Raw genomic sequence first — 72,089 nt, 5'->3', positions numbered from 1 at the left:
CATCTGTAAAATGGGGATGAAGACTGAGAGCCCCCCGTGGGACAACCTGATCCCCGTGTAACCTCCCCAGTGCTTAGAACAGTGCTCTGCACATAGTAAGTGCTTAATAAATGTCATTATTATTATTAAAAGGAGTAACATGAATCTTTGGAAAGTGCATGTTTCTAGAAGTCAGATATGTTTAATTTTTGAATGATTTACGTTGACCACTCTAATTATAAATACCTTTGTTTTTGTAAGCCCTTGTGGACAGGGAAAGTGTTGGTTTATTGTTCTGCACTTCACAGATGCCTAGTACAATGCTACGCACCTATTCTGTGTATTATATTAAAATTTGTCTCCTCCTCTAGACTGTAAGCTAATTGTGGCCAGGGATCATGTCTACCAAGTATAGTGTACTCTCCCAAATGCTTCATACAGTCTCTGCACACAGTAGTGGTCAATAAATGTGATTCCAAGAAGTAGCCGCACCATTATAGATAGTGATACTGCTATTTCACTACCTGGGCATTCAGTAAATCCATGATTATTATTTGGCAACATGGATTTTAGCCCCAGCTCTGCCTCTTCATTCATTCATTCAATCGTATTTATTGAGTGCTTACTGTGTGCAGAGCACTGTACTAAGCACTTGGAAAGTACAACTCAGCTACAAATAGAGACAATCCCTGTCCAATGGTCTCACAGTCAAGAAGCAGACCTCTTGCCTGCTTTGTGACCACTAGTAATGAACTTAATCTCTCTGTGCTTACATTTTATCTCTGAAGTAAAATGATAATACTTCTCTTTTCCTTTATCACAAGGATGTTGTGAAGGTGAAATAACTAAGAATGTTGTGTAAATTTAATGTGTTACCTACTGCCTTAGAAACTCGCATTCTATTTTCAGAAATCCCCAAGGATTAAGATTCCTCAATCACACTCAGAAACCGCTTCCAGTATTAAATCAACCTTAACTTTGATACGTTCTTCATGTCCAACCCTCCTATCTGTGGCAATGCTTATAGCCAACTGGCTAACTAATAAAGATTTGCTTTGAAATTGAGTGCTATTGTGAATCGAACTTTGAAAAAGTCTGGAGAAAAATGGGAGCAATCAGGAGCCATAGCTCACAGTTGGCTATACTGCTACATAAAGTATTTGTTTACCTAGTGGTTATTATAGAAACATCTGGGCTCCTTAGACAACACAGAGAGAAAAGCTAAGAATATGTTTCACTGCCTGGTGTAATTTAGATGATATAACTTTTATTCTGGATGATTAGGCAGTATTCAGAGGGGCTTAAGATCTGTGCATATGTTAGGCAGGTTGCACTTCTGTCTCCGCGATATTGAATCCCTTCATCTAAAAAGCTTAATTTCCAACACCAGTTCTTATCATCAATCCATATGGAAGACTTTTTTGTTATGGCATTTAAGCACTTACTATGTGTCGGACACTGTACTAAATGCTGGGATAGAATCAAGCTAGTCAAGTGGACCGAGTCCATGTCCCACACAGGCCTCTTAGTCTTAATTCCTATTTTACAGATAATTGAGGCATAGAGAAGTTAAGTGACTTGCCCAAGGTCACACAGTAGACAAGTGGGCAGAGCTAGGATTAGAACCCAGGTCCTTCTGACACCCAGACCTGTGCTGTCTGTATCCATTAGACTGTGCTGCTTCTCTCTTTTCCCTGCTGTGGAGCATTTCTTACCCTTTGATGGGAGTCATTAGGGACACCTCAATATATCTGAAAAATGAGGTTGAAATAATCCAATAACATAGTACAACCCTTTGCATAATAGAAACATAGATTTGAAATGACCCCCAAATTTATGACTAGCCCAACCTCACTGGTGTTCCTTGCTCAGATCATTTTTCGAAAAGATTCAGCTCCTGAAAAATCTCTGAAGTCTAATTCTGTTCACAAGCAGAAAGTCCTGACCATTCATTACATCACCTATTCTCTCCCTCTCCCTCTTCAACCACTGTACTTCAGCCCACAACCTTCACTGATCCCGGCAAGTAGCTTACTGTATCTTTGGCAAGACTCCAATCTATGACTCCTTGTTCACAACCTTCCTCCTCCCTAAAACGTTCTGACCACTCAAATTTGCCAGCCACAGCTCTCCTCATTTTCTCCTTAAGGATAAAGAATGTATGTTTTGCTTTCATAGGAGTCTCCAAAATACAGTGCTCTGCACTCATTAGATGCTCAATAGATTAATTGAATGAAAGCCTTCTTGAAAACCCACCTCCTCCGTAAAGTGTTCTTCGATTAATTGGTACCATACCTTCTCAACCTCTAGAAATTTGGGAAAGTTATGACTGTTATGACTTGAATTCTGAATCATGAGGAGCCTTAAGCTGCTCTTCTAGTCCCAAAACCCTACTGCTCTTTTAATTTTTATTTTTTCTAATAATTGTCCTTGTCCTTGTCTTATGTTGTTTTTGTGATTTTAGTATTTTATCATTTATTATATATCTTTAAGCTCTTCCCCACTTATTTTTAGATTGTGAGCCTCTTGGAGACCAGGGATCATGCCTTATCCTCAAACTATTATTTTCTAATACTTAGTACTGGGCTTTGCCTACAGTAAGTACATAATTAAGTACTATTGCTATCAATATCCTGCTTTCCAGGTCATATCAATCCAACAATTACCTTCCAGAACCTATGTTTCCTTAAGCTTAACCCTTTCCTTAACCCTTAGGTACCTTTTGATGTTTTAATTTGTACTATTTACCTGACATGCTTCAAATAGTTGCAGCATTGCACTTTCTCCTGCTCCTACTCTTTATAAATGACTTTTGTCTTTTTTCCCCAATAGATTTTAAACTCTTTGAGATCAAGGACCAGGTGTTTTACTTCCATTATAAGTTCACAAATAGTTTCCAAATGCTGTGCGCTTTATACATATTGCTGGGACCAGGCAGGAGCCCCATGATAGAAACCTGGTGCACTCTGTGCTCCTTAAAATAACCACCCTTCTCTGCATATGACTTATTCTGTTGTTCTTTTTGTTTTCCTGTTGTGGTCTGTCTAGCTGTGGGAGGACAACTATTTTGTTGTTGTTGTTCCTTGTTTTGTTTTTTGTTTCTTGCTTTTGTGCTTTCTCCTTGGATTTTTCAAGGAAGTAGAAAAAAGCCACAATCCTCAGTAAACCAGCCTGAATATCAACTGAAGTCATGGTTTACCAAATGGGTGAGGGCCCAGGGTTTCTGCTTCTATTGAAGTATTAGAGATTAATTAACGAATTATGGTACTTGTTAAGTGCTTACTATGTGTCAAACACTGTTCTAAGTGCTAGGGTAGATACAAGCTAATCAAGTTGAAAACAGTCCCTGTCCCATGTGGGGTTCATCATCATCATCAATCGTATTTATTGAGCGCTTACTATGTGCAGAGCACTGTACTAAGCGCTTGGGAAGTACAAATTGGCAACATATAGAGACAGTCCCTACCCAACAGTGGGCTCACATTCTAAAAGGGGGAGACAGGGAACAAAACCAAACATACTAACAAAATAAAATAAATAGAATAGATATGGGTTCATGGTTTAAGAAGGAGGGAATAGGATTTAATCCCCAGATGTGGTAACTGAGGCCCAGAGAAGTTAAATGACTTGCCTAAGGTCACATAGTAGACAGGTGGCAGAGTCGGGATTAGGACCTAGGTGCTCTGACTCCCAGGACTGTTCAATTTCCACTAGGCCACACTGTTTCCCAGTCTTTGGCCAGCACGATGGCAATCTCCCTGTGACTGCCAGCTGTAGTCTAGATTGTATTACTTTATTACCCTGGTTCCTCAACTACTCACCCTCTATTAAATGTGTGACCCCAGGGTTCCTCTGTCCCCATCCCTGCACTGCTCCCATACCCTGAAAACTGTGCCTGTCCTGATATACCCATTCCCTACCTTGAAAGACCAAACTTCCTCCATGCACATTTGTTTCAAACTTGTCTTCCGTGTCCCACTTTTCTGTGCCCTTGCTGCCCCTGTGTGCACTCTTTCTTTCTCTTTCTCTCTCTCTCTCTGTCTCTCTCTCTCTGTCTCTCTCTTGCTCTCTCACTTCCTTTGTCCTTTGGATTTCCAAAGCCACAAGGAACCAGAACAGGACACAGGAGCCAATGCCCCTCTCCCTACCAATCCTCTTCCAGCATACCACCTCATTTCTTCTTCTAACCCCAATCAATGGGCATTGAGGGCTGCCAAGGGCCCAGTGAGGAGGGATGATTTGGAGCAGCAGAGAGAGGGCAGGTCTGGGGTGTGGAGGTAGGGGCTGGGGTAGTGAAGGAAGGGTGAGGATGGGTTTGGGTATTTAGAGCCAGAGACCAGCATGATGGGGCAGGGGAGGTTGGGCAGAGAAGGCACGGGGAGGGGATACAGGCTTAAAAAGCATAGGGCAGCAGGTCAGAAAAAGGAAGGGGGAAGTAAAGTTTGAGTTTATCTGAGCAACAACTGAGCACCAGCAAAATTTCAATGTGCTGGCCAGCGGCCACTTGCCTGAACATGCCTCTAGCATAAAACCACTAACTGAAGGAAAGGACTCTCAGATCTTAACTTTCCATCAGATTATGATGGAATCATAATCCTTTGAATCATTACCCAGCTGATTCTATAACAGCCACAAACTTTGTATTTAGTGACTCCGCAGTGTCTGGAATCATAAATTTGTTAAAAGGAATGATGATTTTCTTAAAAATGTGAAGATGCCATAATCGTTTTAGTGAATAATCCTAAAGCCAAAGCCATGGACATAGGTTTTTCCAAGGATTCATCTTTATATGATTTCAGCATCATGTATTTTGGTTGAGTTGTGTGGGGAGTTATTTGAATATCCCTATTTATAATTCTCCATGTTTGGGGTCCATACATATTACCTGCAGTGGAGAAGTCCGGTAATTAATATACTGCCTTCCCAGTGCTTGGTTCAGGCTTCGTACCCAGTAGATTCTCAGATACTGATGATGTTTGTTAAATGCTCTGACTGACTGGATATGGAAATATAAGAGGTCTTCCTCAGAAAGTGCCCTAAACTCTACACCATATTCAGTATCAGATAATTCCTCAAACTCTCATCGAGAAGCATTAACAAAAAAACACTGTCTTGCTGCTGCCTCAGGTTTCTAATTCTCTTTGCATTTTATTCAGCTCCCATTATCTCTTCACATTCAAATTTTAAACTCAGTGAAGTGTTTTAGATTTCTAGTTTTCTGTATCATGGAACAGTCACTTTTTCCCACTTCCTGGCCTTCTCTCTAATAACTCTTGTGAATCCTGCTGGCTGTATCAAACAATTGAACCCATTTATTACATTCCCTGCAATCTAAGCTAACTGCTCTCAGGCCTTACAACTCCAGAGGGCTTTCTTAGATATACTCCATATTCAATGCACATAAAAAATGACAGTGTTTCTTCCTAAGCCATGTTATCTAAAAGTACAACATAAAAAAACACTTTTTAAAAGCAGATCTTACATACAAACCCTTTGAGGGATAAATTCTCTGCTGAAATTGACTAGACAAAAGTGGTAATAGTAAAATCGATGATGGTATATATTAAGTACTTATTATATGATACGCACTTGGGTAAATATAAAACAATCAGACCAAACTCAGTCTCTATCAGCAAGAGCTCAGATTCTGAGAGGGAGGGAGAGCAGGTATCTTATCCCATTTTATATATGAGGAAACTAAGGTTGAGAGGGTAAATGACTTGCCCAAGGACACAACAGACAAGTGGGAGAACTGAGATTAGTCTTTCTTAATTTCATGTTCTTTTTAGCCCATCAGAGCAGGAACATAGGCTTCCCTTGGAATTATTACTAATTAGTGTAACAGCCAATGTTCATGTTTATGCATCTGTTCATAAACAGTGATCTGTGTTGTCCCAGATTCTGCAGTTCTGCATTTGAAAAATTCAGATTTAACCAAATACTTTGCTAAATGAGAAGAAAAGGTACACAATGACTATATTAATATTAAAGGTCTCACTATCACATCAAATCTCTGGTCTTTCAAGCTGACATAGCTTTACATGTTTTTCAGATATCTTAGAGCTCTGTACCTTTAGTGTTAATATGAAGAAATTTCATATTAGTCTTCAAATATAGAGCTTTAGCAGATTTTACTGGGTGCTCTCTGTTGCTGACGTTTTGTGAGTGGTCATGTAGAGCAGGAATAATGAAGGTGTATTAGGCTTTGAGTGGAAAAGCAATGAACCTCATTCTGTACTTCAGCAGTGTAGGTAGACAGGCTGAGCACAGGTTGTAATTGGTATCTTTTACTAATGAAAGAGCAGAAATGCAGCTCCAAGACAGGTTGCTAATCTGACAGCTAAGTGGTCTCCTTCGCCAGAGTGTAAATGACCAAGTTAGCTGGGGCCTAGAATGAAATGAAACATGGCCAAAAAGCTGAGGAAGAGGGAAATATAAAGGAAACAGAAAGAGAGGCAGGCAAGGAAAGGAAGAAAAGGAGAGAAAGGGGACTGAGCTTCTGAGCTTCCAACCTCAGCTGTTCTTTGTCATTCTGTGCCACCTCAACCACCTGCCACAGTCAGCACAGCTTCAGCTGTCATTGCCATTACTGCCACCTGGGCCAAGATTTGGCAGAAACACTGACTGAAGAAGTAGAGGCAGTGGGAAGGAGGCAAAGGTTAGTGGGGTAACTTTTCAGGCTTTTAGTAGAATTTCTTGTACAGCCAGAAACATCAGAAACTCCATGCTCCACATAATCGCTCAGAAGACACCAACTCAGCCATAATGGCCCTGATAGAGGCAACAGTGGCAGCTGTTAATTATTCCCTAAAGAATAAGTAGAGGAGGAGAGAGTGGACAGTCTCTTTTTCATTCCACTTCTCCTTCCTATTATACATCCACCCTTTCCCCTGCACTGTCAGTATCTCCTTTCACCATCTTGACCACAGAAAGGGTCCTAATTGTTCTTCCCAGGGAAGAATCCTAAAATGTATGACTGTGTCACCCAAGGGGGTCTCTGATCACAAGATTGGTATTTCTAGATAGTCCTACTACAGAATGATATACTTGAAACAAAGGCAGCCCTAGCAGCTCCTAGAGCTCTGCAGAGGGAGTCCAAGGACTTCAAACAAATGCCTTCCACCCAGCAGCCATCACTGAGGTGAAATTCCACTCTTCTAGGACATTGAGATACTTGTGATTATTGAACCTGGGACAACCCTACCCAGAGTGAGAGAAACCTGAAAACAGTACCAGTAGTAGACATGCACTGCACTGTTTGTTATTGTGGATTTATTTATACTGCATTTGATTTTCCTTTCCTTGGGTTTCTGTCATCAATTTTCCCCTTTTTCATATTGGGAGCCAGAATCCATATGTGAAGTAATCTCCTTGTGCTTTGTTTACAACATACTACTTAACAAAGGCAATAAATAAAAATAGGATCACTTTATTTTTCCATAGTTGTAGAGCCCCGGAAGAAAAATACTGTGATTTACCACCACTTTCAACTTTCATAGAACCAAATGAACTAGGCAAGAAAAATTAGGCCAACCCATTGATTGGTCTGAATTTATCTTGATTAATTAATTAGTTAATTTGTGTTTAAATTATTTCTAAGAAGAGTAAGAATTCGGGATCAGAATAGGAATCAAGCACTGTCCTTCAATGATTTAGAAAATTCACATCCAAAATAAGCAGTCACACCCATGCAGTAGCAGTTTGAACCCTATGACACAGACACAAATATGACACAAATGGGGGCCCCAAACTGAGTCCCCCTTTTTCCTCTCCTCCTCCTCCTCCCCTCAATCATCCCCTCACCCTTCTCCCTTCCCCTTCCCACAGCACTTGTGTATATTTGTACATATTTATTACTCTATTTATTTTATTAATGATGTGTATATAGCCATAATTCCATTTATTCTGATAGTATTGACACCTGTTTACTCGTTTTGTTTTGTTATCTGTCTCCCCCTTCTAGACTTTGAGCCCGTTGTTGCTTAGGGACCATCTCGGTATGTTGCCGATTTGTACTTCCCAAGCGCTTAGTACAGTGCTCTGCACACAGTAAGTGCTCAATAAATATGATTGAATGAATGAATGAAATAGGTTTTGTACTTCTCTGCTCTTTAGTTGTGCTGTGGCCTCTCTTTAAACCATGCTGTATGAACTATTCCCAAAACAAGACCACAGTTTTTTCTCCTGAAGTCAACATGAATGTTGTATCTTGGATACAAGATTGAAAAAAATCAAATGTATGGTGTAAAAAAAGATTCTTTTAGCTCTCTCCAGATGGTTTGAGACCCCTAACGAACCCCCAAATTGGTTATGGAAGCATTTTACTGAATCTTGTCAACTAGAAACAGCACTGTGTTATCCTGCATGTTTCACTAGGACCTGACATCAAGAAAAACCTAATTTTCCTTCTAGAAGAAAGCTAAATTACATATGCACTGAATTTCTCTAGGTAACACAACCTCAGCCCTATAATTAATATCACTACATTTCACTGATTCATAATTAAACATGAGCTGTTCAGTTGTTCAGCACTTGGAGATAGTAATATGATATGCATTAGCTAAATCATTGTGCTATTTTACACCCTATATTTAATCTGCAGAGGCACATAGTGAAAGAGCACATATCCAGGAGTAAGGAGCATCCTGGTAAACTTCAGCATCCATAAAGAAAGACTTCGGGTTTGCACTCACCCCTCCTGAAGAGCAAAACTACACTTAATTGTGTTATTTGTTAAATGCTTACTATGAGAAGCAGTGTGGCATAGTGGAAAGATTACAGGCTTGGGAGTCAGAGGTTGTGGGCTCTAATCCCGGCTCTACAATTTGTCAGCTGTGTGACTTTGGATAAGTCACTTAACTTCTCTGTGACTCAGTTACCTCATCTGTAAAATGGGGATTAAGACTGTGAGTCCAACGTGGAACAACCTGATTACCTTGTATCTTCCCCAATGCTTAGAACAGTGCTTGGTACGTAGCAACCACTTAACAAATACCTTAATTATTATTATCATCATTTTGTGCCAGGCACTGTATTGAATGCCGGGGTGGTTACAAAAATATAAAGGTTGGAAACAGTCCCTGTCCCACATGGGGCTCGCAGTCTTAATCTTCATTTTAAAGGTGAAGTAACTGAGGCACGAGAAGTAAAGTGATGTGCCCAAGTTCACATAGCAGGCAAGCGGCGGAGCTAGGTTTGAAAACCAAGGCCTCTGAATTTCCTGTCTCTCCCACTCCAGTCCATACTTTGCTGTCCAGCCTGGATTATTTCTCTACAAAAATGTTCAGTCCATTTTTCCCAAGTCCTTGAGAACCTCCGGTGGTTGCCGCTCCACCTCCACATCAAACAGAAACTCCTAACCCTCAGCTTTAAAGCTCTCAACTATCTTGCTCCTTACTACTTCACTCCACTCTACTACCATTACAACCCAGCCCACAAACTTCACTCCTCTAATCCCAAACTAATCACTGAACCTCTGTCTCATCTATCTTTCCACTGACCTCTAATCCACAAGATCAAGGTACAGTGAGTAGGTTGGCACTAGAGGAGTGATGTGTGCCCTTACTCTTCTTATCCAACAGACAATTACTCTCTCTCCTCCCCCCACAAGCTGTACTGAAGGCACATCTTCTCCAAGTGGCCTTCCCTAAGTCCTCTTTTCCTTTTCTTCCACTCCCTTCTGTCACCCTGACTTGCTCCTTTTAATCATCCCCGCTCCCTGCCCACAGCACCTATGTACATATCTGTAATTTATTTATTTAAATAAATGTCTGTGTCCCCCTCCAGATTGTAAACTCAATGTGGGCAGTGAATGTGTCTGTTATTGTTATATTGTACACTCCCAAGCATTTAGTTCAGTGCTTAGCACACAGTAAGTGCTCTATAAATGATTGATTAATTGATACTTCATACATCTTGACTCTTTCTGTTCCTGCTGTGCTAGTAAAGTCCGTCATCTTAATGGAGGACGCCATCATCTGCACCTTTCCCAAAAGGTACCAAGGCCAGGTTTGAGTGAGAGTTAGGGTCATTGAAATCCATCCATTTGTGTTTTTCCTACACAGGCTGCTCCATACTTCACAGGTTCTTCTGTCTATTCAGTGTATTTTTTTTCCTCAAATTAATCGTACCAATGGAAACGTCCAAGTCAGACACTGTAGACAATTTACCATCCGGTACTACTAGCCTTGTTCATTCTCTGCTCTTTCAGAGAGCTTCTTTTTCTATTGGGCCTCAGTGCTTTTAGCAGAGTTTTGCTTTCTGTAATATTTCAGTTCTTTATTTTCTCCATCCAAAAAGCAAGGGGTTAGTAACCACAAGATGAATTCATTATTCTATCAAACTATTATTCCATAAATTTTAAAATTATCAGACTTTAAAAGGAAGTCTTTAGATTAACTCCTAAAATATGCCAACTAATTTGGGTTGGTTTGTGCTTCTAACTACTCTAAAATCTTTGGAACCTGAGCTAATTATGAGACTCAAAGATACTACCTCCAGATACAGACTCTTTTTTTTCCTTTGGCCTGACCTATGGACACTTAAGATAATACTTGATAAATACTTATTTTGAAAAGTATTTCTGCTTTGTTTGGGAAATGATTTAGCTCCAAAATCACAATATCATTTTTAAGCCGGAAGTCTAGCCTATCTCTACAGCTTTATTACAGGAAAGGATGTGTTGTTATCCTGTTGCAATCAAAACCAACAGATCAGACTTTCTTGACTTTTATTACCTCCCAGATCCTAGTTTCTGATGGCATGTTGGGAGCAGGAGATGAGGGAACAATTTTTTTTTTCCTTAGCGTTGAACATGATTTCACTAGTGAGAGCAAAGTACAGGTGGGATGGTTCACTACAAGCTGGACTTTGGAGGCCCAAATGAGTTATTTGCCCTCTGTGCAACAATTATATACTGCCTAATAATTTTCAGATCTTACTTTACTCCAATTCAGAATGTTTCTTCCTGCCTAGGTTTTTGAAAATGATTCCAAGTTTTACTCCAGGGAAATCATTTGGTTAGTCCATGGGATGTTGGCAGCTCTGAAGACCTTTTAACTTTCAAAGCTGGAGCTTCTGCAAGAAAACACAAAAGCAGGGAATTCTTTGTGACTAATGGGTACTAGAAATAGAAACACACTAGTCACCACTACCACTTTAAAACGAATTTCCAAATGAAAATGTCCTTTGCACTATATATAATCTTATGTAGTGATGACAGGGTCATGCTGCTTTGGCAGCGGCCTGTGTCAGCAAGTTTCAGGCTCTAATCTCAGCACTTTCTGATTTCTCCAATAAAAGTCACTTCCATGGTTTCTTGTTTCCCCAGGACAGAATTTTGAAGACAGGAATAGATGCTCACTGGCCTTTGCTAGGGAGAAAATGAAGGAAGGGTAGGGTGGAATGAGCATTTACTCTGCTGCTCAGCCTCTTCTAATTTGAGTGGTGATGTTTGTACTGGTCTAAGATATAGTCTTGTCAAGTTGACAGCCTGTACTGTGGAGAATGCCCCAATGGTCTGACCAGTGAAAAAGCCTCCAGAACTGAATATCTAATACAGTAAGAGACTTCTGAGTTTTTATGTTTCCTGCCTTTAGGTAATGTGGCTTAATTAAAGACACACTAAACTACCTTCCCAGGCAGAGGGCAGGTGATACAGGATTAAAGATACTGAAAGCTGAATCTGTGGAACAGATTTTGTTTGCATTAATCCTGCCGAAACCAAAATCATATCTCGGGGTAAAGGAACTATAAAATTAACTCAGAGGCCACAAGCATGCTCCATGGGGTCTTTAAACTGCTGGGCCTGTTCATTCCTTCATATCAGCCTTCTCAGGAAAGAAAGCAAAATAGCCACATGATCCACCTGAAGTACAAACAAGCCCCTTAATATTTCCAATTCCCAGATGGCTTTGGCACAGCAAAGAGTCCCCAGATGGCTGCATCGGAAATGTCCGATGCCACCTCCTCAGGAAGGCACACAGCTGTCTGACAAAGCCACCTGATGTGCCCTGTACTTTTTCAGGTGCTCCAATTTCTCAGAAGCCTAAAGAAATTCTAAATCAATCAACTGTGCTTTAATTAATTACAAGCCTGCATGACCCCACTATTGACAGAAAGAGCTCGGCATTCTGGGTTCAACTAAATCACTTGGTCGTGACTGCATTTCATTCTGCCATGTTTTCACAAGATATACTCTCCAGCGGCATGGTGTGAAACCGTGGTTGCTGCCACCCAGCAGAAAGAAGGAGATTTTGCTTTCAATCATTTATCTGGCAGGTTTATTTCTTACCCTGTTGTTTTTTTCATAATTTGAAAAAGAGGCAGGAAACTTATCAGTCCAACAGTGCTCTCCCCATAAAGCTCAAATCTATTTGATCTGCTGCTAATCATCAAATGGCTTTGTCATCAGAAAGAAGTGAAACCCAGGAGAAATAGCCTGCCCTATGATCCACCTAGCAGAACTTCACCCTTAGAGTTTGCTGCTGTTCCAGATAAATATCCCCGACTGATGTTGTTGTCAATTATGTCTTTGGGAGGTGAGTCTGGGGAGCAGACAACTGGTCATCAAAGTTGACATTCCTGAACAGGTAGGGAGAAGCAGGGGATTAGCAAAAAAAAACAAACACATAAAAAATGTAATTCCCTGAGCCAAGATCTTGTTTTTTATTTCTAAAGCTAATTCAGCCATTTTCACATCATCCCCACTGAGCTTATTCCTCTCTCCCTCGAACAGAACTTCCTTGTTCTGAATGCTGGAGCTCAGTATGCTCCAGGGGAATGGGGGAGTGTGAGATAAATAAATCCAGCTGAGCACCTGCCCTCTCTGGCAAAAGGAACCAAAACTCAATATGCAACTGCCATTTGTAGTTTGGGAAGTCCACAGTAGGTTGAAATTAGGTCCTTTTCCATGTACTAGACTCCATAGATTAGAATCCATATCTTCGAGAATTGAAAGATCAACTGGTTCTCCACTAGTGAGGAGCACTCATTGGCTATCAAAGGACCATTGGCAGAAAATGAAAACCACTTATGCCTACTTTTTCTGTGTCTCATGGCTCTTGGGGAATAGGACGGGGCCCTGCCAGCACTTGGATTCATTAGGAGTGAACATTCCACGGGAACCCTTGTGGGAAATGTGGATGTCTGGGTTCAGAACTAGGTAGTGATTTCCAGAGGATCACATGTGGAAGGAAATGATAGAGACAGAAAACTGAAATGTTGGGCTTTGAAACTGGAGTGTGAAACTAGGTTATTGTGAATGGGAAAATGTGAGAGGAATGAGAGGAGAGTTTTTAATTGCAGTTTATCATTCCAATTCCTAGATAACTCACCAATAATTGCTGTACAGTGTTAGTGCCAGGAATACAGAGTGTCACCTTTTCAATTAGTCTTGCTTATGTATTGCCAGGAAGGGCTTTCCTTGCACAATTTGAGGGAAATGAAGTCAAAATGCTGAGGGTCTCCAAACTGTCTGTAGAGAAACAATTGTCCCTTGAATAAAATTGATGATCTTTAGCACACATTGAAAAGGACCATGTTAACCCCTCTGTGGGCCCAGAGTCATAATACATTTTACAGGCTCTTGTGTGACGTGATTTTAGCATGTCACGCTGTTTTTATGTTGACAAGCCATCTCTCCACATTTACTGCCTTGTACCCATCAAAGACCTAATTTCATGGCTATTAATTAATGAGTACTAATGACTAGGGTTGTTCCAGTTGGTGACTGCCAGAGCTAGGGCTTTCTTGAAGCGGCTGCTGATATAGCTTCCTCTCAGACTAGGCATCTTGGGACAAGGGAAGTGGTGATCCTCCATCCCTACTTTTCTCCCTGTAGATCTGGGGAATTGTCTTGATGCGTCAGTCATGTTCCCACTGTGGGCAGTAGGTGCAACAACTGAGTAGATGGGCAGCACATGGTATCTTTTTTATGCTTTTTTTAAGTGGTATTTCCTGAGTGTTTACTTTGTACCAGACACTGTATGAAGTGCTGGGGTAGTTACAAGCTAATTATGTTGGACACAGTCCATGTCCCCCACAAGGAACACCATTTTAATCCAGGGAATGTGTCCCTAATTCTGTTGTACTCTCCTGAGTGCTTAGTACATTGCACTTTGGGCAAGTCACTTAACTTCTCTGTGCCTCAGTTACCTCATCTGTAAAATGGGGATTAAGACTGTGAGCCCCTCGTGGGACAACTTGATTACCTTGCATGTAACCAGCACTTAGAAAAGTGCTTAAGACATAGTAAGTGTTTAACAAATACCATCATTTCAGCACTTGGTACAGTTCCTGGCACATAGTAAGCACTTAAAAAACACCATAATTATTATTAGTACAAATAGTAAGCACTCATTAAATACCACTGATTGACTAATTGATTAATCCCATTTTTCATGTGAGGTAACTGAGGCACAGAGAAGTTAAGTGACTTGTCCAAGGTCACACAGCAGACAAGTGGTGAATCTGGGATTAGAACTCAGATCCTCTGACTCCCAAACCTGTGCTCTTTCCAGTAGGAAATACTGTTTTCCATTTAAGAAAGGCTCCCCACTTTTCTGTAATTAAGCTTATTATGGGAGGTGATTTTTTTTTCCATTTGAGAAGTCACAATCAAACAAAACTAAATTAGGGTTTTTCAAACCTTAGCCTCTGGTGGAACGGAATTTCAACGTATTGCACTATGAAAAGCTTGCTTTTGCCATCTGCTGGATGTACATTAAATTGCATTAATAAAGAAAATTGATCACGGAACTAAGTTTTATCTGCTTTAGTTCATAGAACAATGAGTGAAGAAAATGTGCTTTATAAAAAATATCCATTATCCATTTAAAAAGGTCATTCTTTGGCTCTCAAGTTATAGCAACTCCATTTACTTTCCACCAAAGATATTAGACTTGGCAACCAAGCTAAGAAGCGGTGTTTCCTAGTGGATAGAGCACAGGCCTGGAAATCAGAAGGCCCTGATTTCTAGTTCTGGCTCTACCACATATCTGCTGTGTTGTGTCAGGCAAATCTCTTCATGTCTCTGTGCCTCAGTTACCTAATCTGTAAAATGGGGATTGAGACTGTGAGCCACTGTGGAACATGGACTATGTCCAACCTGATTAGCTTGTACCTATTCCAACACTTCATTCATTCATTCATTCAATTATATTTATTGAGCGCTTACTGTGTGCAGAGCACTGTACTGAGTGCTTGGGAAGTACAAGTTGGCAACATATAGAGATGGTCCCTCTCTACCCAACAGTGGGCTCACAGTCTGGAAGGGGGAGACAGAGAACAAAACAAAACATATTAACAAAATAAAATAAATAGAATAAATATGTTCAAGTAAAATACATAAATAGAGTAATAAGTACGTACAAACATATATACATATATACAGGCATTGATAGGAAGTGTTTAAAGTTCACTGTTACCCTCATCTCAGGGGAGTGAGGAACGATTGGCATGAGTATAAATGAAATATTCAAAGATGGGGTAAGATTTGGAACGCCCACAGCACGTAAGGGGTGGAGCTGGGATTAGGACCCAGATCTCTGGACTCCCAGGGCAGTGCTCTTTCTATTAGGCCACACTATTTCTTGGGCCTTAATTCATCCTTTCTGTGTATTATTATATTGCCCCGATCCCTTCACAAGTTCATCGTTCTTGTCTTCCGGAGAGTGGCATCCACCTCACCCAGTCAGGACCAATACTGAAATACTTACCTCAGAAAACCACTTAGAGAAGAGACTATGACTGTTGATTTCAATCAACTGCCCATATGTGTACCTGTCTGCGAACCTACTTAATATGCTGCTTGGCACATAGTAAGCACTTAACAAGGACCAATACCAATTTTTTTAAAAAAGGCCAGTAAGGGTCAATCTGTTCCGAGAAAAACAATCACAGTTGACAATAACAGATGATATAAGGTTTCCTCACAGGAGTCTTAACTCCTTTGCTCAGGGGGGAACAAACAATGATAAGACATTACAGAATCCAACCCATCTGCTGCTTTCTCCTGCAGATACCACAATGAAGAGGTCAGTTCACTACAGCTAGTAGCAAGTTGCATCTTTACAAAGCCCTTGCTTGACTGTCCTCAGGAAATAGTTAAGTCTCAGGCCAAGTAGCTTTCAGAGAAGAAAGCCTTCAGAAGTAACATCAAAATATCTCACTTCTAACAACTCTTTCTTTGAAGATGGTAGGTGGAGGGGAGGCGGTTGCGAGCAGCCATGTGTACTGGGCGAACGTCTCCCACTGGCTGAAAAGGCTGCCTCTGCTGCCACTGCCGCCACAACAGTAAAACTATTTTCATACCATTAAAGACCAGGACCTTTTTTTTTTAACCAGAGTTAAGCCTATTTAGAATTACTTTCAATTTAGCCTGCCTGACCCTTCTTTGCCAGTCCCATTAGATTAAAGAAAGGCTAAGAGGTTCAACCTAACATATTCCTCTGTACTTGATGTAATTTAGGGGCCTGAAAGCTGGAGTCAGGACATACTTCTGGGGCCCCAGGAAACTTTCAACTGAACAGACTGCAAGTTAACACCCAAACTCTGTGCAGCAGCCATCAGGGAACTGCTTATGCTAATGACTGTGCTCTTGAGACACATACACAAGAAGATATGCAGTTGGTTTTGAGTTGTTTCACAGAGTCAACACAGTACCATGGCTCAACACTACCACTTTGAAGAAAGCTGAGGAGGTGTTCCAGTCCATTACTGAAAAATGCCTGCACAGCCAAATGTTCTCATCAGCAAACCAGAACTTAATGCCATCATCATATTCTTCCTACTTGGAAATACACTTTGTATCCAGTGATGCAAAGATAGATATGGAAGGAGAAAACAGAAAGAAAACCTTCAGCCTGACTTTTGAGCAACTGACGAAACTTTGCAACAACAGGACGTCGAGCTTCATAGCAAATTGGACAGCTCTAAAATTATAGTCATAAAAGTAACTATGGTGACTAGCTTTCCAGGTGTGTAAGACAGAGATGTATCAAGCTTCTTGAACAGTTTCACGATTATCCTCCAAGAACCATATTCAACTTCAAATGGCAGAACAAGATTACCAAATGAGGTTCTGCAGTGCAGTCAACTCATCTGAACTAAGGTAAGGCTCAAGGCAAAGCAGCCTTGCTGGGCAGGATATGGGAGGAGGACGAATGATAACTGGATACACAACAGTTGCTGAATGATTAAACAAAGGAGGGCACAAATGGGGGCATTTATTCATTCAATCCCTTTTATTGAGCTATAATTCTATTTATTCTGATGGTTTTGACACCTGTCTACATGTTTTGTTGTCTGTCTCCCCCTTCTAGACTGTGAGCCCATTGTTGGGTAGGGACCGTCTCTATATGTTTCCGACTTTTGCTTCCCAAGCGCTTAGTACAGTGCTCTGCACATAGCGCTCAATAACTGCAATGGAATGTGCAAATAGCAAAGGCTTTTATTTATGAAAATTAAGGTCAACAATAGACATGTCTTTATACATCAAATGCAAAAATATGATTTTATACATTCACCAAGAACAACTCTACTTGGGGTTATATACATCCTGAGGTGAATTCACTGAGTACTTATAAGTCAAATGTCTACCTGTAACTCCAAGACTTGAACTAGATGGTATCTGTTTCTGAAATCTGTAAACAAGAGTAATAAGAGAATTAGTAAAAGGCACTGTGGCAAAATATATGTCTTCTGAACAGGGCTTATTTCCCAGTTTTACAGTCCAGAGGCAATTAACATCTAAAATTAGAAAACCTTATTTTTAATAATTCTGTCATTATTCACAATTACCAGCACCACCAAACATGAAAAACCCAGTTCCTATTTCTTTAAAGGTGTTAAACGGCTTTTGTGCAGCATTGTGAAACTTTCCGACTAGCACAATTGCTGCAATGTGAATTCACAGTTTCCCAGCCCAAAAAACCTTGCTAAATCCGTAGTTCAGCCTATTTTTTCCCACTGTACTAAGACTCACACTCTAAGTGTTTAATTATCAAGATCACAAAATACAACTCTGACTAATAAAAAAATCTAGTTGATGACTGTAGAATGTCCATACAGACTCTTTGGAGAAACAAAGTCTTCCAATCCTCCTCACCATTCATTTTTCATTGTGGATAGTCCCATGGAATTATTAATCTGAAATAATTTCACCTTCCTTTTGAGCAAAAATTCTGGTAATCTGAGAGGCAGAAATAACTTAAGTAAATGCAGTGTTACCTGGCACTCTCCACCAGAGCACTGTATTAACCAGCATTTCTGATCTCTTCTAATTCAACAGAAAGGTTGGCCTCCTGATCTCTTGTAGGGATTGCCTCCACTCACCAGCAGAAGGTTAAGTGAACAGGATATCTTTGATCCTTTCCAAGCAAGAACAGGAGCTAGTAAAATCAAGTGGAATGTTCATTCATTCATTCAATTGTATTTATTGAGCGCTTACTGTGTGTAGAGCACTGTACTAAGCGCTTGGGAAGTACAAGTTGGCAACATATAGAAACGGTCCCTACCCAACAGTGGGCTCACAGTTCTGCATTAACTCTCTCCTCCTGTCCTCTGGGCTTACCAAGGCAGGCAAACTGACAGGTCAATAACAGTTTCAATGTCAGTTTTCAACAGTTTCAATTGGTGGTCCCACTTTTTCACAGAATATCATACTCACCGAATTCTGGAATTTAAGCATCGCCAGGGTACAACTAATCAATCAACATCCTCTTCCCCCCAATATCTGCTCTCACAATCCTTCCTTGAGCTAACAGACTTGTGTAGGGATTTTATTCTGAATTAGGTGGCTCTCCCTAGCCTCTATGGATAGCTTTTTCTAGCACAACCCAACCCTTTGTTAACCAGAATTTTAGATCAGCAGGAATCTTGTATTCCCCCAGCATGTTTAATAACAAAATTTTTAGTCTTTTAAATCGCAGATTCCTAATAGAGCAAGAATTTTAAGCAAGACAGTTGTAGGAAATGGAAGGAAGCACAGATGACTTCAAATGCATCTATTGTTGGTATTTCCATTTTGACGTACTGTCTCCATTGTAATTCACCTCCATAGTAAATGTTTCCTATTGTTAGTAAATACAGAGGTTAGGGGAAGATGGTAGTGGATCAGGAATAATAGTAACAATATTTGTTAAGCACTTACCATGTGCCAGGCACTGTACTAAGCACTGGGATAGATTCAGGTTAAGTTCCTAGTGGGCAGGGAATGTGTCCATTTATTGTTATATCATACTCTCCCAAGTGCTTAGTACAGTGCTTTGTACACAGTAAGCACTCAATAAATGTGGCTGAATGAGAGAAGCAGGCCAGACACAGTCTCTCTCCCATATGGGACTCACAAGTCTAAGTAGGAGGGAGTAGGATTTTATCCCTGAGGAAACTGAGACATGGAGAAATGACTTGCCCAAGGTCACACCACAGAAAAGTAGCAGAGCTGGGATTAGAATCTAGGTCCTTTGAATCTAAACCTGTGGAGAGTTCTCCTTCTGAACTCAAGCCTCAGGACTCTTAGGTAGGGTGACTCTGCAGCCATGGTACCAGGAATGCATCTCCTAGACTGTAAACTCCTTGTGGGCAGGGAACATGTCTACTAACTCTTATAATACTAATGGTACTTGTTAAGTGCTTATTATATGCCAAGCACTCTTCTAAGTGCTGGAGTAGATACAAGTCAATCAGGTTGGACACAGCTCAGTTCCACGTGGGGCTCAGACTCTTAATTCCCATTTTTACAGGTGAGGTCACTGAGGTCCAGAGAAGTGAAGTGATTTGCCCAGGTTCACAAAGCAGACAAGTGGTAGAGTCAGGACTGGAACCCAACCCTTCTGACTGCCAAGCCAGTGCTCTATCCATTGGGCAACACTGCCATATTGTACTTCTCCAAGGGCCTAGTACAGTGCCTGACATACAGTGAAGCTCTCATTAAATACCACCAACTGATTGGTCAGGGGTCCCAAGAACTAGTCAGCACACAAAGTCACACAGTCAGCACACAAAGTCACACAAAGTCAGCAGTGGTGGCAGCAGATAACAGGGGATCAGGGTTGCCTAAATCACAGGTGGACTCAGTCCAAGCTCTCCCTGGATGAAAGAAAGCTGTCATCTACTATGTGACTTGAGAAAGTCACTTAAGTTCTCTGTGCCTCAGTTACCTCATCTGTAAAATGAGGATTAAAACTGTGAGTCCCCTATGGGACAACCTGATCACCTTGTAACCTCCCCAGTGCTTAGAACAGTGCTTTGCACATAGTAAGAGCTTAACAAATACCATTATTATTATTATTATTATTATTATCTACCAGTACTGCTTTTGGTTGAAATAAGAGTTAGATCTACTAACAAAGCTCCACCAAGCGACACATTGGTGGGTTGTGCTGATCCAGAGGTACCTACTGCTTCCCACCCACACCTCTCAACTCTCCAGTTTAGTTTTGGATGATTCGGGACCCTTGATTGACTGATTTCCTTTAGAAGTATGACTGATGTAAAATGGGAAATTTGGGTGACTCACGTGCTGATGTATGCTTCTTTGATGGGCTATTAACCAAATCAATCAATTAATAATAATAATGGCATTTATTAAGTGCTTACTATGTGCAAAGCACTGTTCTCAGCACTGGGGAGGTTAAAAGGTGATCAGGTTGTCCCACGTGGGGCTCCCAGTCTTAATCCCCATTTTACAGATGAGGTAACTGAGGCACAGAGAAGTTAAGTGACTTGCCCAAAGTCACACAGCTGACAAGCGGTGGAGCCGGGATTAGAACCCATCACCTCTGACTCCGAAGCCCGGGCTCTTTCCACTGAGCCACGCTGCTTCCCGTGAATGAATTCTGGGTCCCTTGTCTAGGAATAGTAATGAAAGAATCTAAGAAGTGTATTTAGAAAAAAAAAAAGATTAGAGTAGGTATAGTTTCCCTCCCTGCCTCAAGCAAGCTGGTTGAGGATAGTACTGTTATTGCCCAAGACCTGGCCTCTTAGGAGCTTCATGTTCTTCACAGTCATTAGTCTCAGTTCAATTCTGTAGTCATTTAACTAGTTGAAACTCTTTCGGAATCTATCACTGATATGGTAACTTTCACCTAGGGTGACTGATGGACAGGATGTTGGCCTCATTCTAGAAATAACCAGTTGCCCGAATTCAGGCTAGGAAATCTTGCTCCAATAGCTATGACTCTGTCTTTCGTGCCACTCCCCTTCTTATTAAACCATAATAGCCAAACCTAGGAAGGAAAGGGAGGGAATAACCGTAATATCTCCCAGAATTAGAACTTTATTTACTACTTCTACCTGTCCCATACTCACAAAATAAATCTCTTTATCTAACACAACTTCATCAATCGTATTTATTGAGTGCTTACTGTGTGCACAGCACTGTACTAAGCGCTTGGGAAGTACAAGTTGGCAACATATACAAGTACAAGTTGGCAACTTCATCAATCGTATTTATTGAGCGCTTACTATGTGCAGAGCACTGTACTAAGCGCTTGGGGAGTACAAATTGGCAACATATAGAGACAGTCCCTACCCAACAGTGGGCTCAGTCTAAAACTTGCACCTTTGCTGCTAAAACCTGCAGATCTCTGTGGGTCAGGTTGGCTAAGGAAATATTTTTTTGCAGTATAAAGTATCTCTGTTGCAGGCCAGCCTCTACTGGAGACCACCTGCTTATGAGCTAGCAGTTAAGCACATCACTGGTCATTATTCAGCCCACCAGCCATCCTTCCCTTGATCAGAAGGTCAGAGGGGCCGGGGCCAAGGCTGCATTGGGGAGCGGAGGTGAGGCTGAAAGAGGGAAGGAGAAAAAGGAAGGAAGAGTGGAACAGAGACAGAGCTACTCTTTCATTCACTCATTTGTTTAAAGCAGTTGCAGCCACTCTTACCCGCACTCAACCCAAACCCACGGAGGCTTTAAATATTCTGTAAACCTTATTCCCCATGTTGAAATGATTCCCTGTTGTATATTTATCAAATATTGAATTGGGCCATTTTTTGGCTTTAGAATCAGATTCAGCCATGACTACTGGGACCTTTGCAGTATTAGCGGATAGATAGAAGCATACCCCCCAACACCTTGTTATTTAGATTATTTTTATTGTTCTTGGACTGAGTGAAGACACCCTAAGCTCAATCACACAAACATTTTGCTTCCACCACTAACACAGGTCCTTGATTCAAGTTGCGGTTGATCTTTTCATGGCTACTGAAACTAGGGGCTGCTATCTAAGTTGTTTTGTTTGTTTATTTGTTTGTTTTTATGGCAAGGGTGGGACTTACTATGTGCCAAAAATTATACTAAGTGCTGAGGTAGGTACAGGTTTATCAGGTTAGACACAGTCCCTGAACTACATGGGGTTCGCAACCTAAGACTTTCTTGCTGGGGAATTGAATCAATGAATGAATGAATCATATTTAGTGAGTGCTTTCTTTACTAAGCTCTTGGGAGAGTCTTGTCTTGCTTCAGGCTGTCAAGTCGTCTCTGACCCATAGCGACTCCATGGACACATCTCTCCCAGAATCCCCCCCCACCCACAGCTCTCCATTTACCATCATTCTGGTAGTGTATATGTCTCTATATGTTGCCAACTTGTACTTCCCAAGCGCTTAGTACAGTGCTCTGCACACAGTAAGCGCTCAATAAATACGATTGATGATGATGATGATGATGCCCATCCACCAAGCTAGCTCTCTTCCTCCCTTCAAGGCCCTACTGAGAGCTCACCTCCTCCAGGAGGCCTTCCCAGACTGAGCCCCTTCCTTCCTCTCCCCCTCATCCCCCTCTCCATCCCATCTTACCTCCTTCCCTTCCCCACAGCACTTGTATATATATGTATATATGTTTGTACATATTTATTTACTCTATTTATTTATTTTACTTGTACATATCTGTTCTATTTATTTTATTTTGTTAGTATGTTTGGTTTTGTTCTCTGTCTCCCCCTTTTAGACTGTGAACCCACTGTTAGGTAGGGACTGTCTCTATATGTTGCCAACTTGTACTTCCCAAACGCTTAGTACAGTGCTCTGCACACAGTAAGAGCTCAGTAAATATGATTGATTGATTGATTGATTAGTGTACCTATAGAGTTTTCTTGGTAAAAATATGGAAGTGGTTTACCATTGCCTTCTTCCACATAGTATTCATTCATTCATTCAATGATTTTTACTGTGTTTACTGTGTGTTTACTGTGTGCAGAGCACTGTACTAAGCGCTTGGGAAGTACAAATTGGCAACATATAGTAAACTTGAGTCTCCGCCCTCAACTCTCTCCGATGCCGCTGCTGCCCAGCGCAGGTGAGTTTTGACTTGCAGCAGTTTGTCTTCCACTCACTAGCCACTGTCCAAACTAGGAATGGAATGGGTATGCCTCTGCTTGACTCTCCCTCCCATAGCCAAGATTGGTAGAGTATTGGAAACTCTCCAGGTGTGATCCCGAGATGGGATTTGGGAGAGTACAGAAAAGCAATATGGCCTAGTGGAAAGAGCCCATGCTTGGGAGTCAGAGGACATGGGGTCTAAATATGACTCCAACTTATCTGCTGGGTGATCTTGAACAAGTCATTTAACTTCCCTGTGCCTCAGTTTCCTCACCTGCAGAATGGGAATTCAATACACATTCTTCCTTCTATTTAGACTGTGAGCCCTACATGGGACATAATAATAATAATAGTAATAATGGCGTTTATTAAGCACTTACTATGTGCAAAGCACAGTCTAAGCGCTGGGGAGGTGACAAGGTGATCAGGTTGTCCCACAGGGGGCTCACAGTCTTAATCCCCATTTTACAGATGAGGTAACTGAGGCACAGAGAAGTTAAGTGACTTGCCCAAAGTCACACAGCTGACAATTGGCAGAGCCGGAATTTAAACCCATGACTTCTGACTCCAAAGCCCGTGCTCTTTCCACTGAGCCATGCTGCTTCTTTAAATAATAATAATAATAATAATAATAATAATAATAATTTTGGTATTTACTAAGCACTTACTATGTGCCAGGCACTGTTCTAGGTGCTGGGATAGATACAAGCAAATCGGGTTGAACACAGTCCCTGTCCTACATGGGGCTCACAGTCTCAATCCCTATTTCACAGATGAGGTAAATGGCCTAATTATCTTGTATCTACCCCAGTGCTTAGAATGGTGCTTGGTACACAGTAAGCGCTTAACAAATACCACAAGTATTCTTGTTTTATCATTATTATTGTTGTTGTGATTATTACAGTATAACAGGGTTGGTAGATATATTCCCTACTTACAAGGAGCTTATAGTCTAGAGGGGAAGACAGACATTAATATAAATAAATAAATTATTGATATGCAGATAAGTGCCGTGGGGCTGAAGGTAGCGTGAATAAAGGGTGCAAATCTAAGTGCAAGGGTGATGCAGAAGGGAGTGAGAGAAAAGGAAATGAGGGGTTAGTTGGGAAAGACGTTATATAGAGTGTCTCCCCACCCTGAAAATTTCAGAGATCACTCCCTGGTTCCACTAGTATCAATGGACGGCTCCTCCAGAGGTTGGGGTGGGGCAGGCTATGCTGGTGACTTCTCTGGCTCTATTTCCCCAGGACCTGTTGCTGTCCTCCAAGATAATCAGGTTGGACATAGTCCTGTCCCACATATGACTCATTGTCACCGACAGGGTAGCTGAAGCATAGAGAAGTGAAGTCACTTGCCTAAAGTCACCCAGCAGGTAAGTGGTGGAGCCGGGAGTCAATCAATCATATGTATCGAGAGCTTACTGTGTGCAGAGCACTGAACTAAGGTATGTGGGAGAGTACGATATAAAAAGAGTTGGCAGTCACATTCCCTGCTCACAACAAGTTTACAGTCTAAGGATTAGAACCCAGGTCCTCTGACTCCCAGAGGAGCCCCATGTAGGACAGGGACTGTGTCTGACCTAATTAACTTGTGTATACCCCAACATTTAGAGCAAAGGAGCATGGCACAGTGGATAGAACACGGTCCTGGGAGTCAAAAGGTCATGGGTTCTAACTCTGGCTCCACCACATGTCTGCTGTGTGACCTTGGGCAAATCACTTTACTTACTTCTCTATGCCTCAGTTACCTCGTCTGTAAAATGGTGATTCAGACTGTTAGCCCCAAGTGGGACAGGGACTCTGTCCAATCCGATTTACTTGTAACCACCCCAGAACTTAGTACAGTGCTTGACACATATTAAGTGCTTAACAAATACCACAATTATTATTATTATTATGAATAACAGTGCTTGACACATACTAAGAACTTAACAAATACCTTAAAAATGCATAGTAAATATTTTAAATACTATATAACATGGGATCATGTGTATCATGTGGTTGTAATAAGCAGTCATTAACAGTTTTTTGACAGTTTTCTGCTGTCTTGCTAAATCACCATGCTTGACTTAAAGCCTTCTATCTGGAATTACTAGTGAAGGACAGTTTATCAAAGTAAGGATTTATTATGTAAGCAGATTTTGCTGCTGGATTTCAGAAAAACTTGTTATCACCATGCCATTCCATGAAAGTGTTTTAATCATGCTTGATTGAAGGTTACCAACCTTGAATTATTAGTTAATGACATCTTAGCAAAGGAAAGATTTATTGCGTGAGTAAACTTTGCAATGGAATGCAGAACTTGAAGTACTGAAAATTTCATCTGCAACTGAATTATATGTTACTTTTCAGCCTGGGAATGAAATCTCAGATTAGGGTATTTGTTCTAGATATCAGCTCCTTTTGTTCAGGTATCATCCGAAGTATGGAATTGCTGAATCTCTTACCTCTCAGTAATAAAGTTAAATAGAACAAGATATCCTGCAAGATGGCTGTTGAGTTCACAGCCCCATCTTGAAACCCAGTTTCTTAAAATAATCTCCAGAAAGTGATTTATCATAGTAGGAAATGTTAGTTCCAGGGAGCAGCAACAGGGAACTCAGGTGTTTGGTTCAGTTGACTATTAGCAGACTCTTTTCTGAAATACCAGCATGAGTTCTTAAAGCCTCACTCCACACCTCTGCCTCACTGCATGTATTTTTGAGCCCTGCTGGATACTAAATTAATTTGCTTGGAAAGTAAATTAAGTTGGTTCCAAGTGAAAGGGATGCATTTTGTCAGGTGTCTCGTCTTCTCTATCACTTTCTCAGTGGTCTAGTGCTTCATCTTCACACATACATACCTCCAGCCTTCACTCCCACTATTCTGCAGGTAATTTTTTATTACAGTTCCTCTTCTTCACAGAAATAGGGGAGATGATAGGACTGGGAAGTATCAGAACAGAAATGAGAAGCAGCGTGACTTAATGGGTAGAGGATGGGCCTGGGGGTCAGAAGGATATGGGTTCTAATTTGCCTCTGTCGCTTGTCTACTTGCGCAAGTCACTTTACTTTTCTGGGCCTCAGTTACCTCATCTGTAAAGTGGGGATTAAGAGTGTGAGCCTCATGTGGGACAAGGACTGTGTCCAACTAGATTAGCTTGTATCTACTACCCCAGTGCTTAGTTCAGTGTCTGCACATAGTAAGTGCTTAACAAATACCATTAAAAAAAGTCTTAATCATCTTTTACACCCTCCAGCCCTCATACCTCTCTGGCCTACAGTGGTGCTGAGAATAGGCACTGGGACTCTTCTGTGCCACTCCATTGGCAGAATCAAATCTTCCAGTCCCAATTTACATCCACCACCTGCCTAACAAATTGAACTAATGCATAAAAATGGATCTTGGAAATTAAACACAATAAAGGAAATGAGATGTCAGTCAATGTGTTTCACTGAGCTCTTACTGTGTCAAGAACACTGAACTATGCACTTGGGAGAGTACCGTACTGTAGAGTCAGTAGACAAGATCTCTTGCCCTCAAGAAGCTTCCAATTTAGTTTACAATCAAGTAATAATTATACTAAGCACTTGAGAGAATCCAGTAGAGTTAGAAAAGCAGCATGGTGTAATTGATAGAGCATGGGCCTATGAGTAAGAAAGTCATGGGTTCTAATCCAGGCTCCACCACTTGTCTGGTGTGTGACCTTGGGCAAGTCAGTTCACTTCTCTGGGCCTCAGTTACCTCATCTGTAAAATGGGAATTGAGAGTGTGAGCCAAATGAGGGACAGAGACTGTGTACCACCCATATCCACCCCAGTGGCACAGTGCCTCACACATAGTAAGCGCTTAACAAATACCATTATTATTATCATTATTATAAGACATGATCCCTGTCATCATGATCATCATCATCGGGGGTATTTATTGAGTACTTACTATGTGCAGAGCACTGTACTATGTGCTTGGTAGAGTACAGTACAATAGAGTTGTCAGGCACGTTCCCTGCCCAAAGTTAGTTTACCATCTAGAGAGGGAGACGGACATTAATATAAATCAATAATTAATTTGGAGCTTGCCATTTATAATGGGAGACAGACACAATGCAGGCATAAACTACAGATACAAAGAAGAAGATGAATATGAGGATGGTAAGTGCTTAGCTAGCAGAGTATTATATCTTTAAGTATAGAAGTGCTACATTGTGAGTTGTGAATACATAAATGTGGAAGTGGTGCAAAATACTGGGGAGATAATTAGGAGGAGCGGTAACCTTGAGAGAAGAATATTAATTAGGAAAAGCCTCCTGGCAGAGGAGGGATTTCAGAAGGTCTTTGAGGTGTGAGAACTGTGTTCTGGCAGATTTGAAGGGGCAAGGAGTTGTGAGCAAATGGTTAGAGTCAAGAGAGGTGAGAACAAGGTACAATAAATTGGTTAGTTTAAGAAGGACAATGAATGCAAGCTTGGGTGAAGTGGGGAAAGGCTGGGTAGAGAGAGAGAGAGAGAGCTGATGTATTAAGGATGTATTGACTGGACTTCATTATGGAAATTACATAGAAAAACATTTTTGTTAGATTTTTTGCTTATTTCCCTCCTGCCCAAAAAATGTTTTAAATTGACTGACCTGACCCTCTAAAGAACTGTCCATCATTTGTTTCAAGGATGTCCACCAGCTGAGTCTCTTTTACTACCTCACTCTCCTCCCATTACACTCCTCCCAAGCTAACTTTGAACTGCACATCATTCACGACATTCCTGTCTCTGGACTATTGTTCACACTTTTCCCCTGCATGAAAGAAGTCAGCCAAACTCTGCCCCACCTCACCTTCAAAGTATTCCTATAAAGGCACCTTTCCAAGAGGTACTCTCTTCCTGTTCATTTCACTCAGTGAGTTCCCTTAGCACTCCTCTGAATATCTGTTTATCTTTTGCTTATTTACTCAATTAATGGCGTAACTTTAATTTTGTCATTTTTATGTGGGCTATCATTCCCTTACCTATTTTATATTTGGCTAGGTATATGTATCTACTTATCTTACTCAGATTGTAAGCTGGGACTCTGACTTTATATTTATTTATGTTTCCCCATTTCTAGTACATAGCTCTGTATGTCATGGTTACTAAACAATTATTGAATGTCCTCTAGGTATATGATGGACACTCAAAAGTTCCTTCCTTCATTCATTCATTCAATAGTATTTATTGAGCGCTTACTGTGTGCAGAGCACTGTACTAAGCGCTTGGGAAGTACAAGTTGGCAACATATAGAGACGGTCCCTACCCAACAGTGGGCTCACAGTCTAGAAGGGGGAGACAGAGAACAAAACATATTAACAAAATAAAATAAGTAGAATAAATATGTACAAGTAAAATAAATAAACAGAGTAATAAATACGTACAAACATATATACATATATACAGGTGCTGTGGGGAAGGGAAGGAGGTAAGGCGGGGAGGATGGAGGGGGCTCAGTCTGGGAGTTATTTGGCTAACCTGCTCACTTTACCTCACTCTCATTTCTGCCACTTTCAACACCTTCCTCTTGCCTGAAACTCCCCCTTTCCCTTCACTTACTCACATACATATCCATTTTCCATTTTCCTCCTACTTGTAAATTATTTTACTTTCTCCTCAGTTGGATTGGAAGATCCTCAAAGACAAGGTTGTGCCTTCTAAGTCTATTTTGTTTTTTAAAGTGTCTATTTCAGGACTCTGCACGCAGTAGGCACTCAATAAATACTATTGATTGATTGAATATTGAAAATAGATGAACTCCTGCTTCCAAAAAGAGATGAACTCCTGCTTCCAAAAAGCTTTTACTCTAAAGGTAGGGGAGAAAGAGAGATAAACTGTATGTAATTAATTTAGATAAATAAACTGAGGATCTCACCAACTTTATCATTTGGCCTTACAATCTTTGTAAAATCTCTGCATGATTGTGACTGAAACTATGAAACAAGTGTATAAAACAGGGATATAAATGTTTCTGCTCACAGTTATTTCAAATGATATTCAAACTTTCTGTTTCATACCACACATTCCCCTCCTTATACACTGCATAAACATCGGGGCATTTATATTTTTAAATAGTTTAATTCCTGCCTGAGAGTATAGTAATATTTTCCTCAAATTGTAGCATTAAGTTGCTTACTCTTTGAGGCTAAAGCAGGCTGTACAGAGACAAATTAAGATAGTAAAAGCTGCAAAGTGGTCTCATTTATCATCCTCCTAAAATCCCCCATCACAGGAGCTGATGGTTGTGTTTCAATTAGCAATACAGGTCTGGCAGATCTTCAATATCTGCCAACCCACCAGGGAATTCACTGACCTATGGGGTACAATGGTTCATTTATTGTCCAACTCTCGATCACCTGTTCAAAAACTGTCTTGGAACTCTGAAGAGTAATTTTCTAAGTATAAGATACAGACAGAAAAAAAAATGAGGGAGATATTTTTAGCCACAGTCTATTCCTACAAAAGCCAGTCATAGCTGAAATAACAAGGCCTTCTCCATAGCAGAATGAAATACTTGTTCCCTGGGTCAGCCTGGACTTGGAATGTGTCAGATTATGATTGTGATATTGTGTGTCAAGTTATCCACCACCACCTCACTTTGTTTTTTCCCTGAAAGAGACTGTTCTGTTTCCCTACCTCTGAAGTTGAAAACATTTCCATGCAGATCAGAGCAGGCTTTGATCAGGTATTTTGCAGTTTCCTTACTGTTTTCTCCAAATGCAACATATATCAATTTTGTATATGATGAAAAAGGAATAACCATTCTTCCTGGTAACTCAGAGGTCTCCAATTTTATGTGGATTATGAGAATAACTTGCTGATGTTTTCCATATGAAATCTGTAAAGCAGCCTATCATTTATATAGATTGTTTGAAAGCTTTCAACAGTAGCTATTGAAAATGACAAAAGAAGATATTGCGTGTCAGATTCTTAGTCACATGAAATATTAAAAGGTTTAAAAGCTGGGATTGCAAGAATTTCTTGCTGCCACCTAATGACCAAACTGAGTCTGAGCCAGGATTGCATGTTAGATTTAACTCTCAAACACCCTTCTGATTTTTCATTCTAGCCATAAGGTAACATATTTGGGCCCAACAAACTTCACTAAGGCCAGACACCCTGAGAATGTTGATGCCCGAGGACTGGCTTGGGTACCTGGGTCTCAAGCTACCTCCAGGTGGGAAATGGGTCCATTCTTGGTATATTGTCTTTTTTGTGTTCTACGAGGGATCTGAAGTTTTTGCTTTTTTTTTTTCATGAGTTTTCCTGAGCCTGTGGCTTTGCAAGAACTGAATCCTTATACTATAACAGAACTGGGTTTATAAATAAACAAAAAAATACATCAATATAAAAATAATTTGAATATACTGATGGCCCATTTTTTAAAAAATAGTTTAATTCCTCATTTGCTCCATTTCTAAATTTGAAATAAGACTAAGTACAATAGGTATGGTGCAAATCATAATACACAAAGTAAATGACATCTTAAAAATTAAGCCTTTGTCCTCATAGTCAAATACTTGAACCAATTTTGTCAAAGCAACAAAAAAAGATCAGCATGAAAATGACTTTTCCACAGCCTTCTAAAAAGCCAAGGTGAAGCAATCAATGGGAGCTATAAATCATTTGGGAAATTTAAGCCCATCTAGACAGCGAATTCAGATAAACAACACAAGGATCTGTTTTGCTTTAGCCATGTGGACAGGTAGAACTTCAAAACTCTTTATATAGCTATCTGTAATCCTCACTCTACTGCAGGGAAAAAGATATTTAAAAGGAAGAAAAGCTGCCTTTAAAGAAGTCTTTCCTTCAGTTAAAATTTCTAATTCCTGAAGATGAGAGCTGACTTTAAATAGATTTTTTCAAGGGCAGAGAATTTTGTTTCCAAAGAATCCAGAAAATCTGAGGGCAGATCATTTTCAGAAAAGTCCTGAGAACTAAGAGATTCAGCTCTGTCAGAGTCTCCTTCCTCCATGTAAATATGAGGTTGGTGAATGTCGGTGTCCTCTTCTTGGGTGCTGATATCATAGAGTTTCTGGAAGAAGATAAGAGATAAGGAGACAAACTATATTCTTTCGCTAGAAACCTCATTGCTATTTGGAAGCACTGAAAGGTGATGTTGAGAACTCACCTAGTTTCCCTAAGCCAGACTCAAGGGAAATGTTCCCAGTTCTTATACTTTCACCTTCTGATATGTGGAGAACTTGGTCCTACTTGGACCAAGACAGTTCTGTGTTTTTGTAGGCATTCTCATGCAATTTTAGAAAAAATACAAATAACCAGGAATTAGACTGCCTAATCATATTGTTCTCTCCTGCTTAAATCTGTCTCTAGCTGCCCTCAGTCCCTTTAGATACTGGGCTTTCAGGATCTGGGGTTGGAACTGCTCTATGCATGCTCAATTTAAATTGCATAGCACTCTGGGTCCCAAAGTACCACATCAGCCTTCTTGCTGACTTCCCTGCCACCTGTCCATCCCCACTCCAGTCCATACTTCACTCTGCTACCCAGATCATTTTTCTAAAAAATGTTCAATCCATGTTTCCCCAGGACTTCCAGGGGTTGCCCATTCACCTCTCCATCAAACTGAAACTCCCTACCATTGACTTTAAACCACTCAATCACCTTGTCCCTTCCTATCTTATTTCATTGATTTCCTACTAAAACCTGGCACATTCACTTTGTCCCTCTGACAACAACCTCACTATACCTGATCTCATCTGTCTCTCACCAACACCTTGACCATTGTCCTGCAACTCCTTCCCCCTTCACATCTGACAGCTGATCACTCTTGCCAGCTTCAAAGCCTTAATAAAATCACATTTCCTCTAAGGCCTTCCCCAACTAAGTTCGCATTTCTCCTATTCCCACTTCCTTCTGCATTGCCCCACTTGGATTTGTACACTTTTTTTCACCCCACCCTCAGTCCCACATCGTTAATGAATACAGTTGTATTTTATTGTTTAATGTCTTTCTACCCCTGTGGACTGTAAGCTCCTCGTAATCAGGGAACATGCCTACCAACTCTGTTATATTGTACTCTCCCAGGTGCTTGGTACAATTATCTGCACGCAGTAAGAACTCAACAAGAATGATTGATTGACTGTTGAATAGTTAACACAGTAAGTGCTTAATAAATATTATTATTATTATTAACACCAAGGCCACTGCGGCCTCATTAAAAGTGATGGCATTAACTTTGGATAAACTGGCCCCGTTTGAGTCGTGTTTCCATCTGGACATCTGGCAGAAGTGGCGAAGGAGGAGGTAGCAGCAGAAGAGGTGAGGAGGAGAAGGGTCAGTGCTGCTCCATGTCACTTTTCCCCCTTCTTCCCTTTCTCTCTCATTCCCTTTCTTCTGTATCCCCATCCCTCCTTTTTTATTCCCCCTTGATTAATCACTAATATCCATCTACCACATATATATGTATATATTATATATCCATCTTCCGCCTTTGCACATAAGTGTATATTCAATAGTACAGCCAATTATTCATTCTGATGATTCTATTTATAAATATCATAATGCTCCCCTATTAGAGTGTAGGCTCATGTGGACAGGGAACCTGTTTCATGTTTCATGCTTCTGTTTTACTTCGCCAAGCAGTTAGTATGATGCACCAAGTGGGGGGCTCAATCAACACCATTACTACAATCACTGAGTACCATTACTAGAGCAACATTTCCCTTGTCCCTCCCATTTTTCATTCCCCCACCCTTTATCTTTTTCCCACTGCTTGTCTTTCACTCTCTCTTATCCCGCTGCCCAATACCCTGAAGCCATGTCTTGAACCTCTCTGGCCCTGCCTCTTTGCAACTCTCTCCCCCCCCGCAGCACCCAACCTTTGGATCCATCCTGCATAAAGTACCCAGATTTGTAATCATTAAACATAGGTGTTCCAGAACATGCCATTCTTCTGCTCTCCCTCACTCACAAAGATACTAAAAGGGAAGAGACATGAGCTTTGGATAGGATCCCAATTGCAAGCTCACTATCAAGGTAACTTGACTGTATCATTTTTGTTTAAGCTTCAGACAACTGATTAGCGGAGGGCATTTCTGAATGTCCTCCCTGCTGCTTTCCCATTCTAATATGTGCCCAAATCTCTTTTAACTTGCTTGTTTTCTGGGCAGTTGTTTCCCAGGGCTCCTTTTTCTCAGTGAGTCAGCTCACAGTCAAAGGAGAGGTTAAAATGGACAATCACTGGTAAACCCTAAGGTTAATCTAAAACAATATTTCACTAGCCTCAGACTCCCCCTTCTTAAACATAAAACAACTGAGTTTTGTTAACACAGACACCACTTCCTTTTAGAGTTGTGGTAAATCAGGTCATTTCGTATAGCCTGTGAGATCACGTCTACCTGTAACACCTGTCTACCTGTAAAAGTCTTCACCAGTTAGTCACACTAACGGGCATGCCTCCCAGCCCACATCTGCAGAACCTGTTAACCAAATTTGCTGGGCTTGAACATGTTGAGTCTGGTTTGGGACACAGTAAAATAAGTCTGTGGCTACAATCATATGCTTTAAAGATTTGAATCTGGAGGTCACTAAAAGTTTTCCAGAGTCAGAGGTGGCAGGAAGACACTTTTTTATACCCAGTTATTTTATACGGCCATTAAATCATAAATAGAACAGAAAACTTATAGAAAATGAATGCTCCACTGCCACTGTTCATTGTAGCACATTCTTACCTATAAATTGAAATCAGTTTTATAAATTTCCCCAGTTGTGCTTGTAACAGTGATGGAACAGTGGCTCCATCTGTCCACATTAAGAAATTTTCAGATTTCTGGATGCATATCTAGTGAGGGCACAACATTCTAATAGCTCCTTTAATGCACAGTTAACTCAGACCACTCATGATTTCACTGACTAAATTCCATTCATTTTGGGAAAAAAAAAGTTGAAATGATTTTAACTCTAAGAAAGCAGAGCAGGGAACAATATGAATGCAGAACTGAAAACTTGAAAAGTAAAATAAAAGTAGCTCCTTACTTCCATCACCATGTCCCCCACCTTTTCTTTAATCATTTCAAATAATTTATTTGATTCCAGACTGCTTTTACCTTTAACAGAGTTCTGCAAAACAAAGGGGTCAGAATTACAATACACAGATCATCAGGAATTTATACATTAAGGAGTATCATACAGTAAATCAAATAGGATAGGGGACAAAATAGTATCTCAGGGTCTTTAGCCTTGCTACATTTCCTGGGTAGGTGAAAAGTCAGCATCAAAAGCAACTAAACCAGCATCGTTCTGTTGCTAAATCCTAAAGAAGAACAAGAAGCTGCCGGCCTTATCCATGTGAATTTGACCTCAAAAAAATCAGATCCTTGGTGAAAGCTTACTGTCTATCCAAAAAACTTGGGAAATTAATGAGGGAAGGGTCACTGTTTCCTGAATACCACTAGATAAAAATGATCAAGTGTGCATTTACAAGCCTTGCTGTGTGCTCTGGGACACAGACCTACATTTACAGCAATAACATTACTTCACACTTGTGAATTTTTCTTTAACCCCTAGATTTGCAGGGCAATTTATACATAGAATTATGTCGATCATGTAATTGGGGTATCACAGTAGGAAGAGTCTGAGGACTTACTTAAGGCAATACAGAAGCTGGAATCCAATGTAAACTCCAGTTTTGAAACCTCAGAAGCTTAAAAACCTGTTTATTTGTCCTTAGTACCTAATATATTGCTTATTATGTGTTTAAAAATGCTTTTAAAAGTCTTTAAAAAAATCCCAAACTGTAAACTTGCTCCAGCTGTTTGTGATAAAATCTGTTTTTTCCATAGTACAGTACTTCCTTTGCACTTACAACGGTAGGGAAGCTGTTCCTACCCTTTTGCATGAGCGAGTCTGTCGATACCCTTCAATTGAAAAAAATTGTTAAAGTGATTGGTCCAGGGACATTACTAGTTGATATACAACACAGTATGCTGCTAAAATATTTTAAATATCACCTTTGTTGATTTTTATACTAAATGTAAATGTTCAAATAGCCGAAAGAGGGCAGTGAGAGGCTTATAGAACAATTCAAATTTAGACTTCAATTTTCCTTTCTAATGTTTTCCACAATGTTTTTCCATCTTTCCATATCCCTAGGAATAAACATCTTGCAAGTTTTAATTTACATAATTAGGACATTTATTAAGCACTTACTTTGTCCTTAAGTGCCAGATATAAAATACCAGATACCATCCCTTGTCCCTCAAAGGGGAGTGGAGAGAGAATATTTTATCTCTAGATTATAGATGAGTAAACTAACATCCAGAGATGTTGTGACTTTCCCATTGTCCCACAATACACCAAAGAACTGGAACCTCATGCTTTTTCTACAAGATCCCATTGCCTCCCTTGAACTAAATCCCTTGCCTCCTTAAAACATAATAGAAGAAAAATTGTCTTCTTTTAAAAAAAAAGTATTTGATTTGTTTTTATTTGGGAGATTTGTGCATAGGAAGGTGTGATAAAGAAATGTGTTGTGGAACAGAAGTAGAGTTGATTATTATATAAGATTATTAGGGTTCTTAGACTGTAGGGAGGCAGCTTGCTCCAAAGCATATTTAATGTTTTCTGGGATAGAATAACCCTGGGTGCTCAACTTCCAGAAGACCAACCAAATCCATTCATTCAATCGTATTTATTGAGCGCTTACTGTGTGCAGAGCACTGTACTAAGCACTTGGGAAGTACAAGTCGGCAACATATAGAGACGGTCCCTACCCAACAACGGGCTCACAGTCTAGAAGGGGGAGACAGACAACAAAACAGGTAGACAGGTGTCAAAATCGGCAGAACAAATAGAATTATAGCTATATGCACATCATTAACAAAATTAATAGAATAGTAAATATGTACAAGTAAAATAAATAGGATAATAAATCTGTACAAATATATACAAGTGCTGTGGGGAGGGGCCTGGTATGGAAATTTTCCCACCCTAAATTAAGAAAGGAACCCATCCCTGCAGGCATAATGGAGTTGATTTCATTTACTTGAGCACTAGGATTAAAATATATTTGACTTGATGCATAAGATGAATTTTAAACACACTTAAATCCTAGTAAAAAAAGAAAAAGAACCCAAAATGAAATATAGGTCTACCTGAGGTTCTGGCCATCCAATAGATGTGCAGCCCAGAGATATGGAGGTATTTGTGGTACTCATTGCTGACATACTTCAGGATCCGTAAACTCAGGCCGCGTTGTTACATCCAATCATTGTCAGTAGAACAATTTCCTCCTCCTTTCCCTCCTCACCTCACTCCCTCCCTGCTCTCCCTGGTCAGAGCAGTTTTCCTGCCCAACTCCCTGCACTCTGAACTCAACAGCCCCTCTGTGTTCCAATATATATAGTTTTTAAATAGTTATGTGAGCAGTGTAAATTCCACAGACATGTGCAATCCCACTGCAGGAAACACAACAAGCATCTGTGCTACAATCAATCAATCAATCGTATTTATTGAGCGCTTACTATGTGCAGAGCACTGTACTAAGCGCTTGGGAAGTACAAATTGGCAACATATAGAGACAGTCCCTACCCAACAGTGGGCTCACAGTCTAAAAAGTTACCACAGTCTACAAGCTACCACAAAAAGCTTGCCACTGAAAGCCCATATGTCAGGCCTCTGCCACCACTGAATGTCATTGCTGCTGTTGCTACCATCACAAGCGTAGCCATATTGAGCCCGCTTTCCACCATCCCATGCCATATGTCCAGTGCTGGTCCTTTCTTGCTGTGATCATGTTCCCCATGGCACCGTTCCTTGACCGCTGGTGGCCCCACATCTCCACCTCCACCCCGCTACCCCAAGCCCCAACCATGGGAAAGGGAACACAGACAAGCCAGAATATGGTGGAGGTAACAGCTGTTGCTGTGGTTCCACAAGCCAGAACCTCTGTGATACCCCTTCCCCTTTCTCTTCCCTTCCTAGTGTATTATCAGTAGATGGGGCCAGGGAAGGAAGGGGTGACAAGATGGGGCTAGCTGCTTTTAGGAGCAACAGTTGTTGCTATGTATAAAGTTGAAACCAAAAAATTGCATTGGGAGGAGTGGGAAAGATAGAGAAGCTTAAAGAAAGAGGATTAGAGGAGAGTGAAGGCAGAAAAAGATTCATAATGTAATCTTTATTCACCTTTAGAGTCCAGTTGTAATGTTGGGGCTGGACCTGGAATGAAATCTATTGGGAAAGTCTATGTAAGTATATGGGGAAACATACTATACACCATATGTATAGCCACATTTTCAAGACTGTGTTGTTGGGCTTGCCAGTACAACCAACTCCAATATTGTTATTTGGTATTATATAGTTTTTCATGATCTGGATCAATCGTGGTTAAGGAAGATCACCCAATCAGCTGTGATGACTAGAAATAGGGCCTGGAGAACCATACAGTGAGTGTGGAGTCCCTGTGAGGCCCTTCGTGGTGATGAGTAGCAGGCCCCAAACACACCAAGAGAATGCAAATGTCCATTTCTCAGGACAAAAACCAGAGCACTGTTCACTTCATGTCAGAGTACCTGACGTTGTTTCTGTGAGGAGTTATGACAGCAGATGCAGTAACAATCAGAATCACCTTTTAAGTGATGGCAGGTGAGAAATTAGGTCAAGTCAATGTCTTACGAACTAGCTAATTTTTCAAAGGTAGATTTTTAAGTGGCTTACAGTGCAATTTGAATTTCAATACAGTATAGTTAGCAAAGACCAAAAAAAGTGTTTTAATTGAATAATTAGCTACTACAGAAAAAAAATCTAGGCAGCAAAGGCCCGGATGCCTTTATGTGACTGTGAAACATAAACCTTTTAATTTTTAGAATTAGCACATAGCCCATGCATCATTTGCGATGGCTATCAAATAATTTAATTCCTTAACAGTATTCAATGAGCAGTTTTTAGTTGTTCTATATATCCCTGTAGACTCCTGAGCATTAGAATATTGTGTTCCTGACCAAATGCACATAACGAGGTCTTTAGTCTGCAGAAAGCAAATTACTTTTTAATTATCTGGGTTTCAGCTCTGGGTAAATCACAGAACTGATTGGAGTATGTAACTGCTTACTTATGAAGATATAATGAAGTTAATCTCCAGGATCAAGCATGAGCATTTTCCACCCAGACAATTTCATGGGGTTTTAAGCATCACAAAATAAGAGGTTTAAAAACTGGAAGGATCATGTAAACCTTTTTTAGAGCAGCTCTGAAGCTGCACCTTAATTATTTTCCTAAAAATTCAGTATTTGAGTTAGTATCCTAAACTTGAAGTTTATTTTTGAAATGGTTTAAACAAAACAGACTTCACAATTAAAGTTGCAATACTTAGGCAAATAAGTTTTAGCTACCTTAGTGTTTTGCTTTCCTTTTTCAATAACTGAATAGAGAGGTTTTGGTGAAAACTGATCTTCAATATCTGTCCTCACCTAAAGGAAAGAAACATGGTGAAAGAAGGGTGCAAGGTCGTAAAGAAACAGGACTTTACTGGAATTACTGATCAAATGAATAAAAACATTAATGATTTAACATTCACTGTCTTTTCCTCCATAGAAAGGAATATCCACTCCATGAAAAAATTCAAATTCATAAGCAGGTTTCTTGAGGGTTTGAATTCATTGCTCCCACAAGCCCAAATGACTAATTAGCATAGATTAATTTATTTTCATTTCAAATAGTCTCAATGAATTTGGGTGTGCAAGTGGATGTGAAAGAGCCTTCTCATTTGAGATGAATGGTGAGGGTGAGTGGATTCTCATTTGCAAAGTACAAATTTGAACTGATGCCATTGCTATTAGAACTGGTATAAGCCACTAACGATTTATGCAAAGAACAGTGCAGGATGCCACGTTTGATTCATTTTACTACTTGTATATTTCTTGAAGGGGGGGGCCTGCTGATTTTTTTTTAAGGACAAGTAAACATTTTCCCTTGCTTTCAAAGTCACTGAAGCAGGTTAGAATCTCAGAAATCTTACAGTATGAAATATGAAACATGGAAGAAAGTATAAAATTATTTAATTTCATGCATAATTGCCTGCTTTAGCTGTCTTTTGTGCTTCAAAGATGACTCACTAACAGGGAAGTTTCATTTCTGAGTGCAAGAATAAGATGACTGTGTGACTGACAGCCTCTTCCGCATTATACTCATGTAAAGAATGAGAAACAGAGAAGCAGCATGGCTCAGTGGAAAGAGCATGGACTTTGGAGTCAGAGGTCATGGGTTCAAATCCTGCCTCTGCCAATTGTCAGCTGTGTGACTTTGGGCAAGTCACTTAACTTCTCTGTGCCTCGGTTACCTCATCTGTAAAATGGGGATTAAGACTGTGAGCCCTCCGTGGGACAACCTGATCACCTTGACACCTCCCCAGCACTTAGAACAGTGCTTTGCACACAGTAAGCGCTTAATAAATGCCATCATCATTATTATTATTAAAGACTGTTCCCTGCTTTATTGTCACATTTGCTACCTGCATATTTGTATCCATATTTGGTGTTTGGTAAATTTATGTTTATTCCTGGCCCTCTAGTCTGTTTCTACAAGATTTAAAGCTCAACAGTTGTGATCCTGTAGTGGGGAATATTTAGGGGTCGCCTTATTACTCCTTCTTTGGTAGTGAACAGTGTGTTCCTATATAGGGGTGCTCAGACAACTATGTCCTACTAAATTACATGACTAACTTTTCAGCTTCCGGGCTAGGGATGTCCTGGATGCCGATGTGCTCGGGACTTCAATTTAGCTTTTTCCACCTTAAGCAAGATCTGTGCTTGAGTTGTTTTTTCAGTAGTGGTTATGAGGATGTGCAAAGGGGTCTGCCTTCTTTTAATTGGTTCCCTGTGGCCAACAACTTGTATTCAGAGGCTTCTGGCTGGCTGCGATTGGGGTGCAGTTTGCAGTTGTGGAATTAAACATCTCTTGAGACCTCCTCAGCATCCATTATTGAGTCTGAGCTCAGTATTGATACAAACCCTTGGAGACTGCTATTTTTTCTAGGATCTTTCTTAAGCACTTACTCTGTGCCAAGCACTGTACTCTGGGACAGATGCAAGATCATCAGGTTGGACTCAGTCCCTGTCCCACTTCTTACATAATAATGTGCTTCTTTCACAGCTGAGGTCACAGGTCATGAAGCACATTGTGTCATTGATGAGCTCAGGATATTTAGATATGTGGGAAATACTAAAATAAAGTGTGCCCACATCTACATGCCCAGAATCCTCCACTTCTTTCCCATTCACAAGCTATCAAAGCTTTACTGCTGTTTTGGAGACTGAAAGGACTAAAACAATATTCATGCCCCATAAAAAACAAACCTCTTTCCTAGAAAATGGAGGGCAAAGCACATAAGCACCCTGAAAAAGTCCAAAGGTTGTGTGTAATACTTTCTTACCTGTAACAATGTGTTCTCACTTTCTATGTTATATTTGATTAATGTCTGTATTCCTTCATCATATGGAATCTGTACGGTACTCCCCTTGGTTCTTGATCCTAAATGGCACCATAACAGGGAAAGCAGAGATACTATGAGAGGGAAAGAAGGAAAAAGAGAGAAAAGGTAAAAATCTCCTCACTAATTAACCACTGTTGGTTTCAAGATATAGACAGCCTTTGGACTTACAACACAATTGTTTCCTGAAACAGAATCTAAAGTTGAAATATTTTAACTCAACTTTTCCACTGGACAATTTTATAAAAGATGGTTTGATTCCTGAACCCAGGCCACAGTATGTATTTTTATTGAAATTACCCAGAGTTGTATACTTGGCAAATTATAGATGAGCAATATAGAGACATTGACATAAAAATCACATTATAAAATTCAAAATAAATTCATATTTGGCACCTCTTGCCACTGCAAATGGCCCCCTCATAGTCTATGGCAGCCTGTCTTTAAAAACACATATCTCCTTTTGGAGGACATATGATTTTAGTAGGGCTTTGAAGATGGGGAGAGTGGGGGTTTGTCAGTTATAAGGCTGGATAGGGTTCCAGGCAAGGCAGAGAGCATCAGCAAGGGAACAGTGGTAAGAGAGATGTGATCAAGGTAGAGTGGTTAAATATTAGAGGAGAAAAGTGTGAGGGCTGAGTTATAGTGGGAGAGGAGTGAAGCGATAGGAAAGAGAGAGCTGGATGAGTGCCTTAGAACCAATAATGAGGAATTTGTTTGATATGGAGGTTGATGGACAATCACTAGAAGTTTTGAAAGAATGGGTTAATGTGAGTTGAACAATTTTTTATAGAAAAATGATCCAGGAAGCAGTCTGACGTATGAACTAGAGAGGGGAAAGGCTAGATGGAGGAAGGCCAATGAGTAGGTTGAAGCAGTAGTTGAGACAGGATATGACAAGTTCGTGGTCAACATGGTAGCAGTTTGGATGGAAGTGAAGGAGCAAATTCTAAAAATGCTATAATGATAGAACCGATTGGATTTTGTGACTGGATATGGGGAGGATGAAGGAGAAAGATGAGTCAAGAATAATGCCATGCAGATGAACTTGTGAGACAGGGGTCCTTAATTCCCTCATGAAGCCCACTGTGTCCACACTACCTCCCTTCAGAATTCCTGATAAATTTGCCAAACGCTTTGTTGGTAAAAGAGAAACCATCAGGCATAAACTCTCCCCTTCACTACTCCCTTCTCCTTTATTTCCTGCTTCCCAGCTGGCTCTCGGGAAACCTCTACAACCGATCTCTAAATCTATTTCTTGTACTTGTCCCACTTTTCCCATTTTCTCTCATCTTTTATAAAAACACTTTTACTGATTCTTCTCTCACATGGCTCCTTCCAATCTGCTTTCAAACATGCTGTAGCTTTCCCTATACTAAAAAAGCATTCTCCAGATCCCCAGCTCCTTCCAGCTATTGCCCCATCTCCCTCTCCCATTTTTTGTCCAACTCCTCAAACTAGTTTTATACTCCTGTGAACTTCACTTCCTCTCCACAAACTCTTTCCTTGACCCACCTCAGTCAGGTTTACATCCCCTTCATTCCACTGAATCTGCACTCTCCAAGGTTCCCCCAAACCTTCTCATAACCAAATTGAACATCATTCATTCAATCATATTTATTGAGTGCTTACTGTGTGCAGAGCACTGTACTAAGCGCTTGGAAAGTGTAATTTGGCAACAGAGACAATCCCTACCCAGCAACAGGCCCACAAACATTCTAGGTGCCTGAGGTCCCCACTCCAGCTCCCGAAGGCACTAGGTTCCCTAGGCGGCTCCAGCATCCAGGGGCTCTAGGTTCCTGAGGCTCTAGGTTCCCAAGGCAGCTCTGGCACCCAGAGGCTATAGGTTCCTCCCGTGCCCAGTCATAGTGCCTAGATCACTGAGGGTCTAGACTCGAGAGATTCTATATAATTGAGGGTCTAGGTCACCCGGCTCTGCCAATTGTCAGCTGTGTGACTTTGGGCAAGTCACTTAACTTCTCTGTGCCTCAGTTCCCTCATCTGTAAAATGGGGATGAAGAATGTGAGCCCCCTGTGGGACCACCTGATCACCTTGTAACCTCCCCAGCGCTTAGAACAGGGCTTTGCTCATAGTAAGTGCTTAATAAATGCCATTATTCTTATTATTACCGAGGCTCTAGAACATTGAGGTTCTGGGTACCTGAGTTTCTAGACTGCAGCATCTGGGGGCTCCGGTACACCGAAGCTCTAGGTTCCTCCCATGCCCAGTCTCAGTGCCTAGATCATCGAGGTTCTAGACTTGTGAGGTTCTGGATCACTGAGGTTCTAGACTCCAGCCTCTGGAGACTCTAAGTTCCCAACGCAGCTCCAGTGCCCCATGGGCTCTAGATTCCCAACTAAGCACTTGTAAAGTGCAGTTCAGCAACAGATAGACAACTTCATTGCCCTGAACCTGACACGGCTGGAAATTTGCTTCTCTGGGGTTTACCATATTGCCTAAGGATGACTGAGACTACAGTGTATTTAACTGCTTCAAAAGCTCATTTCTGAAAGGTTCCAGTCTCTGCCAAATACTTTATGTCTGGTGTCCCAGGCTTTCTTCAACATAAACAAGAACCTTTGAGTTGACCAGGTATTTTCTGCTACCGCTAGATGTGAATCTGGTCTAGACACTCCACTACTGAAGTGTGCAGAGCTGGTTGTGAATGGTCTTTGATTGTTTTTGCTAACGGTGACGGAATTTTCCCTGTGAAATAATGGAAAGAGGTGACACTAAGCAAGAGGCTTGCAGACTTTAGTTGTTTACTGACCTGCCAATACCAGGAAACACGCACAAACAAGGACAGTGATGGCTTCACCAACCCCCACTATAGGGGCCTTTTGCTCTTCACAAGCACGTCCATCAGGGCAGAAGCATATTCTCACATACAAAGTCTGCTTGTTAGGAAGACCCTGTTTATCCAGGATATTGAAAGGCACAGGGTAAATGCCTTTTGGAAGGTTTTTCAATGTCAAAAGTTCAACTGAATGACCTATAAAGAGAAAGATCCAGTTATATATTAGGGAATAGACACAGATGAGTAAATACTATCAGAATTGAAAAAAGAACAGTGCTGGAATAGGCCTGCTCAGTCCTTCTCCATTCAAAATAGCCCCCAAAGCCCAGGGTATGAGGTCTTGGACACCTGAAGGAGTCTGCCAAGTCCTTAATCCCGTTGGTTTTTCCTTTCCAGGAATGGGTGATAATTGGGAATCTCTACATAGCAAGCTCCAAAACTGCACCCCTCAATTACATGCTCCAAACCAGTCCAACCAGATGTTCTACCTTCTAAAGTTGGCTGCAGAGAGCTCAGAGGAATCTTATCTTTTTCCTCAACTGTCAATATCCCAGGCAAATACACCTCTCTGGCCACTAAAAGTTACCTGCTCTCTTTACCATCAATTTTATCTAACATGTCCCCCTTCAGAATTAACATTTAGTCCCCTTCTTATACCTTTACTTCTTCCACCTCCCTGCAAACAGTTCTGGTGCATGAGCCTCTGTTTCTGAAGCCTCTGTCAGGGAATTCCAGGTTCATGTCCTCTGAATCCTTTCCTCGGGATTTGTGGATGTCATAAAACAAATCCTGGCAATCACTTCCCTCCCCCACTTTGGGGAGGAAGCCTCGTTCCTGGGTATACTAACTTCTGGAGGCTTCTTCTGTTCCTCCCTTATTTAAAATGTCTGAGGTCTTTCTCCTCATCTGCCAATTAACAGTCCCTACATCTTTTTTTCCAATTTCCTCCTCTGATTGAACCAGTTAAATACCAATTTTTAAGGAGATCAGCTCTCCCTAAAGGTGGGACCCCAGGAATTAGTTTTTACACTTTTAACAACTTCTGGGTTTCTCCCTGCCCAGCTCAATCCTTATCTCGTGAGTATGGCTAGCTCAAGTGAATGTCACAAGTACCAATTTAAAGCTTCACGGCAATACATAAACCTGTGTAAATGAACATGAGGGAAAATTATTTACCATAATGTTTCCCTAGCTTCCAAGTGTCCTTTATATTTCCAGAGACATCTTCCAGTTCAAATGTAAAGGGACCAGAAAATGGATCTAAGTCTTTATCTTCAGCTTTAACCATTATGGGGGGCATCTCCTCCATTTTACAAATATCCACAGAAGAAGAAATTAGAGTAGGTGAGTTATCATTTTTGTCAAACAGGAAAAGCAGCAAAGTTCCTGTTCCCGTTTCCGGAGGAACACCTCATAATGAAAACAAATCACCATGGACAGTTAGCAAGTCAGAAGTTCAACAAAAAAAGGAGAGCAAAATTATTTGCAGTTCAAGCAATCAATTAATCAGTTGTATTTATTGAGTTCTTACTGTGTGCAGGGAACTGTATTAAGTGCTTAGGAGAGTACAATATAACAATATAACAGACACATTGAGAAACAGTGTGGCTCAGCGGGAAAGAGCACGGGCTTTGGAGTCAGAAGTCATGGGTTCATTCACATCCCTGTTCTGCCAATTGTCAGCTGTGTGACTGTGGGTAAGTCACTTAACTTCTCTGTGCCTCAGTTACCTCATCTGTAAAATGGGGATGAAGACTGTGAGCCCCCTGTGGGACAACCTGATTACCTTGTAACCTCCCCGGTGCTTAGAACAGTGCTTTACACATAGTAAGCGCTAAATAAATGCCATCATTACATTCCCTGCCCACAGTGAGCTTCAAAAATGACTCTTTATTTAAATAAACTTTAGCATTTCTGATCAGTGCTATAAATCATTATAAAACCCAAGAGTACAAATTCCCAGGGTCTTTCCTTCTCCTTATAAATTGTATACTTGTGGTGGGGAGGGAAAGTGCTCACCACCTCTTCCCAGACTAGTGGAAAGAGCACAGGCTTGGACTCCTAAAGCCTGGGTTCCAATCCCAACTCCACCACTTGTCTGTGGTGAGACTTTGGGTAAATCTAGACTGTGAGCTTGTTGTGGGCAGGAATGTGTCTGTTGCTATAATGAACTCTTCCAATCGCTTAGTACAGTGCTTTGCACACATTAAGCACTCAGTAAATACGACTGAATGAACAAATGAATGTTATTTATGACTTCTCTGTGCCTCAGTTACGTTATCTGTAAAATGGGGATTAAGGCAGTAAGCCCCATGTGGGATAGGGACTGTATCCAACCTGATTAACTCATATCCATCCCTGTGCTTAGTGCACTGCCTAGCACATAGTAAGGACTTAAAAAAATACCATTTTAAAAAATGTACTCTCCCAAGAGCTTGGATCAGTGCTTTGCACACAACAAGCACTCAATAAACACAATTGATTTCATCTCTTCCATCCAATAATCATAACTACAAAGCCAGTAAGAACTCCTGGTACCTACTACTTTTTTGAAAACATGTTTAAGTACCATACACCTAGCTTTAGCTCTGGAATTACTGCTTTCAACGATGTATTTGAAAGTATTTTTTCTATACAAAATAACTTTCTTGACTCGATATTTATTATGAATAATTTGCCCTAAAAGATTCCTAAAAACATATTGAAATAAAATCAGCTTGTGGATTCTATAATTGTCTAATGCAGTTCTTCAAAAACAGATTTGTCATTCTGTTCTTACAGAAATACAGGGAATTCATCATGAGAGGAAATGATACACTCGTACCCAGTGTATTCTTTTTGCTCCTATTTTTCCACTAGATGTAGTCAGAAATCCTCAGAGAACTTGAGGAATATAAGATTCATGGTTTTTAATTCTTCTGATTTGGAATCACAGTTAAAAAGCGTCTTTGAACTTTTATGCCAATACTTACCATTATCAACAGCATGAACAATGATGGTATAAATACTATTATTCACGTAAGGTGATTCCCGATCAATGTGTTTCTCAGTAACCACTTCACCAGAGCTTTCATTTACTCTCACCCAACCTGCTGGATCGTGAGCTAATGCGTATCTTGAAAGAGAAAGCGCAGCACACAAAAAATGAATCAAAAATAACAGTATGAGAGCCATAAAATCGCATTGGAAGCCCACAATTACTACCAAATGTAATTCTGGAAACTGCAATGTTCATAAACTCCATGAGAGGTACAGTTTTGTCAGTTTTGAAGACTCAATATCAAATAAATGAAGTGGAAAACCAGCAGTTTAAGTAACACTGTATTTCAAGAAGGATTATTAGACATGGGAGTTGTTTCCTAAGTGGTGAAACGTGACTCTTCTGGCATGGTGATTCAGCAGAATACACTGTTTGAACCAGGCTGTTGATTGCATCAAGAGGAAGTTTCATGTTTACTGGCATACAATGTAAACAGCCTTGTGTTTTTACGGTATGTTTATTGTACATGCAGTCTCCTGCCATTTGGGAGTGGAAGGCCTGACTAGATGCCCAGCAGCTGTCAACTATGATTGGGTTTTAAGTTGCTGAAGAAAAGGACTTTGGGCAGGCTGCTTACAAGCTCAGATAAAAGCCTTAGCCTGAAGGGTTTAAACTGCAATGAATGCAAGATCCGACAAAGGTTTTAAAAAAAAATGTTTCCTTTCTTCCCCCTTCCATTTTTTCTTTTCCTTTTCCTCTTTGAAACTCCTCAAGTAAATAATAATAATAATAATAATAATAATAATAATAATAATAATAATAATAACAATGGCATTTATTAAGCACTTGCTATGTGCAAAACCCTGCAAAACCCTGTATATATGTTTGTACATATTTATTACTCTATTTATTTATTTTACTTGTACATATCTATTCTATTTATTTTATTTTGTTAGTATGGTTGGTTTTGTTCTCTGTCTCCCCCTTTTAGACTACGAGCCCACTGTTGGGTAGGGACTGTCTCTATATGTTGCCAACTTGTACTTCCCAAGCGCTTAGTACAGTGCCCTGCACACATTAAGCGCTCAATAAATACGATTGATTGATTGATTGATTGTTCTAAGTGCCGGACAGCTTTGGAGAGACCAGCAACTGTTTCTTACTTATATCATCCTGACAACAGTAACCATGGTATTTGTTAAGCACTTACTATGTGCCCGGCACTGTACTAAGTGCCGAGGTAGATATAAGCAAATTGGGTTGGACACATTCCCTGTCCCACATGGGGCTCACAGTCTTAATCCCCATTTTACAGATGAGGTAACTGAGGCCCGGAGAAGTTAAGTGACTTGCCCAAGGTCACACAGCAGACAAGTGGCAGAGCCGGGATTAGAACCCAGGTCCTTCTGTCTCCCAGGCCCATGAGCAATCCATTAGCCCTTGTTACTAATCTAGGCAACAGCCAACTTCTGTAGCCTACTGAAAATGATGATAATATTGATACTGCTAAGTGTTGAGCAGGACACAGGTGGATGCATCCGTACACCAGTTTGAACATTAAAATAACAATACCAACAAAATTTTCTGTTTGACCTTATGATGTACTGCATAACATACAGAAAATGAAAATGGACAATGAAAAAGACAAATGGACAAATAATACTGTACTTTCCAAGATTCAGACATAATAATACTGTACTTTCCAAGATTCAGATATACTCAATATACCTTAAACAACTAATCAATGGAATTGATTGAGCACTTTCTGTGGACAGCTCACTTTGAAACATGCTTGTGAAAGTATAATTCAATGGAATTGATAGACATGATCTCTGTTAATAAGTTGCCTACAGTCTAATACCAATCTGGAAAAAAATAACCTAATGCACGTAACTTACTTATGGGAATGTTTCGGCTAATTCTGTTACATTGTACTCTCCAAGCACTTATTTTGGTTCTCTACACATAGTAATTGTTCCATAAATACCATTGATTGATTATATAACATGAATATATAATATGTGTGTGGGTGTGTGTATGTTACATAAATTTATATAATACTGAACCAGTGGCAGAATTAGGATGGAAAAAGTGAGGCAACTGTTGCATGCACAATTTGACTAGGAGCATGAAAATATTCCAAGGATCTTGGAAATCCCCCTACCCTCTTCTAGACCCCACTTAGATCTTGAGAGGAGGCTAGTCTTGCCTCTGCAGAAGAGGGGAGGAGATGACCAGAACTGCTTTTCCACAAGGTCTTTCAGGACACTACAGCATAAAATACATACTAAGAAGCCCCCAATCTCAATGGTTTATTCCCTCATGGTTTCTCTTGATGGTCACTTACTCAAAACTTTGAACCACTTGGCTTCCAAACTGAGTTTGTTTCTTCAAAAGGAAATTATCTGTTTAAATTCAATCTCAATTGTCTAGAAATTTCAGGCCAAAACAATGCTTTGTTTTTAAAAAAACAAACCTCATACTTGAAACCAAAGTGTATTGTTACAACCTTAATTATTCAGTAAGCAGCATGGATCAGTGGAAAGAGCACGGACTTTGGAGTCAGAAGTCATGAGTTCGAATCCTCGCTCTGCCACATGTCTGCTGTGTGACCTTGGACAAGTCACTTAACTTCTCGAAGCCTCAGTTACCTCATCTGTAAAATGGGAATGATGACTGTGAGCCCCACGCGGGACAACCTAATCACCCTGTAACCCCCCAGCACTTAGAAAAGTGCTTTGCACATAGTAAGTGCTTAACAAATGCCATTATTATTATTATTATTATTATTATTATTATTATTATTATTATTATTATTATTTTTAGTGTATACCTAGCCTTAAGCTTTATTCTGTAATTCCAAACACCATAGTCAATTTCTATTTATCTAAAATGAGTTTACTGAGGGAGGAATGAAAGAAAAAGAATAATAAAATATAATGACATTGTTTCATTAGTTTAAAAGTACTAAAAGGAACATCTGTAAGACTGTAAATTTCTTCAGGGCAGGGATGAATCAGTGGTATCTACTGAGTCCTCATTTTGTGCAAAGCACTGTACTAAGTGCTTGTGAGAGTATAATACAACAGAGTTGATAGATACTTTCCCTGCACCCAAGGAGATTACAGTAGAGCAGGAGGCAGGCATTAAAATGAATTACAGATTTGTACGTAAGTGCTGTGGGATTGAGGGTGGGATGAATATCAAGTATTTAAATATTAAAGATCCAAGTGGATGGGTGATTCAGAAGGGAAAACATGTTGGGGAATTAGTGTTTAGTTGGGGAAGGCCTCTTGGAGAAATGTGATTTTCCTACGGCTTTAAAGGAGGGGAGATTGATGGTCTGTCATATATGAAGGGGGAGAATAGCTCCAGGCCAGAGGTAAGACCTGTGCAAGTGTCAATCAATCAGTGAATTGTACTTATTGAGCATTTACTAACTGCAGAATACGATCTAAGTGCTGGGGTGAGTACAATACAACATAATTAGCAGGCATGTTCCCTGCCCATAAGGAGTTCACAGTCAAAGGTCAGTGGTGGTATAGGTGAGATAGAAGTACAGCGATGGCTTGCATGCATTTAGGCCCACACACATGACAGGCGTGCACGCACACACATATACATACGTACACACACATACACACACACACACACACTCACTCACGTAGATGTCATCAGAGTGCGCTGACAGGTTGGGTGCTTTTTAGACTGTGAGCCCACTGTTGGATAGGGACTGTCTCTATATGTTGCCAACTTGTACTTCCCAAGCGCTTAGTACAGTGCTCTGCACACAGTAAGTGCTCAATAAATACGATTGATTGATTGAGCAGGCTGGCATTAGAAGAGCCTAATTTTGGGGCTGGGTTGTACTAGGAAATCAGGAAGGTAAGGTAGGAGGGGGAGAGCTGATTGAGTGCTTTAAAGTTGATGGAAAGGAGTTTCTGTTTAACGGGGAGGTGGATAAGCAAACACTTAGAGGTTCTTGAGAAATGTGAAAACATGGACTCACCTGTCTTTTAGAAAAATGATCTGGGCAGCAGAGTGAAGCAAAGACTGGAGTGGACAGGCAGGAGGCAGGGAGGTCAGCCAAGAAGGAAACGATAGTCAAGACAGGATATGGTAAATGCTAAGATTAGCATGGTAGCAATTTGGATGGAGAGGGAAGGGTTGATTATTTCAATGTTTTGAAGGTATAACTAACAGGATTTAGTGATATTTGAATGATAAAAATGAGTCCAGGATAATGCCAAAGTTATGGCCTTGTGGGAAGGGAGAATAGCGGATGTCTACAATAATAGAAAAGAGGGAGGGAGGAAAGGGTTCCATGGGAGATAAGGAGTTCTGTTTTGGACATGTTAAGTTTGAGATGTAAGCTGGGCATCCAAGCTGAAATATCCAGAAGGCAGGAGGAAAAGTGAGGCTGCAGAGCAGGAGGAAAGTCAGGGGTGAAGAGGTATATGATTCCCAAATGATCATTTAAGCCTCGAGAGAAAGTACATTCTCTAAGGTAATGGGCGAAGATAGAGAATAGAAGGGGATCCAGAACTGAACCTTGATTGACTTCCCACAGTTAGCAAGAGACTGAGAAGCCAGAGAGATAAGGATCATGGTTTCTCACTCTACTGTACTCTTTTAAGTGCTCAGTACAGTTCCCTGCACTGTGGATGAACACAATAAATACTATGAATTTTTTGAGTGAAGTAGCTGCCCATTCTTGTTCTCTCACCTTATATTATCTTCATGTCCATCTGGATCTGTGGCTTTATATTTTCCCAAGCTTTTCCCTGGATTTGTTCCTTCATCTTCTCTGACAGTCAAAATGGCAGGATGAAACTGAGGAGGGTCATTTCTATTAACCAACTCCACATTCACAGTTGCATGCCTAGGAGCCTCTGTGAGGTTTCTAAGTATGCCTCTTTCACACAAAAAGAGTGGATCTTCATTTTCAACAGAAATGACAAGCTTTTTCTTTGGGAAAATTTCATAATCCAAAGGCTGTAAAACCCAAACAGAAGAATTAGCAATTGCTACTACTTTGATTGGACTAGGATTATCTCAGTTCATTATGGGCAGGGAACATGTCCACTAATTCTGTTGTATTATACTCTCCTAAGCACTTAGTACAGTGCTGTGCACATAGTAAGTGCTCAATAAATACCATTGATTGATTGATGTCACTTCATATACTACTGACATTATTTAATTATCACAAGATAGTCTTCAATTCATTTTAGTTCAGTTATAGGTTTTTTTTCTTGGCTTAACAGAGCCATCATAAAACAAAAGACAAAATACCATCAAAAGAAGACACATGTTATTATAAAATCAGAGAAAAGGAAACCTCTTTCTGATACTGTTTCAGTGTCACAAAATTAAAGGTGGCTGTCTTCCTTTGATAATTTTAGGATGAGTAAAGAGATTTAAAAGACATCACTTCTATGAACACATGAAGCATTTTTCACATTACTATTTTAACATTTCCAAACTATCAATTATCTAAATTAATTTCAGCCCCAATGAGTTCTAAAAACTGACTTTTTAATATAGATGAAATCCACCAGTGAAATTTGGAAATTTCATACTTTTTGTCTCCACAAACTGTTCAGTGTGAGCCTGAGTCACTGATGATTGAAAATAGTCTGAGATCAAACCAGAATTCAGTCTCCCTTAATGTCCAGTACAGTAGAGTGCACACAATAGGTGTTCATCAAACACCAGTGGAAGATGACAATAAGAATGATGAGTATTCCTGGGCTAATTGGATGTTATATAATTTTTTAATGGATGAAAAGTTTTATTAGCTATTTCTCTCATCTATTGTACATCTTTAAATTCCCATGTCATGCATTTTTAAGGGTCTATTAAGACATCTGCATATTCTGTTTCTCTTGTAATAACACTGATCCTCAGATTTAATGGTGAAATAACAACTTTAATTGAATCAGACTCTAGAGTCCAGATATTACAACTCGCTGAACCTCTACCAATACACTGCCAAAAATCTAGAGACCTATAAGCTCAATATCTACTACCCCAGATTTTGATGAGTTATTTTGACAGACCCTCCACGTTTTCTGTGTTCTAGCATTGTCCAAGTGACCAGGAAGTGGACCAGCCTGTGATTAGGTTGGAACTGGAGGTGGTTTAGCATTGTTTCCCCAATCTCTATAAAATAGTTGTACATATGAGCAATATTTCCTGGATTAGACAACGGGAGAATTTGTCATTGTGCTGCCCATAAGTTTAATAAGCTTACCACCTTCCCTTAGAGTTAAAAAAGCTGTCTCATGTATGTGCTTTTCCTGGGTCATGTTTACTTCCAAGTCACTGTTTTATTAGCCTCTATAAGATTGCTATATTTGCCTCTTTCACACGAAAAGGTGGCTCTTCATCTTCAACAGGTATACCTTATCTTTGACCCCTTCAAATTTTATGTTGCATTATTCTCTGACCATTGCAAAGGACTCAAACTCTACTTGAAAACAATATTTATAACAGTTTGTACCATTAACATGGAAGTTTTTAGGTTTTTGTTTTTTCCTGAGGAACTACTAACCTCCCCTGTAATTTATCACTCTAGCAGGGTGCCTATAGGGCCTATTGGAAAATTCTCCACTGGGGTTAGGGATTGCTAAGAGAAGGGACTCCAGGTTGCTCTGGTTTCAGTGCAGAATCTTCAGGCCCCGAGCTTCTCAGACAGAATAAGATCATGGTTGAGAGAAGCACATAGCAGAATAGACAGGATAAACAGCTGAGTAGACAGTGACAGTGAACACAGCTGTGCCACAGCCTTCTAGTCTTCCAGATCACTTTTACTAGTGAAGGTGGGACAGGAAGATATTACAGCTGATACTGCCTGAATCATGAAGATACTTAGTCATGGAATCACAGCCTGAATCTCCTGGAATATGGGTAGTATAGCTGGAGAAATGGTTTTACCTTAATGATGTTTAAAATCCCTTGATTGGTTTCAGGGTCCGTCACGATGCTGAATTTTTCTTTTTCATTGCCTTTTACTATTTTGTATTTTGCTCTCCAGGAGAGGGTATGGGGAGAATCACCATCCTGCACCAGAAGTCGTAACACATCTTGGCTAGTTTGGCCTTTATAAATTTGAATTTCATGCTGAAAGAAATAATCGTCACTTTAATTCAATTAGGATTACATAAAAATCATGTTTTTTCAAAAAAATCCATATTTCCCATTATAGAATTCTATAATGCTCTATTGTTCTGGTGTTAGGCCCCAAAGATACTTAGAACTGTGCTTTAATTAATGACACATCAATCAATCGTATTTATTGAGCGCTTACTGTGTGCAGAGCACTGTACTAAGCGCTTGGGAAGTACAAGTTGGCAACATATAGAGACAGTCCCTACCCAACAGTGGGCTCACAGTCTAAAAGACTGTCACATCTGTCATTAGGATTAATATTGGATTATAAAAGCAGAATACAGTGATATTAAAATGCTCTAAATCCAACTCAGCACTGTATTTCCAAAAATTTCTACTTATTCTGATTCCTCTATAGAGTATAACCCCCTTGGTTGCATGGAAAATATCTTGTGCTTCTGATATATTTCCCAATAACTTAGTACAATTAATTTCATTTACTAGACACTCAATAAACACCATAACTATTATTACTACTAGTCCTTTTAAAAATGTTGATATGCTTCAAGTATTCTGTAGAGGCTTCAAATTTCACTATTGCAAAACTAGCCTAAACAGAGCCCACTGAAAATTTACAATAAATATTGATTGTTTTTTATGGTATTTCTTATGCACTTAGTATGTGTCAAGCACTGTACTAACTGCTGGAAAAGGTACAAGATGATTAGGATCTCATGTGGGTCTCACAGTCTTAATTCCAATTTTACAGGTGAGGTAACTGAGGCACAGATAAGTTAAGTGACTTGCCCAAGGTCACACAGCAGGCAGGGGGCAGAGCCTGGATTAGAACCCAGGTTCTTCTGACTCCCAGGGCCGTGCTCTTTCCACTATGTCACACTGGTTCTCAGTTGTGTTCCAGTTCTTCCCTGTTTTGAAGTGTTTGTAATTCTAGGGGTGTAAACTGTGTCATTTGGATAACAGGTTTGGAATAATTTCTTTTGACTTTCAACAGTCACTTTAATCTTTTAGGTGTTCAATACTAGAAATACACCTTCTATACCTATTCCTTACATCTTCCTTGGTAAATACTGGGGCATGGTTGTTTCCATCTTCAACTTTTACATTCACTACCGCGGTGGATGTTTGTTGGGGATTTCCATTATCACTCACTTTAATCAGTAGTTTGAACAAATTAACAGTCTGCATAGGGAAAAAAAATAAAGTTATATCCCCAAATTTATGACAGGAAGTAATTATCAAGAGTTTTTGTTTACTAGCTAGATGATGCTTCTTCAAGAACATTAAACTTAAACCAATGAACTATAAAAACATATAAAAACTTCAACCTCATAATCTAAGCATCCTGAGAACTGGATTTTTCCATTATTCTGATCAATTCGGAACCTGATTTCCTTCTGAGATGGCATTTGTGAAACAAGGGAATAAGTTACTTGAGAATTGGGGGTGTCTTTCTGATCAATATCAACTGCCACAATCTGAAAAATTGAATTATCTAGAAAGAAAAAGAAATTAATTAGCACAGATTAGGGTTCCATTAGCAATTTTGAATTTGAATTTAAGCTCTAAAAGTTTTCCCCCCTCAACCTGTATGTATCCTAATTACCAATATTTTCCACATCACGATATTTAGAATTGGAAAGCCCAACCAAATTTTGGGTTTTTCATCAACAATAGAAATGCCATTCTGGATTATCCCAGTGGTCAATCAAATCAAAATTCTGTCTCTAACATTGGCAGCAAGGAAGGTGTTTGAAGGAAGTGTGTCAAAGTTGCCCTCCTCCTCACATCTATCTTCTGGGGCATGGATAGCATTCTTCTTCTGGCAGGCTGCTACCGTCTGTCCCCAAAACCTGGCATGGCACCTCTCACCTTTGCTGCGACATGGATGGTGGGTAATTTTGCTCAGACCTAGGCCAGAATGGAACAGGAGCTTTGGGACTGAGTGGCCCAGTTCATCTCCCAACCAGGTGGGTGAAGAAAAGGCAAGGGGGATAGCTAGTCTTAGGAGATTTTTTGTGTAAACTCTGCAAGCACAAGGATGCCATCCCCACTTATTGCCACTCAACAGCACTAGTCCTGTTTTAACTCTCAAACCTGGGCTATAGTTTGCTGTCATTTGGCTGGTCACTGCAGCAGAAAATACCCAAGGTTATAATGTCAGGGAGTGTTTTTTCCTCTTTTTATTCCTTTTTCCCTTTCTGTATTCCCCCTCTACCCTGCATTTTCTTTCCATTTCCTCTTCTCTTCACCTTCCCTTTTTTTACTCTCCCTTCTTCCAAGCACCTCTGTGTTCTCTGATCCCACTCACCTCAGCCCCTGCCCCAATCCTACCTAAGGTGATCAGGCCACCTGAGGTCCTGGAGTGGCCCAGATGGGAAATTTTGATGCCTACTGGGCTCTGATGTTGGCCAGGGCCATATCTAAAGCTCTTCTTTCCCTCCAGGACCCCTGGGCCACACAGAGATTTTTTGAGCTAGATCCCAGTGGGGAACCAAGAAAGGAGGGAGTAAGACTATTCCTGAAAGCCACAGCCCTTGAAGACCACACTCCCTCAAAGCTCCATCATCTCAAGCTCCATGTCTTCCCTATTGCTCCAAATAAAAAAAATTGTTACCCTGATCATTCATAAATTTATTTAGACCTTTCTTGAACCTTTTGATATTTGTCACTACAACTTCAGTGGTATTTATTGAACACTTACTGGGTGCAAAGCATTCTACTATGCATTTGGGAGAGTAAACAGAGTTGATATATACATTCCCTGCCCACAAGGAGCTGATATTACAGAGGGAAAGAACTTTCATAAGTCTACTATTTGTATAAAGAAATATTTCCTTTTGTTAGCATAGTGTTTTGCTAGTTCTGGTATTTCCTAAGCATCCCTTCAGTTGCTTGACTTCAATGAACTTTAAATCCTACTGAATACAGTTTAAGGGAAATTCCCACTAACTCAGCAATAAGGAGTTGATTAACTAAAGATGTTTTGTGAAGTTTATTTGTTATTTGCTTCAATATCTAGTAACTGAAATTTTATTGTGTAGAGTAAACTTAATTCCTTTTAAAACTCCAAGTAGATCATGTTTAGTTTGATACTGAAATCTGACAACATTCTAGAAATGGTGGCTGAAATGTTTCGTGGAATCCCTTTAATATTACCCTTCAAGGCAATAATGTGAATAACTAAAAACCTTCATGAAATGAGAAAGACACATATAGTGGCACTCACTGGAATTGTGATTTTCTTTTACAGTGATGTTATATTCCTTTTCTGGAAACTGGGGTGCATTATCATTTATGTCTTTGATTCCAACCTTAAAAATTAAAGATTTATCCACTATGTTTCCTGTTGATTTCTCGACAGCATCGAGCCGCACCTGAAACATAGTGATCAGAATTAGGTCCATTTTGAACAGGAATACTTCAGAGTTGATCTGTCTTGAATACTGTTATGGCAGTTCCTTGTGATGTATCACTTCAAGAGAAGCTTCATTATTTGATTTCATTAATCTTGTTTATAATTTATTTTGTATGGTTTGTGATTATAGGCACTGAAGCTCTGCCTCTGCAGCAGGTATGTCAAACATGTGGGACCATCCAGGACAGTGGAAGGACAGTGGAACCAACATCAGGTATGTAGAAGAAGCAGACACTTAATGGAGACAACCCCTTCCCTCATCATGTCTTAATTGCTGCTTTTAGTTCTGGGATAGAAGGTCTTTTTTCCCGCTGAAGTGGCCTCTATCGGGGCAGCTCTTCAGGGTTTGGGCAGGGAGCTCTTTCCTCTGCATGCAGTCTCCTGGATGAAAACCCCAGAGAATAGCCCCCAGCAGCAGCAGCAGCATTGGCAACAGCACAACACCTCAAGCCCAAACCAGGTGTTGGATTTTTGGTGGAGTTGGTGGGAGATTGAAGTTGTGATTTTACAGCATCTCACTCCTCCTATTCTGATTAAACCAGGGATTGATAATCTGGGTAAATTTGTGGGTAAATGTGTTAGTGATGAATAAGATTATGCCTCTGTGAGTCTGTCTCTTTTTGCTCTCACCTCTCTCTTTTCCTTTCTCTTTCTCCTCTTTCTCCCCTATTTCCTTTCTCTTTCTCCTATGTGTCTCTTTTTCTCTTTCTCTTCTTTCTCTATTTTTTTATTCTCTCCTGCCATTTTCACCTCCTAATTCTGGACTGTTCTCCCCATTACTATGGAAAGCACACCCACTAACCATTTATCAACAGGAAATGAGTAAAGTCCTGTTCAGTCATTCATTTCCTTTACTATATTTAACAAGAACATATTTGATTTCTAATTATTTTGCCCGTTCTTATTTGTAATTGGCAACTTATAAAAATCAGTCTATATAACTAAGTAAATTCATAAGTAATGCATTCACAGGAATGAATTTGACATGCTTGCTCTCCCAGAACAGTGAAAGGAAAGGTAATGAAGGGAGGAGTTGGTGACTAGAGTATCAAGTTAAGGACAGGAGGTCACTTTCCAGGCTCCATGGATGAAAGTTAACACTAAATTTTCCCAAAAAATTCCCTACAAAAGTTTAGAAGAGAATGACTGTAAAGCTGCCAGCAGCATAAGAATGTCTTTTTTTCATTACTACAGTCAAGCTCAATATTGTTAATAAGAAAACAAAAACATAGTCCCAAGGGAAAAACAGAGAAAGCAGGCAAAGCCCAACCTACTCGTGAAGGCAAGCCTTTCATGGTGATTCCAAGTTAAATCTTTTCTTGGCTTCCCGGAGATTTACGAATATGTCATCTCTCTTCACCTTGACCTTTTGTTTTGTTTTGAACACTGAAATGTATTGTTTTACTAATTCTAATCTGTTCTAGGGAACAGCTAACTTTTATTTATACTCTACTCAAATTTACTTTAGAGTACCCATTTCTTTCACAGCCAACAGACCAATCCTAATGGTATACAGGCTAATACAAGCAGGAGATTAATCCCTGAATTTTGAGTGATGGGCCTTAAACCTAAGAGACTAAAGAATAGAATGTGTATATGCAAGGTTGCACTGGTGATAGAAAGAAGAAATGAGATCTTGAGGCTGAGAAATGAGCCAGATGAACTTTCACCCTAACACAAACCCCGCTGGGTAAAACTCAACTGGATGAACTCCTTGAGGAAGGGCAACTGGGTAAGGATACAAGGAGGATGATGAGGATGTAGAAAAATAGAAGGAAGGTTCAGGGGACAGTGGCTATGCCCAGCTTGGAGTGAAACAGGGACGGGATGTGGTGTTGCATTCTTTTGTCCTCCCAGACCACTGTGGAAGTAGGTTCTGGCACTGTGAATTGGGTCTTTGCAATTGGTGGTCAAATCCAAATGGAAGCCCAACAGCTTGTTGTGGGCAGGGAATATGTCTGTTTACTGTTATATTGTACTCTCCCAAGCATTTAGTATAGTGTTGTGCACACATTCACCCCTCAGTAAATATGATTTACTGGCTGACTGACTGACTTGAGGCTTTCTGTGGTCTGACTCCTGGCCAACTGGTTTACTAGCCATATTCACATTTCTTTTAACTTACAGACATTGTAGAAACTGATTATTCCCTTCCCGAATTTTGTGAGGAAGGAGTAGGGGGCACAGAGTATTTTGAAATCCTTATTATGATTCCAAGAGTAGTTTATGTGGATTCTTTGCAATCAGATTAACCACACAATTGCAAAATTATGTTTCTTTGCCTTATATCCACAAACAGATTATGTTTGAGTGTGTCAGAGATGATTGGCTTCTTTGATCAAATATATATTTCTCTGTTGGTTTGGAAATTAAAGGGGCAAGGTATGTAAATGGTAAACTGTTCATCTGATGGAGCATTCATCTGTTGCTTTTTTTATGGTATTTGTTAAGCACTTACTATGTGCCAGGCACTGTGCTAAGCACTGGGGTAGATAAAAATTGATCAGGTTGGACACAGTCCTCATCCCACATAGGGCTCACAGTCTTGGTCTCCATTTTACAGAATGAGATAACTGAGGCATAGAGAAGTAAAGTGACTTGCCCACAGTCACACAGCAGACAAATGGTGGATCTGGAATTAGAGCCCAGGTCCTTCTGACCCACAGTCCCGTATTCCATTCACTAGCCCAGGCTGCTTCTCTGCATTGACTTTCAACCCCTTTTTGATACTATACCCCTGCTGTTTCAAGGTTTCACATGAAATACCCACCCCATCATTGAATTTCCTCTTCACATATTTCCTCTACTCCCCTCACCCAAACCCCTCTCCTGTCTGGGAGGAGAGCTAGTGTTGAACAAAAACATTCCTCAGATACAACAATTGCCTTCTCCTGTCCTGACTTCTTACTTCACTGTCTCTCCCCATTATATGTCATGATATCTAAGTGCTCTACAGTAATGGCCAGAAACCCTGGGATTCTTAAAGGCTTGATTGACCACCTTTGCTCCAGAGCATTAATTCATACTCCTGTCACCTAAAAGAGTTAATATGTGTTTGAAGGTGAGAAGATTTCATCATGGATTCAGGGCTGAGGTTACCTAACATACCACTTCGGAGGAAAGGTGCTTCCCTATAGAATTACCAAAAAAAGTAAACATTTGACTTCCAAAAACAAGTCTGGAAAGGAAACATGACACACCTACTCTGTGAAGGGTTTTGTTCTATATATTTTGCTTTCATAGTTCACAACCTGAATTTCAACTTCAAGGCTTAACTTCACCAGAAAACTATAATTTGGAGGGAACATAGAAATTTCCTGAGTTCTAAACAGGATAAATTTCATCAGCAGATAAACCCATTTATATAAACTGGATATTTACAAAAACTCAAAAATCCCTGCTTGCAGAAATTATAGATAGTTCTAAGGATTCTACAAAAAGAAACTAAATTTCACATTTTGTTACTATAAATGTAGATACCATCAGACCTCCTGGACAACTTGAAAGACTTGAACCCAGAACTAGGATTTTCAGGGTTAACTACAAATTGTAAGGGCATCAAACCTGTCCAAAATGAAGTATATTGAGCACTCACTGTGTTTAGAGTCCAGCTCATTATGGGCAGGGAACATGTCTGCTAATTCTTTTGTTACATACTTTCCCAAGCTCCTAGTGCAGTGCTCTGCTCATAGTAAGCACTCAATTAATTATACTAAGATGCTGGGAAAGTACAATGAATTAGTTGACATGCTCTTTGCCCTCAATTACAGGTAGGGGGAAATGATAGAATATAAAAATATGTAACTAAATCCAAAGGGAGGTGTGAATACCCAAATTCTTAGGTGACTCAGCAGTGCTGAAGTTGGAGGAGATTTAGGGTGGGGAGATGAGAGATTCATCAGGATGGCCTTCAGGGAAAGATGTGATTTCAAAAAAGCCTTGAAGATGGGGTGAATGGTAGTTTTCTGGGTGCACAGGGGACTTCCACACTGAAGAGGTTTGTGGCAAGAGACACACAAACTAGGTACAATGAAAGGATTGGCTTGAGAGGCAAAAGGAGCATGCCAGGGTGTGATGAGAGAAAAGTAAAGGATAGGAGAGGGGAAGAGAATTAATTGAGTGCCTTGAAGTAAATGGTGAGGAGATTCTGCTTGATATGGGAAAGGATGGGGAGACAGTCACTCTCCCCATCCTCAAAGCTCTACTAAAATTATACCTCCTCCAGGAAGCCTTCCTGACTAATCTCATCTCTCCACTCTCTTCTCCATCACTCATGCACTTATGTCCATACCCTTAAGCATTTTGATAATCACCTCACTTCCAATCTCACATGGCTTATGTACAAATCCTTATACACCACTGCTTCCTCCTACATGTAATTTATTTTAATGTCTGTCTCCTCTGCTAGACTGTAAGATTCTTGAAAGCAAGGGATTGTGTCCACTAACTCTGTTGTACTGTACTCTCCCAAATGCCTAGTCTAGTGCTGTGCACATAGTAAGTGCTCAATAAATGCCACTGACCTATTGATTGGGCAAGCATTGGAAGTTCCCAAAGAGGGGGGATGTGCACAGCCAAAGTGTTTATTGAAAAATGATCCGGGTAGCAGAGTGAAGCATGGACTAGGAAAAGAAGAGACTGCAAGCACAGGGGTTTGTAAGGAGGCCGATGCAACAGTAGATGAGTTAGAATCTGGCAAGGACTGAGACCAGTACAGTGACCATTTGGATGGAGAGAAAAAGGCAGACTCTGGGTTCACTGTGTTTAATGCACTGTAGTAAACTTTTGGAAATACACCACAGAAGCACAAAACACATGCCTGCTCATCTGGAGGTCACATTCTCACAGGGGAGACAGATATCAAAGTATTTACAAATAGAATAAGCAGAATAACTAGCCAAATGTAAAATAGGAACATATATATCTAGATAAATACTCAGGAAAGGTATAAATAAAGGAAGGTGAAAGCATAGCCCTGTGAGGTCATTTCGCCATCAGACTCCCACTTCAAGCAACACAGTAGTGGCATCGGTACTTCATGTGGAGAGGAGAAGAGGAACAAAAAAGGATGGGGGTGTAGGGGGAGAAAGGGCCTGGAGGGTGATGCCATAATTTCTCACCCCAACAATTGTTGGGCTTGGGAGCAATGACCTCTGCTGCCCAGATGGAGTTGAAACCTATGCTCTGTAGTTGGTCACAGATGGGGCATCGGAGGGGTTGTAATGAGTCATCATCATCATCATCAACAGCATTTACCAAGAGCCTACTTTGTGCAATTAAGTAATTAAAAAATAAACAGAATATATAAGTGCTCAATGGCTAAGTAGGGTGACATGACCAGGGGTATGGGGATTAGGCACAGGAATTTTGCAATTAGTTACAGTAGGTGCACAGTTTGTGGAAAGAAAAGGTTTTTGATTACTCCATTTCTCAAAGTAAATGCATACTTCTCAAAGACAAATAATCATCGCAGTTTTTTATAACATCCTGAAACATCACCTACCTCACTTTGAAGATTTTTTTCAAATATTAGGTTATTATATACTGATCTGCTCTAAGTAATAATTACAAGTCACATTCTTCTACTGTCACATTTAGTTATGAGAATTTGATGTTCATCACTGTGGCAAGAGGGACTCATAATATCCCTTCATGTTTTTCCTTTTCTTCCCACCCTGAACCAAACACATTTTTCCATTATTTTTAATTTCATTACCATGAAATAAGGTGTTTTCTCTCGATCTATGGTCCGGTGCACATATATTTTCCCAAAATTATCATCTATCGAAAACAAACCAAATTCTGGGTATTCATTCACGCCAGGTCCATGGATTAAATACTTTACAGGTATGCTAAAGGAGATATTATTGAATAGCTGCCACACAAGAAAAGAAAGAAAAAGAAACATTTGGATTACATCATTTTATAACTGTGCATCAATAAAACATGCTGACACACTACCCCCTTTTTCCTTTCATGGGGTTACAAATTTTTCTTACTATAAATACTATAAATATTCACCAGATACCTCTATTTACATTGGAATATGTTTTACCTCTCCAACAAATTTAGGAAATGGTCCTTGATCTTCTTCTTCAAGCTCAAAGGTGGTTATTATCCATCTTCTGCGGAAACGCCGTAGTGGCTGGAGGCTATCTGCCTGTTAAGAGTGGTAAGTTTACACATTCACATAGTTTTATTCTTGATAAACTAGTGCATAATCCCTTTGAAATGGTGTGAGTTTACTTTGTAATTTTCACAGATTTTTCTAATTCTAATTTAAAACATTTGGAATAATTTTAAACTCCTAATAAACACTACAGTTTTATAGAAAACATTTATTTAATGTAAATATTGAAGAGGTTCTTTCTTACAGCAACATCCAAGAAGACTATGGCATATCCGTATTTTCATATCCGTCAGGCACTGTAATTTAGATACATCTTGCTTTTAATAAATTAAATATTTTTGTTTGTTTCCAGTTAGAAATAGGCGATTGAGGCAGGTGATTACAAAAATCTTGGAAAGAAAGCTGACATTCATTCATTCATTCATTCATTCAATCGTATTTACTGAGCCCTTACTGTGTGCACAGCACTTACTAGGCACTTGGGAAGTATAAATCAGCAACATATAGAGACAGTCCCTACCCAACAACGGGCTCACAGTCTAGAAGAAGGAGAAAGACAACAAACAAAACAATTCTACTTTCTGAATAGCACCTCAATCTTCATGTTAATATAGTCATATGTTCATATATTCTTAAACTTTCTTTTAAGCAATATTCTTAAATTTTCTTTTGCAAAATCCAAATGAATGATGGAAAAATTTTCAACAAAGCAGATAAAATGTACTTGGTCTTCAAAAGTTAGTTGTATATAAGGTAATATTCCTCATCCCTGAATTTTGGGTTTCATTCCTCCTCTAGAAATGCAGCAATATCCTGGTTAACAAAGAAGACATGTTCCTTGACATTGTTTCTTCCTTATTAGAAACGTCATACTGGAGGGACACCTACAGTTATAGTGCTCCTGGCAGAAGAAGAGCTGCCAATAAAAAATCTGAAATATTGGCCTTGTGACCTAGTGGAAACAGCACAGGCCTGGGATTCTGAGGACCTGGGTTCTAACCTTGGCTGCACCACATGTCTGCTCTTTAACCTCAGGCAAGTCACGTAACTTCTTTGTGCCTCAGTTACCTCATTAGTAAAATGGGGATTAAGACTGTGAGTCTTATGCAGGACCGGGACTGCATCCAACCCAATTATCTTGTCTCTACCCTAGCGCTTAATACAGTGCCTGGAATATAGTAAGTACTTAACAAATACCAAAATTATTATTATTGTTATTAGGTAAGAGAGGAATCAGAAGGGAACTGTGTCAGTAAAACTAAGGTTAGGTTTGTGTTTCCGGGAGAAGGGAGTGGTCTATAGTGTCAAAAGCATCCAAGAGATGGAGGAGGATAAGGAGAGAATGGAGGCCATTAGATTTAGCACTGATGTTTTGCATTTTCATTGATGTTGGATGGAATGATCTCAGTGAAGTTGAGAGACTTGATTATAGAGGATCAAGAAAGGCGTTGGAGAAGAAGTGGAAACAACTGGTGTACATATGCAGTCTTTTCAAGGAGATTGATTCCCTCATCTCTATCAATCAATTGTATTTACAAGTGCTTACTTTGTGCAGAGCACTGTACAAAGCATTTGGGGGAGTATAACAGTTGGTGAACACTTTCCCAGCCCACAGTGAGTTCATAGGCTAGAGGGGTAGACAGAAGTTAATATAAATAAATTGCAGCTATGTACGTAAGTGCTGTGGGGCTGAGGAAGGGGTGAATACTTTTAGACTGTGAGCCCACTATTGGGTAGGGACTGTCTCTATATGTTGCCAATTTGTACTTCCCAAGCGCTTAGTACAGTGCTCTGCACATAGTAAGCGCTCAATAAATACGATTGATGATGAATACAAGGTGCAAATCTTAGTGCAAGGGTGACACAGAAGGGAATTGGATAAGAGGAAATGAGGACTTAGGTAAGGCCTCCTAGAGATGTGCTTTCAATAAGGCTTTGAAGATGAAGAGAAAAATTGTTTGTTAGATATGAAGAGAGAGGCCATTCCACGACAGATGCAGGACATGGGTCACGGGTCAGCAGCAAGATAGATAAGATCAAAGAAAGTGAGTAATTTGGCATTAGAAGAGAGAAGTGTGCAGGCTGGGTTATAGTGGGTAGTCAGGTAGGTAAGGTCCGTGTCTTCCTTGGAGCCATCCATTCTGCTGTTAGAAGTTGGACTGGGAAAGATACGGAGGTGAGCCAGTGAAGCAAAAGAGCCTCAGGCTAGCTTCTCCTCCACGATCTGATGTGGGTAGTTTTGAGGCTGCTGATGCTGCCCATAATGGGTGAATGAGTGAAAAATGACAGGTTCAGTACTGGGCTGGAAAGACACCATGGTGGAAGGGATCTAGGTCTGGTGAGAGGATAACCTCCACCATGCTGCCCCACACAATGGTCCTGGCCCCTGTTCATGCAGAGCCTCTGCAGTGATAATTCATTTTTACTTCTTTATTCCTTTCTCCATCATTTATGTTCTAAAGGAAGCAACTGCTTAAAGGAAGATTTTTAAGTCCCACTTCTTTTGTTATGGAAGTCCTTCTTTCTACTGAAAATAAATTTGTTGTGAACTTCAATTGTATTCCTCCCTCAGCCCAATTCAAGAAGTTAGTTGAAAGAGGATGCAATTCGATAGGCTTACATAACATTTTATGTTACGTAATATTTCCTATTAAACTGGAAAAGACTTACCAGAAACACTGTCATCAGTGCAGTTTCTAATGAGCTATTCTTTAAGTGCTGCAAACATTAGGTACTGAGCAGGAGTGGTCTTGGTAAAGCAGTCTCAACCCTGTTATTGGTCAGACACCACTAGTTCCTGGGCACTCAAGCAATGCAGTCAAAATCTTTTGATTTTCCTAAATTATTGTGCATGAAAACAAACCTTTATTTTGGCATATTCCTCCAGAATTCCAAATATTTTCAAATGCAAAGCTATTTGTGGAAATTTCCTAGCAAAACAAATTGCAAATTTACTCTAAAATAATGTCATGTGTTATTATTATTATTATTGTTGTTATTTATTCAACATTTACTGAGTCATTACTTTGTTATGTAGCATTTGGGAATATACAACTATGAAACAAACTGAAGACAGTCCCTGTCCACAGACTTTACACTTAGGAGGAAAGATAAATAAAATATATGGGAGAGGTCACTGTAATTGCTCCACCCCATCTCTTTCTCCCATTCCAGGACCACTCAGCAGAATAATCCACAAGATTATAAGTATTTACCAAGACCACTCCTGCCTTTTTCTCCTGTGTTCCAACAAGGGTGTGGGGCTTGGATGGTAGCAATCTTGGATGGTGGCAACTGCCATTTTGACCCTTGAATGTACTGGCCCTGATTTAATACTGGAAATGTAGGCAAGAATAGGACTTTCCAGGTGAATGCAAGGATCACTTTTCTCATTCATTTATATATTTGTTAAGTGCTCACTCTGTGCCAGGCACTGTACTAAGCGCTGGGATAGATAACAAGCTATATCAGGTTGGACAGCGTCCATGCCCCACATGAGACTCACAGTATTAATCCCCATTTTACAGATGAGATAACTGAGGCTCCTCCTCTGCCTCCCACCTCCTAACTTTGGGGCTCCCTCAAGGTTCAGTTCTGGGTCCCTTTCTATTCTCCATTTACACCCACTCTCTTGGAGAACTCATTTGCTCACATGGCTTCAACTACCACCTCTATGGGAGTGATACCCAAAACTAGGTCTCCAGTCCTGATCTCTCCCCCTCTTCGCAGTATCGCATTTCCTTCTTCCTTCAAGACATATCTACTTGAATGTCCACCTGTCACCTCAAACTTAATATGTCTAAAACTGAGCTTCTTATCTTGCCACCCAAACCCTGTCCTCCCCGACTTTCCCATCACTGTAGACAGCACCACCATCCTTCCTGTTTCACAAACCCATAACCTTGGTATTACCCTTGATGCCTCTCTCTCCTTCAACCCAAATATTCAATCCATCACTAAATCCTCCACATCACTAAAATCTCTCTTCTGCATCCACACTGCTACCACATTAATCCAATCACTTATCCGTCCCCGCCTTGATTACTGTGTCAGCCTCCTTGTTGACCTCCTTGCCTCCTGTCTCTCCCAACTGCAGTCCATCCTTCACTCTGCTGCCTGGATGAATTTTCTACAAAAACGTTCACACCATGTTTCCCCATTCCTCAAGAAACCCTTATGGTTGCCCATCCACCTCAGTACCAAACCAGAACTCTTCATCGTTGGCTTTAAAGCACCCAATCACCTTGCCCCCCTCCTACCTCACCTCACTCCTCTCCTACTACAGCCCAGCCACACACTTCACTCCTCAAGTTATAACCTTTCCACTGTGCCTCGATCTCATCTATCTCATTGCCGACTTCTTGCCCACCTCCTGCCTCTGGCCTGGAATGCCCTTGCTCTTCAAATCCGACAGGCAATTACTCTCATCCCCTTCAAAGCCTTATTGAAGGTACATCCCCTCCTGTTCTCCCTCTCCCTTCTGCACTGCCCTGACTTGCTTTCTTCATTCATCCCCACCCCAGCCACAGAGCACTTATCTGTAATTTATTTATTGATATTAATTCTTGTCTCCCCCTCTAGACTGTAAGTCTTTGTGGGCAGGGAATATGTCTGTTTATTGTTATATTGTACTCTCCCAAGCGCCTAGTACAGTGCTCTGCACACTGTGCAAGTGTTCAATAAATACGACTGAATAAATGAATGATACATATTCTTCCGTAAAATCCAAAATACCATAAGGTCTGTGGGTCTATCCCAGACAGACACACGGAGAGGGGATGTGCTAAACTTCAACATCTTGGAGGATTCCATTCTAGAGCAACCAACTAAACTCGTTACATTTCCATTCCAGCACCGGCTCTGAGAAATATCTGAAGAAATTCCCGTCGCTCCCCAAACTCCCTCTTTTTCCCTCATCCCTCCTCCCGTTTGCTGGGTTGAAATGGAAAACTTTGGTCCTTCTGGCTCCTCAACCTCTGGCCCCGAGCAAAGGAATGGTGCTTGGAACCTAGTAAGCGCTTAATACCATTATTAAAGTCCATTCCGAGATTAGATCACCTCCCTCCGCCGCATTTAATAATGATGGTATTTGTTAAGCACTTACTAGGTGCCAAGCACTGTTCTCAGCGCTGGGGTAGATACAAGGTAATAAGGGTGTCCCACGTGGGGCTCACAGTCTTCACCCCCATTTTACAGATGAGGTAATTGAGGCACAGAGAGGTTAAGTGGCTTGCCCAAAGTCACACAGCAGACAAATGGCATAGTCGGGATTAGAACCCAATTCCTCTGACTCCCAATAATAATAATAATGTTGGTATTTGTTAAGTGCTTACCATGTGCCAAGCACTGTTCTAAGAGCTGGGATAGATACAAGGTAATCAGGTTGTCCCACGTGGGGCTCACAGTCTTCATCCCCATTTTACAGATGAGGGATCTGAGGCACAGAGAAGTTAAGCGACTTGCCCAAAGTCACACAGCAGACAAGTGGCCGAGTCGGAATTAGAACCCATGACCTCTGACTCCCAAGCCCGGGCTCTTGTCATGAGCCACGCTGCTTCCCAAGCCCATGCTCTTGCCACTAGGCCACGCATGAGATAACTGAGGCCCAGAGAGGTTAAGTGACTTGCCTAAAGTCACACAGCTGATAAATGCATGGCTTCATTGGAAGACCCGGGATTAAGTGTCAGAGGATGTGAGTTCTAATCCCGGCTCCACCACTTGTCTGCTGTGACCTCGGGCAAATCACTTCTCTGTGCCTCAGTTCTCTCATCTATAAAAATGATAATAACAGCATTATTAAGCGCTTACTATGTGCAAAGCACTGTTCTAAGCGCTGGGGAGGTTTCAAGGTGATCAGGTTGTCACACGGGGGTGCTCACAGTCTTACTCCCCATTTTACAGATGAAGTAACTGAGGCCCGGGGAACTTAAGTGACTTGCCCAAAGTCACACAGCTGACAATTGGCAGAGTCGGGATTTGAACCCAAGACCTCTGACTCCAAAGCCCGTGCTCTTTCCAATGAGCCACAATGCTTCTAAAATGGGGATTAAAAGTGTGACAACCTGATTACCCTGTATCCACCCCGGCGCTTGGACCAGTGCTTGGCACATAGTAACCGCTTAACAAATACCGCAATTATTATTATTATTAAGTGGCAGGGGCGGGATTAGAACCCACGTCCTCTGACTCCCAAGCCCGGGCTCTTTCCCCTAAGCCACGCATTTCAGCAGCTTCAAGGAGCAAAGCATCTCTCTCCCCCTACGCGAACTCTGCTGCTCGGAGGGATTTTCAAGACGGGAGGGAGAGGAAACTCAATTTGTTTTGTTTTGTTGTCTGTCTCCAACTTCTAGACTGTGAGCCCGTTGTTGGGGAGGGACCGTCCCTAGATGTGGCCGCTTTAGAGAAGCAGCGTGGCTCAGTGGAAAGAGCCCGGCCTTGGGTGTCAAAGGTCACGGGTTCTAATTTTGACTCTGCCACATAACAATAATAATAATAATGACATTTGTTAATTTGTTGATGTCATTAATGTCTCTTCCTCCCTTCAAGGCCCTACTGAGAGCTCACCTCCTCCAGGAGGCCTTCCCAGACTGAGCCCCTTCCTTCCTCTCCCCCTAATCCCCCTCTCCATCCCCGTCATCTTACCTCCTTCCCTTCCCCACAGCACCTGTATATATGTATATATGTTTGTACATATGTATTACTCTATTTATTTATTTTACTTGTACATATCTATTCTATTTATTTTATTTTGTTAGTATGCTTGGTTGTTTTTTTTTGTTTGTTTGTTTGTTTGTTTTTTCTCTGTCTCCCCATTTTAGACTGTGCGCCCAATGTTGGGTAGGGACTGTCTCTATATGTTGCCAATTTGTACTTCCCAAGCGCTTAGTACAGTGCTCTGCACATAGTAAGCGCTCAATAAATACGATTGATGATGACAGGGTAGGGGCCTGCGAGTCACAAGGTTTGCTGCCATTTGTCTGCTGCATGGGGACAGGGTAGGGGCCTGGGAGTCACAAGGTTTGCTGCCATTTGGTTTTGTTCTCTGTCTCCCCCTTTTAGACTGTGAGCCCACTGTTGGGTAGGGACTGTCTCTATATGTTGCCAATTTGTACTTCCCAAGCGCTTAGTACAGTGCTCTGCACATAGTAAGCGCTCAATAAATACGATTGATGATGACAGGGTAGGGGCCTGCGAGTCACAAGGTTTGCTGCCGTTTGTCTGCTGCATGGGGACAGGGTAGGGGCCTGGGGGTCACAAGGCTTGCTGCCATTTGGTTTTGTTCTCTGTCTCCCCCTTTTAGACTGTGAGCCCACTGTTGGGTAGGGCCTGTCTCTATATGTTGCCAATTTGTACTTCCCAAGCGCTTAGTACAGTGCTCTGCACGTAGTAAGCGCTCAATAAATACGATTGATGATGATGATGATGACAGGGTAGGGGCCTGGGAGTCACAAGGCTTGTTGCCATTTGGTTTTGTTCTCTGTCTCCCCCTTTTAGACTGTGAGCCCACTGTTGGGTAGGGCCTGTCTCTATATGTTGCCAATTTGTACTTCCCAAGCGCTTAGTACAGTGCTCTGCACATAGTAAGCGCTCAATAAATACGATTGATGATGATGATGATGATGATGAATCCCCATTTTACAGATGAGGGAACTGAGGCACAGAGAAGTGACTTGCCCAAAGTCACACAGCTGACAAGTGGCGGAGCGGAATTAGAACCCACGACCTCTGCCTCCAAAGCCCGGGCTCTTTCCACTGAGCCACGCACTTACCATATCTATTCTACATATCTATTCTATTTATTTTATTTTGTTAATATGTTTGGTTTTGTTCCCTGTCTCCCCCTTCTAGACTGTGGGCCCACTGTTGGGTAGGGACCGTCTCTATATGTTGCCAACTTGTACTTCCCAAACGCCTAGTACAGTGCTCTGCACACAGTAAGTGCTCAATAAATACGATTGATTGATTACCAAATGCCATCATTCTTATTTGTACTTTCCAAGCACTTAGTGCAGTGCTCTGCACACAGTACGCGCTCAAAAAAAATACGATTGAATGAAGGAATGAACGAAATGGAGTGGGGGAGCTACCGTTGGAAGGTAGATGCTGCCAGGGTGGAAAGCAAAGCTTTCAATACCCCTTCCTTCCTCTCCCCCTCATCCCCCTCTCCATCCCCCCCATCTTACCTCCTTCCCTTCCCCACAGCACCTGTATATATGCGTATGTGTTTGTACATATTTATTACTCTATTCATTTTACTTGTACATATCTATTCTATTGATTTTATTTTGTTAGTATGTTTGGTTTTGTTCTCTGTCTCCCCCTTCTAGACTGTGAGCCCACTGTTGGGTAGGGACTGTCTCTACATGTTGCCAATTTGTACTTCCCAAGCGCTTAGTACAGTGCTCTGCACATAGTAAGCGCTCAATAAATACGATTGATGATGATGATGATGAATACCGGGTTGGTAACCGACGGTTCAAGGCCCGGCAGAATCCCGCTTACCTGCAGGAGAGGTGGTTGCAGCAGCAGCAGCAGCAGCATCTGCAGAATCTGCTGCAGCAGCAGCAACATCTGCAGCTGCAGCCCTGGAGGCCTCCATGAGACTGCTTGGCCCCGCATAAATCGCCTCGGATTGGGGAGTGACAGCTGTAAACCAGATCCGCCAGCATTCTCTGTCACCCTTTATATCCTTCCTCCTTCCCCCCCTCCCCCTTTCTTCTTTCCTCCTCCCCTCCTGGGCTGATCCAGTCCCGCCTCTCTCCTACCTGCCTCAGCCCTTCGGTTTTCCTCTTCTTTTTTCATTCATTCAGTCGCATTCATTGAACGCTGACTGGGTGCAAAGCACTGTACTAAACGGCTGGGAGAGTGCACTCCAACGTTTGCCCCAGCTCC

At 40.7% G+C, this 72,089-nt stretch overlaps 1 protein-coding gene and 1 non-coding gene across 2 annotated transcripts; both read right to left on the bottom strand.

Moving 5' to 3' along the window:
• Positions 1-23,288: 23,288 nt before the first annotated feature.
• LOC119931855 lies at positions 23,289-23,426 on the bottom strand. The gene has a single exon (XR_005452163.1). It is a non-coding gene; the product is annotated as a small nucleolar RNA SNORA7 (small nucleolar RNA).
• Positions 23,427-31,116: 7,690 nt separating this feature from the next.
• CDH26 (cadherin 26) lies at positions 31,117-71,738 on the bottom strand. Its single transcript, XM_038750030.1, has 16 exons — positions 71,700-71,738; positions 63,123-63,227; positions 62,784-62,942; positions 56,879-57,026; positions 54,978-55,144; positions 54,703-54,831; positions 53,458-53,643; positions 51,245-51,513; positions 46,511-46,653; positions 44,715-44,948; positions 43,512-43,733; positions 40,684-40,814; positions 38,645-38,722; positions 37,440-37,484; positions 34,293-34,376; positions 31,117-31,329 (listed from the first exon to the last, which is right to left on the bottom strand). Exons 1-16 carry the CDS (start codon positions 71,736-71,738, stop codon positions 31,117-31,119), a joined length of 2,352 nt encoding a protein of 783 aa, XP_038605958.1.
• Positions 71,739-72,089: the final 351 nt, after the last annotated feature.

The sequence above is a fragment of the Tachyglossus aculeatus genome, chromosome 8 (assembly GCF_015852505.1).
Source record: "Tachyglossus aculeatus isolate mTacAcu1 chromosome 8, mTacAcu1.pri, whole genome shotgun sequence".
NCBI classification, from domain to species: domain Eukaryota; kingdom Metazoa; phylum Chordata; class Mammalia; order Monotremata; family Tachyglossidae; genus Tachyglossus; species Tachyglossus aculeatus.
This window is presented reverse-complemented; position numbering and strand designations above follow the sequence as displayed.

What these genes read in the sequence shown, in the direction of transcription:
- CDH26 (XM_038750030.1), bottom strand. Translation starts at nt 71,738, where the DNA reads ATGCTGCTGCTGCTGCTGCTGCAACCACCTCTCCTGCAG. An exon ending in GGACATGAAGATAATATAAG is followed by an intron (nt 46,654 to 51,244) that starts GTGAGAGAACAA and finishes TTCTCTTTCAAG; the next exon opens with ATACGCATTAGCTCACGATC. An exon ending in TGGGGGACATGGTGATGGAA is followed by an intron (nt 31,330 to 34,292) that starts GTAAGGAGCTAC and finishes ATCTTCTTCCAG; the next exon opens with AAACTCTATGATATCAGCAC.